Here is a 72089-nt window from a genome sequence, read left to right on the forward strand (position 1 = left end):
ATCACCATTGAAGGATTAGTCGATCACCAAGAGGGAGAGATAGAGAAGGGTAAAGGTAAAATTAAAGAAGTGACATCCCTCAAAGCTAAGGGAAAGAAACCCCAAACCTAAGAAGGCCAAAAAACATGGGAGCTAAGATTAAGCAACTACAAGGATAAATTTCCATGCTATAGGAAAGCAGGGCAGTGCTACAAGAAGAAGAGAAGTTGCTACAGGATGGGGAAATAATGATATAGGAAAGTACAACAACACTTTATCATGTGGGAGAAGGACTATAGGAGCTACAGTAGTATGATCCCAAACTAGATATTGGGTCCTACTATAAACTTTATGAACAAGGACATATCATACCCACCAAATTTGCAGCCCCCATCCTACTTGGGCTAGATAGCGAAAGAATCAAACTCATCAGTGGATTCAAATTGTTAAATATAAGGGAGTTAAGGATGTGGGCCTCATGGAAGAAAGAATGAAGAATATGGGTGACGAAATGGCCTATTTGAGGTTGACAGAGGAAACCATGAGGGAAAAATTGCAAATGGAAATCAAGCGATTAAGAGAGAAACTGCATGAGAAAGAGGGAAACTTGCCACCATGGCAAGCTTGGCCATGGAGGCCACCCAATGCAAACATCCCTCAAAAGCATATGCCATGTTCCTCAAAGAGAAGTGGCTTCAATTTCAATTCAAAACTATAGCACAATATGGTTCATTGCCCTTACAACATTACAAGATTTTTATTAAATTTTGTCATAAGGCTAGTGTGGAAGACTAAGCTAATATGGCATATTTTTACATGCACAACCTCATATTTATGGACATGAATTTCTCGGATCCAAGTTCTAAGATGGGGGATGTGCAGCTGATGGAATTATCTTCTTGGTTGGTCCATGAGGAGGCAAGGGATGAAGAGGAAAAAAGGATGATATCCAAGGAGACTAATGAACCCCTATGTATTAGGGCAGAGTTGAGGGCTCCCCACCTTGTCATAAAAAAACACAGATTCATCTTCAAGGATCACAAATTGGCACGACTTTACATATATGGAGACACGAGTAATCCATTCAGCACTTTGAGTACATGTTGAGGTTGTTAGGCATCGAGGGCTTGCAGGCATATCATAGGAGATGGCATTCATTACCCCATAGTTTGCAAATAATGGAATATCGCTCTCTAGAGAGATTGATGAATTCCTTAGAGAAGACACCCGTATATAAGAGGATAGTCCAAATATTGAAGGCCAACTAGATTGGGCTCAATTTCAACCCTCCTTTGTTGTTAGGGCTATAGGAAAGAAAGGATCATACTGAAGAGCAGTAAGAGTGGGCATAAATAGAAATAAATGCAAGATTCCATCCACAAGAGGGCACTCCTTCAAAGATATTTTGGGATGTTAGTGTAGTCACTAGGGATATGCATGAGATGGAACTAAATGGCTAAGTTTCCCAAAGGGTGAGCAACACTTTCAATAGGGGGGTGATGATCGACCTCATTAATAGGTATATCATAAGGCCCATTGGCCTTCCTTCAACCTATATTTATCTCCTTCCTCACATTTAATAACAACTTTTTGACTATAATGTGTTTTTTAGGAAGAATAAAGGATGATTTTCATATCTCATGGCCTAATGTGATTAATGTGCAGGAAAATAGTGCATTTACTATGTAGAGATATGTTGGAGGCAACTGCAGAAGATGTAGGAGGCTTGTCCCCTACATTTACTCACATACAAATCGAATTTCTCCCTAAATTTACTCACCCACAGTTTGAAGATCCACTAATAATTGATGCACTCAAGGATTATGAGAATATCAGGGAGCTAGATCCACCTTTCTAGGCTTTTTAGAGGGAAGCAACAATCTATCCAAGGAGGTTTCGCCTCGGTCATGTTTGTATATGCAAGGAAGACCAAGGGATAAATAGGATTCAAATCTTCTAGAGAAGATAGAGACTACTAAGGGCTAGGAGCTCAAACTTATTACTTTGATTCTTTTATCATGTACTTGTGAACTATTTGATGTTAATGATAAATGTTTTTTTATCTTCAATCTGAGCTTGTTTTAGAGGACTGAGTCCCCTTGGGTTAGGGCCCAACCTAGACGCTCTAGTATCTCTCATGTGTATTTTACCTATGCATTTTCTTCCCTAGCAACATTTTCTTCTTTTTTTAGAAGAATTGTTTTATGGAAATTACTTGTGGAGGTCTATCTACCACCTCTATTGTGGGAAGTGTGGTTGAGGATAATGTATTAGCAAGCCAAAAATATATAGTTACTTTCTTTTGCAGTTGTTATTAGTATTTTTCTTACATCTTTATTTTCTGTAAATTAGTGGTTAGTTAAGTAGTTTTCTTTGAGCAAATGAAGTATAACCTCTTGTGGATGCAAGTCTTGTGTATATTTCGATATTTCCATATAGGTTTTGTGCAATAGTTAGTTTTCCAATAAAATTCAACTCATCCTTTCTCTGTCATTTCAATTTTTTGCAATTTGCATTGTTAACATGCTCTAGTTATTTGGAAAATTTGAGTAAATTTTTGTGGTGTGAAGGTACTATTGTTGATGTGCATGGTTAGAATTTTTATTTACACTCTATATCCCACCACCATCTCCCTTCCTTCAGCCTCAACATATCCCTCAAAACCATGTTCAATGAAAGTATATTCTCGAGTTATTGAAGGCCACCATGTGCATTGGTTCTTGTGCAATATAGGCCCCTGAAGGGTACTAAGCTTGGAAAGGGCCTCATACAACCTTCATCTACCTTCCATTACCATTTCCCACCTTCAGATCACATTTTTCACCCTGAGAATTCTCATGGATTCAATCCTGTAGCAAAGCAGGGAGGTCCTATAGCATCCTGTAGCAATCCTGTAGCATCTTGTAGTTGATGAGCACCAGTATTGCAGCAAGAATGTTGCAACTCCTGGGGCTACCAACTTTACTTTATCAACCCGAGGTTCGTACAAAATTGGAGGTGAAAGTGTTGTATACACAAGTAGATGCGATGGGTCCACTCTTTATCACTGTTGAGATGGTGGTAGACCACTATGGTTTCTCAAACCACCCTTCTATTGATTTAGAAGAAGTTTGATTACCAATGAAGGAAGGGGAATTTTTCACTAATTGGGGGAATTGAAATATTGTTTACTGCAGTAAGGAAATATTGAAATAAATACTTTAAACACACCACTCATCTAACTAATTGCTAGGAGATATCTTGCTTCAGAAGAATTCTAAGCTAACATGTGTGTAATCCTAACTGTCCTAGGCATGCAATCTGAAATAACCAAACATTCTACTGATGTGCGTATGAATGAACACAATAACTCTTTTTTCTTTTTTGTCCTTTTTTTTGAACATGTGAATGCTAAATCTTCTTGGTGATGTGGCAGGTGGGTTAGAGGTGGTGATGGAAGCTCAGATGGTTTTGGAGGCGAGTAGGGGTCTTTTCCTATTATCCTGGATACTTTTTCTACAAATCGGCCTCAAAACAGGCCACGACAGGTCGTCCTACAGGATGTCCTAATGCTTCTACAAGATCCCATGTATTCCTACAGGATCTGGCCAAGAGCAATAGGAGTGATTTGGAAGGTGGTATAGGTCTTAGGGAAGGTGAATGATGGAAGAAATAAGGAAAGGGAGTGGCTAAGACTTCTTCAGAGCTCAAAACAGATTTTGTAAGATGGTTGGATTTGCTCAACAAACCTGGAAAGTTGTTCTTATGGAATGATGAATTGGTTGAGAGACTTGGTGGCTTTTGATGATCATGGATGGATGAGATTAGGCTAGGGTTGCTGGCATGAGATCTTCCTGCACTATTGAAACTCTTGCAATACATACATTGCTGGCATTTATCTATGAATCATATTAAACAAGGAAGAATTCCAGTCAACTTAAGAAAACATAATTTCGTTATTTAGTTTCCTAGTTCATGCATGGAAATACTTGAAAAATATTGTGAAACACCATGAGATCCAACACCAAGTTGAAGATATTAGAAATGAAAATTGAAACCTATCTTTGAAAAATGAAAAGATGCTAGCCTAAGTAGCACAAAACCCTAAATTCCATAAGAAATCAGAATTATGTCTTTTTGGGGCTGAATATTAGTTTTTCCTCAAACCATGGTCCCTGCAAGGAGGAGTGAGGCCAAATCCACCTTCTATCAACCTTTTTGGTATTCCTTTTCCTCTCTAAACTACTGTTGAAGCTATGCAAAAATGGAAGCAAACTAATCAAGTTTACCACTACTTGGAATGAAACAATGCTAAAATCAATTCAACACTTGATCTATGAAATAACCTAAACATACAAGTACAATAAGAGGAGCCTTTTCTGTTAGGGTTGATCCCTAACCCAAGACCTTCAGCCCTCTGAGTCAACTTAGTGTTGGATCAAGGAAATGCTCATTCTCATTATCATATCAGAAAAATTACATAACAATGTTTTGCCACAAAGCTTGAACTTGAAAATTCTTAGTGCCCTTACATAAAAAATCTGAATCCTAATTGTTATAGACATTTTTGGGCCCTACAACCCCAAGCATGAAATGTCCATAAACCAAGGGCTCCTAAGTCCCTAAAAGTGTTTTTCTAACCCCTAAAAGAACAAGGTCAACAGATTACAGCTTCTCCCAGAAGTTCTCCATGAACAACTGCTCAGAATTGGTCAAAACAGGATCATTTCAGCTGCTCCACAGGCCAAGTGCGTTGCATCTCACCTAAATACACTGTGTGGGTGCGTTGCATTTCAAAAAGCCCTTCTACGGGGTGCGATGGGCGAGAAATGACAAATGGCAGTGTCATTCCGCAAGGTGGAGAAGCAATGGAAGCTTCCAAAAACTTCTCCTGTGACACTTGCCTCTCTAAATTCGACCAAGGATGAGTAAGAGATCATCAATCTCCAAGTGGAAGCAAGAACTATCAAAGAGAAGACACTAATCAAATCACAAGCTGACTCATCTCCCTTACAGATATCTATAAATGGATCCCTCATCCCAAAGATCCAGAGGCTGGAATTTTTCATATTGTAAGGAATTGTTGTTGGTTTCTTGAGACAAACATCAGATTGTTGGGTGATCTAAGCTTTGTATGAGGTGAAGAGGGGCTTCCTTGTTGAGAGGTTGATGCTGGGTCAGAACAACTGGTTGTAACTCCTCTTGGCTCTTTCTTGTTTATCAATAAAAGCTATTTAAGTTTTCCTCCATACTTTTGGGTTATTCATGTTTGCTGCATTTGTATGGTCAATTTACATCTGATCCTAGATTGTTTATGATTATAGATCCATGTCTTTGTATAGTGCTGTGCTACTGTGATCTTACAGATACTCTGTGAAGCTGGGCGTGCAAGGGAACAAGTAGCGAAAAACTATCAAGGAAGAGAGGAATCAAACCAGGATATTAGCGCAAGACAGAGGTTGGTCTTTTTGTTCCTCTCTATCTATAATTCATAAAGGAAAAACGAAAGTAGCTTTACTCTGTTTTTTTCTAAGGCAGCTGTCACACCTTAGTGGGATAAGCAGTTCTGAGTGGACACTTTTCCCTGTAACAAAATGGCGACTCCGCTAGGGACGAATTAGTTTGTTTTTTTATCTTCCTTGTTGTCTATTTCATAAACTTACAGGCAGCATTTGAACTACATTTGCCATAGCAAATGCAAAGTAGATAAATGCTGCTTCAGTCCATCTACGGGATCTGTTTATGATTTAAACAACTGATTCACAAACTCTCTAATTGCCCTTGTGATAGCTCTTAGATCCTCCTTAGATCTACCCCTGATTGTTGAGTTACTGATTACCTTTTGCTCGGCCAAAACCCATGAACGAAACTGCAAACTGTGATCCGGAACCCAAACAGAGTCTCGTTTCTGGCCCAGCACAGGTACTGTTATGAGAATCTGAAATTTAGCGCACTTCCCGAGTGTAGAAGGTGCGCTGCATTTCAAATTCCCTGTGTTACAGGTGCGCTGATCAGGCTAGGCTTTGTGCAGTTTTGGTTTCTGTGATTCATTCTTTCCAGTTCTATTCCTGAATTTTGCTGCCTATGATCAGTATATGTCTGTTTGAAACCCCTTTTCCTTGCTGTTATTCTGCCTCCTTTGTACAAAATAACTGTAAATGTTTTTTGTGTGTTTGTTGAGTCATTTGCAGTTCTCCTTTGCAAAAGTAGCGCAATCGTACTGTCATCCTTTGATTTAAAAGTGTCGCAAGTGTCGATTTCAATCATAGGAAAGAGTTTGATTGCTGTTGATAGTCGATTATCCTGTTACTATTGTTTTTGGTCTGAATTTGTAATTTTTCTAGTGTCAAAACAAGTATTCATTTCAAAATCATAAGGTGTTGTGATCATCTCCATTTTTGATTTCGAAAAGAAACTTGTTGATATTTGTCGCTTGAAAAGAAATTCAGATTTGTGCATCAACTTTCTTCTTATCATTCATATACTAAGAAAGTCGAAAACAAATACATGCATGTGCATTTGTATCTAGACAGTCTGATTGGTTTGATTTAGGAAAGTGCATTTAGAGTGTTCTCTTTGCTCTTTGTGAAAGGATTCTGTCTTTCTTTCCTTAGTAGCTAGGATTTTCATTGCACAAAGAAGATAAAAAGATTGTTTATCATCTTAGATTGCATTTTAGGAATTACATCTACATCTCGCGGTGATCCTGAAAGGCAAACCTCATAAACAAGATCAACTATAATATAAATTCAATGAATCTAACAACGCTTTGGAAATTAATGCACAACATTTAGAAGTCTAGGCTAGAGACGTATTCCGGCATCGTAAAGCCTGGTAACCGTTGTTCTCACTAATGGTTGGGTGATTCCTCCACTTTGAGACAATAAGTGCCAGTACAGACTTGTGCTCCCACGTACCGTTGAGTATATTTTGGGAGACCCCAATAGGCTTAATCCTTTATCCATAGGAAGCCATGTTTGCCACCCTATCAATTGCAATGCACTGAACACAGCGTTCGGGAAGATTGAATGCCGTACCGTAAAAAGTATTCTACAGTTTTGCGATTGGTTTGGTAATCCCTCTACCTAGATTTCCAGAGCAGTCCCTTTCGTTCCTTTTCAGACTCTTTAACAGAAAAGGTCCATCTGAGCACTTGTCACTTCAGGCGCATTAAAAATCGAAGGAGACTAGAGTCATCTTTTGTTTTTTCTCGACTCTTAAAAATTGAAAAAACAAGTTGTGTCAAAGCATCTAAAATTCATTTAATTTGGAAACATACTTCCCCTTTATTTTTAGTTGATTGAGTAATCCGCAATCGTGGAAGAGAGTCAATTGAAACCCCGTCATTCACGGAGGCTTACGAGTCAACCGTCTTTGTCTCCAGAATCGAAGCTAGTACGGACAAAGCGAACTCGTTTAACCGGTTCCAAATCTCCTGTTAAAGTTAGAACAAGTGTTCCAACAACATCAGAGACTCCAGTTACTCCAAACATTTCTGGAGTCTCTGCCTCTACAGAAGAAGTTCAGCAGCCACAGAAGGACAGTAGTACTGATCCTAGTCTGAGGGTAAACACTTGTGTTACCGAACTAGTTCCATTTACAACCGGTTCGGAGAGTCTTGCTCCTCAAACATCTGTCACTGCCGATTCCATACCTTCTTCGGCACCAGAAATATTCTACGGACCTGACGGTCTACCCCTTCCACCTGGTCTGATTGCCATAGAAGAGATTGTGGAAGATCCTCCAACTAGTACTCCATCGCAATTTGGAGTCGGGATCACTCTGTATCCTTCTTCGTCAGAAGTTAGTCTACCGCCAGCAGAAGCTCCTGTAGAATCGCTAGGCAATCTTTTGGATAGACTAGAAATGTCTGAACAACCGTCAACATCTAGGACTATGTCGTCTGACACAGCGATGACAGAAACCCCTAATATCACTCCAACAATGTTATCTGGTATACCATCTGTCCCAACTAGCTCTCAATCGCTAGAAGGAGCCCACTCAGGGGCCATTTCGACAGTATGGTCTGTTCCTGTTTGTTCATCCGGATTAATATCCGGAAACTCTTATGTTGAGTCTCAACAAATTGATCCATTTGGAGGTCATTTTGGGCAGTCCGGCCCTCAAGGGAAAACTATTCCCTTGAGTTCTGGATTACCACCGTATGGGGGGCAGTATACCCTTTCATTATCCCCTCCGGGGGGACAACCATACGGGAGTTCACAACAAAATTCGGGTTATGCTGGAATTACTTCAAGCGGTTGGGTACCGATACTACCTCAACAACCAAGAGTTGTATATTTGATGCAACAATGCTTACCTCTGTCAAACATACCAACTACGCCAGCTATTGTGACGGTGTCACAAGTTCAAGCGCTGCCTGTTGTATGCCAACCTCAGGTTTCTCAGGTTGTAATGCAACAGCCACTTGACCCTGCAACTCAACCACAATCGTCGACTGGTGGAATGACACAGGTTCAGATGGGTACAATTACCCCTCATCTTGGTCAAACAGTTAGTATCGGGAAACAGCACATGGCTTCACAACCATGGCTAGTACAATACCAACAACCGCAATTCTAACAAGTATACCAAGGTTCTGAGCAACAAATCTTTGCAAATAGTGGGCATCCGTTTATTCAAAACGGTCAAAATCAACTATTTTACAATGGTCATGCCCACCAACCTTACCAAAGTTACCAGCATCAAATGCATTATGCCGGTATGCAAAGACCAACTACTCAGGAAATCCCATCTTATCCTGGGTATGCTTCACCTAACTTGAATCAACAGTTACCCTTCGTGGCAAATTTAGAGTTACCTGATTTAAATCGGTTAACAAATGATCCAATCACTTACGCCCCTTGGTGGCCAGCGATTCTGCATAAACTTCCATAAGATATTCCTCAATTTAATGGAAATCCGGGTGAAGATCCGTCGAATCATGTGATGACATTTCATCTATTGTGTTCATCAAACACCCTAAATGATGATTCGATTAGGCTTCGCCTTTTTCAGAGGACGTTGACTGGTCCAGTAGCAAAATGGTACATCGAATTTCCTAGAGCTTCATTCAACAACTTCAGTACCTTAGCCACAACCTTTTTAACCCATTTTCAATTACCAATAAGGTACGAAACGGGAATGGAACTCCTTACCAACTTCAAACAGACGATGACCACTCAATCTGATCATATACATGAGTGGCGAAGTCGTCGTAGAATGGTAAAAATGTATGTTCCCGATCAGCTCTTAGCTGAATGGTTTATCAGGTCATTACTACCTTCCATCACAGAAGATGTGGCAAAAGGGGGAGTCGTCACAGAAGAGCAAGTTATCGCTCGTGCGCAATATTTGGACTTGATTTATACTCAGTCTGGCACACTCTACGATAAAATACATGACGCCCCTAGACCGGAATTCTCAGTTCCTCCTCCTCCTAAATCAAACAATGACTCTCATGCCGGCGATGGCGTGATTGGCGCAATAGACACGAAATCGACAAAGGCTACATCCAAAAAGGCCCGTAAGATTTTAGGTCAAAATGCAAAAGATGAACTTATTGCCTCGGAAGTAAATGTCGTATCGACAGATAAAGGCAAAGAAACCAAGCAACCAGGGGGCAAGAAGAAACGCAAAGGGAAGAAGAAGAAACAGGAAGAATCATCACTTGAAAATCTTCTACAAACCCTCTTGGAAATAGGAAACCAAAAAATCCATGCTTTATATGCGATGAGGATAATTGGACCGCAGATTGTCCACACAGAGCTGAGCTTAGAAAATTCTTCAAGAATTCAAAAACCTCCGCAGTGTTAACTGATCCGTTTCCAAATCCAGGAACAAATCTGGTTGACAGTGGAAATGCTTCCCCGTCTCAAGTGCTAATGTTGTCAGTTTCAAAACAGAAAAATGATGCTTTGATATCGATAAGGAACAAAGATTATGGGAATCCACAGCTGTCGAACAACAAAGATAAAGATCAACCTAGTAGTTCGACAACAACTTCGACAGAAGTTGCGTCGCCCATCATTCCTGAATTGACAATAAAACCGCCAAAGGGAGTAGTACACAAATCGACATTTAATCCTCGTGCTAGAGCAGCACAACATTATAATATAGTGGAAGATTTGGCCCAATCACCATCCGCTATGTCGACTCTTGAAGTACTACAAAATTGCCCATCCCAAAAGCAGGCTTTATTATCGGCCATTGGTGGGATAGACCCAAAGGATTCCAATCTTGTATCCTTCGATCATAAAGGATACGATCCTCAATTACCAGCTCAACTAGCTTTCCTTGTTCAAGTGAAAGCCCTCAACAAAACTGTTCATCGAACAACTATTGATGAGGGGGCATCTACATGCATTATGTCGATGAGTTGCTGGAAAACCTTAGGATCTCCAACCTTGTCGCGATCTTCGACGACATTAAAAGCATTCGACGGAAGAACATATACCCCATATGGTATTCTAAGTAACTTGAAGGTTGAACTAGGAGGGAAAATAGTAGAAATAGATGTTGAAGTAATCGATGGAAATCTCGATTACAACATCCTACTAGGAAGACCATGGATATATGCTATGGGTGTCGTTGTGTCGACCTATTTTAGGAAGATTGCTTTTCCCTTTTAAGGAGGGATTACAATCGTCGATCAACAAAACTTCCTCCCCAATGGTTCTCAAGTTACAGGAAGCATTCCTATGATCCATGGAAGCCCCCATTTGCTTCAAAATATCGGAGTAGTCCTACTAAAAGATCCTATATTAATGGGAACTTTCACCCTTCCACCTCCAATCAATCTGGCGGAAGTAGCGTCGGTAGGAACCTGCAATATGATATCTTCTAAAAAGATCTTAGAAAACGATATCGACATGGATCATGCGATGGTTTTCCCTCCGAGCCCAACGGAAATATTGTAGCAATCAATGTTCCTAGCCTGGATGGCAAACCCAAATCAACGCTCATCGAGTGTTTGGATAGATAGGTCTAATGAATATGGCACCCCTTCAGATCCTTGGTCGAGAGTGCATGACACCGATGAAGGAATTGTTCAATCAATGGTAATTGAAGGGGCACCATGGGATGATTACCACCATCGTTCCCTTCTTCTGGATTGTGGAGAAGATACTCCTGATGACCTTTATCATCCTTCAGTTTTTGATTTTCTATCAAATACTGTAAACACGGTGGATTCCGAGCGAAACTTGTCCAACATTGAAGAGACTATCGCCATAAATATCTCGACCAAAACAGATGTTGTAGAGAATATTTATGTTGGCAAATGTTGTTCTCCTTCAGAACTGGAAATATATGATACTCTTTTTCGCGAATTCAGAGATGTCTTTGCTTGGTCGTATAGTGAAATGCCAGGCATTGACTCGAGTATCGTTGAACACGAAATTAAGATGTATCCAGATGTCAAACCAGTACGACAACGGCTATGACAGGTGCACCCCAAGAAAGCTGCTGCCATTAAGGCAGAAGTTGAGAAGCTTCTCCATGCTGGTTTCATTTACCCTGTTCCTCTAACTGATTGGGTATCGAATATTGTCCCTGTTATGAAAAAACAAGGAACAATTAGAGTGTGCGTGGATTATAGGGATGTAAATCAAGCTTGTCCAAAAGACAACTACCCTACACCCTTCATCGACCAGATAATTGATGAATGCGCCAGATGTGAAATCTTTTCATTTATGGATGGATTCTCCGGGTATAATCAAATAAATATCCGCCCACAGGACCAGTCAAAGACTGCATTTATTTTTCCATGGGGCACATTCACATATCGAAAATTACCCTTTGGTTTAAAGAACGCAGGGGCGACATTTCAGAGGGCAATGAATTATGCCTTCCATGACATCAAAAACATCGTTCAACCATACCTCGACGACCTTCTGGCTCATTTGTGAAAGCGAACTGATCACCCGCAGCATTTAAGAGCGATATTTCTACGTTGCCGACACTACAAGATACGACTCAATCCAAACAAATGTGTATTTTGCGTTAGTTCTGGTCGTTTACTTGGCTTTGTAGTCTCAAATGATGGGATTCGTCTCGACCCATGTAAGGTTCAGGCAATCATAAATTTGCCTCCACCTTCGAATTTGCTTCAGATTCAGAAACTCCAAGGGAAAGCAAACTTTCTAAGGAGGTTCATTCCAAATTACGCCGAACTTGCTAAAGGTTATACACGTCTTTTGAAAAAGGAAGTACCCTTTGTCTGGGATTAGGTTGCGCAAGCTTCCTTTGATGCTTTAAAAGAATCCCTAATGAAAGCATCATTAATGTACGCTACTGATTATCAAAAAGACTTTAACCTGTATCTGACTGCAGCAGTTACGACCATTGCAATGGTTTTAGTTCAAGAAGACGACAGAATCGAACATCCTATATATTATTTAAGTAAAAACTTAAATGATACAGAAAGAAAATATTATTATGTTGAAAAGCTAGCGCTCACAGCTGTTCAAGCGATACAGAGATTTCAACACTATGTCCTCTTTCGAAAAACTACCATTCTATCAGATTGCAACGCCATGACTTATATATTGTTGCGACAGTTGCTGGGGGGAAAATATTCAAAATGGATAACAATCCTACAAGAGTTTGATCTGGAATTTGTAAAATCCAAGTCAAAGAAAGCTCTGGTTTTCACAAAATTATTATGCGATCTCCCATTGTCGTCCAATGATGAAACATCCAAAGAAACGATCGTGGACGAAAGTTTGTTTCTGATATCTTCAAGCAATGAGTGGTATGGGGATATAATAATTTATCTCCAAACCCAAAATTATAGGCCAAATACCTCTCGCTTCGAACAAAAACGTATTCTATACCAAGCAAAAGACTACATGATCGTCAGTGATACACTTTACCGTTGCGGTATCGATATAGTTCTGAGAAGGTGCCTCATGCATGAGGAGGCCGAAAAAGTCCTGAATGATTTCCATTCAGGCGCGTGTGGGGGGCATCAATCCAGTTATGCTACAACGCAAAAAATCTTACGAGCAGGATACTTCTGGCCAACAATGTTTAAAGATTGCATAAACACAGTCAGAAGTTGCCATGCTTGTCAAATTTTCGATAGCAAAACCAGAAGACCACCCGCACCTCTGCAGCCAATAGTTGCTGTCGGGCCATTCGCCAAATGGGGCATCGATTTCATGACATGTAACCCCACCTCGACTGGGGGGCATGGATATATCATAGTCGTAGTTGACTATTTTACCAAATGGGCCGAGGCAATGCCTACATTAGATAATACTGGTGAAACAGCTGCCCTCTTCTTTTTCAATCATGTAGTCGCCAAATTTGGCGTACCACAAGCTATAGTCACAGATCATGGATCGCATTTTCGCAATCACATGATGGTCGAATTAGCTGCCAAACTAGGGTTGTCTCACGACAGCTCTACTCCATACTATCCGCAAGCCAACGGACAAGTTGAAGCAATCAAAAAGGTCCTGAAGCGTATGCTGCAAAGGATGATTGGAGTTCACAAAAGAAGATGGAACCTAATCCTGTACTCAGCTTTGTGCGCTTACCGAACATCGGTAAGGAATGCAACCGGGTTTACACCTTTCCAACTGGTATATGGCCTGGAAGCAGTCTTACCAATCCAGTGCGAAATCTCGTCCCTCAAACTCGCAATTGATCTCCTCCCCAGAACTTCAAAAGAAGAAGCTCGTTTCTTGGAACTAATCCAATTGGACGAAACCCGTCGTGATGCCGCTTTGGCTAACGATGCCCATAAGAAACGAGTCAAAGTGCAGTTCGACAAAAATGTCAAACCCTGTGTCTTCTCAGAAGGTGACTTGGTCTTGCTTTATGACCAGGAATCCGATAAATTGGGAGCAGGTAAATTTAAGTCTTTATGGATGGGCCCCTATATTGTTAAGTGAGTGTTACGAAAAGGAGCCTACGAGTTAATGGATTATGACGGAATTCCACTGGCGCAACCTTGTAACGGGTTGTACCTCAAGCGTTACTATGCGTAATTCAGTATGGTAACCTGTATGCTTTTGTTATGTTTTTGTTTTCCCTAAAGTGTTTATTTTGGTCAAGTAATCCACTTTTTACATTTATTGTAGATGTCAAGCCTATTAGAGTCATGCGTTGGATATGCCAACGTCGTAGCTCGCGGAACCTATCTTCCGCGGCTTGGGCCATTTTTGATCCAAGCGGCGAGTTAGTAAGTTTTGAGAGGAGTATGTATTGGTCGATCAAAGAATAACATCGCTGAGTATAGCGCGTTGATAGAACTCCTCTCTGATTCCATCACACGTGGTATACGCCGACTGATTGTCAGGCTAGACTCACAACTCGTCATACTACAACTCACTGGTATCTACTCTGTCCGAAATCCAGCTATTTATCGCATGTTCCTAAGGGTCAAGATTTTGGAAAGGCAATTTGATTTTATTCAATATCAGCATATTTCCAAAAACTTAAACACATTAACTGACTCATTGGCAAATTATGTGTTAGATAGACATTTGCAACATTTATAAAAAGAAGCATACCATCAATGTTTTCATTTGGATCATGTAACTTAACCAAAATAAAACTCCGAAAAATCAAAAATATATATAACTGTTTATGGTTTACACATAATGTTCTGTAACCAAGACAAAATTGGTCAAATGACCAAAAAAACTAAAAATGCTAGGGGGCACCCTAGTCTAATGATGCTTGTGATAGCAAGTCACAGCCTGTGCGATCATGCGTAAGAGTCGAGTCCATCGTCTTGGCACACCAGTAGTATGCCGCTGCAACCTCAAGGGCAGCTCGTCAGTCCTCACATCTAGAATACCAAGAGTGAGGCCCTCAACCTGCTCCTGTAATGCTGTAAGAGTCTCGACCACATCGAGGTCGCGAAGGATAGCCCTTCCAACAACCTCTCCTGCTGGGGCGGCAGCTGGCACTCTCAGGCGTACTACTAGCCGAATAGGACCAACATCTGCATGAACACATGAGTTTGATTAATTCTTGATAGAATAAAGCACAAGGACATTATAAGAGAAAAACGATAAACAGGGATATGGTCAAAGAATTTACCAATGGCACCCCACTGTTCGCCAGCCGGCAGTACTAAATCTGGGTCACCCCGAAAGTCCATACCAGCATATGGGTACTCAGAATAAACCATCTCCTGACGATCAAACCACCCGAAGAAGGTATCAGAAAATGAAATCTGAGACTGACCAGTATGCCTAGACATATGGTCAACCCATCTCTGCATACGTGGTTCAGTAGGTGAAGGTAATTCGAGTGCGATATACTGCGGCTGCATTAGTGGTATCTTTTCCAAGGCAAAAGTGGTCAAAATAGAACCATACCCAAAGTTCTTCAACCTCCCACTCTTTACCTTGGTCAACTGTTCTTTCATCACAAGAAGTACTGCGGAAAATACAGTACAATCTTTGAAAGAAGAAAGCTATTTATGGTAAAGTAAAAAAGAGACCATCTAATCGAGCAGTTTTAGTGCGGACTTCATGCTCGTTAAAAAATAAACATAAGCAATGAGCACATGTTCCCCCAGAGTTTAAGCTCATTAAAAAATGAACCAATTTCCAGTAAATAACCATCGTGAATGTAATACTTTAGCCTTTAAAGCCTTGGTCGTGTTTGCACCATCACCTCCACTATTGCATTGGCCGATCATTCACCTCCATTTGATTGTTTACCCATTTTGAGAAACAACTGCGAAGAGTGATCATGTTATCCATCCTTGTAACAATGCCGTGATTGGAAAATTCCAAACCTTACCTGGAATCAGTTGCTACCCATTTTATCACTCGTTCCTCAAAAGACGAGTCTCCTTTAAGCTCTTTTCAACTGACTCGTAAAATATGAAAAGATTGCCGAGCCATTGGCCTCTCCAGCTCGTTAAAGGGACCGGAAGTGCTATCCCTTCTCTAAATTTTAATCCTTTTGGACCTGAGGGATTATTACACAAAAAGATCGAGCGCTTGTTTTGTTCGGCTCGTTAAAAGTATCGAAAATTCATCCCTTCTATATTGCTTTATACTTTTTCAGACTTAAGGGATTAGATGACGAAAAAGGAATTTTGGAGTTACCTTTACATTCCTTTTCAAACTCTCTAAAATTGAAAAGGACCGAGTTATCTTTGTCGTTAAACTCGTTAAAATTTTTAATAGCGACAAACTTGTCTATAGACGAGAACGAGTTTCACTATCGCTAGGCTCGTGAAAACATAGCGATGGGTTTGCCCGAAGGGAAAATTATAGAACAAGCATATGTTATCCTCCTCAAGCTTGATAAAAATAAAGAGGTACTGGTCAGCAATGACTGGGGAAAAATTGGGAAGAAAACTTGAAGAAACTTTGTTGGTAGCAAGTCGCTCTTGAACATGACACTTTCACTCCACATCCAAGTCGGGTTGGGTTGTTTCATTCACCGGTCACATCACCATGGTCCCATCATACCATCCACATTTGGGGTTAATGCTACCAATCCATCATGTCAGTGTCGCCGATATGTTCAAGAGAAGTCATTCAGAGAATTCACCTGTGTCTCACCCACTACAATACATTTATACTCCATTCTTTCATGACCGCCACCCTGAACCTTATATCACCAGATCGTTTTCACCTCCATTAAAATCATTTGCTCCGTTCCGTGTCATTGATGTGGGATTCATTAAGGCCCTCCTATGACAGATCACTTCTTGTCGACATCAGCTCATTATCCAAGAAGTCGATATAGGAACACCCCATTTAGTACTTTGAAGCTTGCATGCCTCAATGGCAAGTTTCTCACTTCCGGCGACAGGTTTACATCAATGACCTTCGACCGAAAGGTTTTGCGTGGTGTTCGACGCCAAGTCCTTTATTCACACCACGTGAATTGTACTGCAGTACCTTGAGGGTCATTATCATTATCGGTGATTCCTCTCGCGCTTGTTAACAGCTTATATTATTGGCTGGTAATCAAGCGATCTCTTTCCATGTTCGACTTCAGAACATCTCTCACATGGATAGAATTGTACTTCGAGTGAAGATCGAATGAGATTGAAGACCCCAAATCTAGTTTCATCCATCCGGGCTGCGATATATATTCAGGAAAACAAAGACATCAAATGTACATCATTGCTGCACAGATAATCATCCAATCAAAGGGATGATGGCTCTATCAGAATCATCATTCTACACTCAGACGATTGTTTGTCTTATGTACATGAAAATGAATTTATAAAGCTGAGCATGGGAACGCCCGCCTCAGCTAGATCATGAAAATATTATGAAGATAATGTATTGTATTGTATCTTATTACAGGTCTCCTCCCAGCTTGAAAGAACTTCAGATCCTCATAATAAAGAATTTCACCCGACATCAAAAGATTCACGACCTCATGCTTTAGGGGGAAACTGTTATAGACATTTTTGGGCCCTACAACCCCAAGCATGAAATTTCCATAAACCAAGGGCTCCTAAGTCCCTAAAAGTGTTGTTATAACCCCTAAAAGAACAAGGTCAACAGATTACAGCTTCTCCCAGAAGTTCTCCATGAAAAACTGCTCAGAATTAGTCAAAACAGGATCATTTCAACTGCTCCACAGGCCAAGTGCATTGCATCTCACCTAAATACACTGTGTGGGTGTGTTGCTTTTCAAAAATCCCTTCTACGGGGTGCGATGGGCGAGAAATGACAAATGGTAGTGTCATTCCACGAGGTGGAGAAGCAATGGAAGCTTCCAGAAACTTCTCCTGTGACACTTGCCTCTCTGAATTCGACCAAGGATGAGTAAGAGATCATCAATCTCCAAGTGGAAGCAAGAACTATCAGAGAGAAGACACTAATCAAATCACAAGATGACTCATCTCCCTTACAGATATCTATATATGGATCCCTCATCCCAGAGATCGAGAGGTTGGAATTTTTCATATTGTAAGGAATTGTTGTTGGTTTCTTGAGACAAACATCAGATTATTGGGTGATCTAAGCTTTGTATGAGGTGAAGAGGGGCTTCCTTGCTGAGAGGTTGATGCTGGGTCAGAACAACTGGTTGTAACTCCTCTTGGCTCTTTCTTGTTTATCAATAAAAGCTATTTAAGTTTTCCTCCATACTTTTGTGTTATTCATGTTTGCTGCATTTGTATGGTCAATTTACATCTGATCCTAGATTGTTTATGATTATAGATCCATGTCTTTGTATAGTGCTATGCTACTGTGATCTTACAGATACTCTGTGAAGCTGGGTGTGCAAGGGAACAAGTAGTGAAAAACTATCAAGGAAGAGAGGAATCAAACCAGGAGATTTGCGCAAGACATAGGTTGGTCTTTTTGTTCCTCTCTATCTATAATTCATAAAGGAAAAATGAAAGTAGCTTTACTCTGTTTGTTTCTAAGGTAGCTGTCACACCTTAGTGGGATAAGCAGTTCTGAGTAGACACTTTTCCCTGTAACACTAATGAGGATCTAGGCCTCCTTATTTATAAAACTGAAGTCTCCAACAACTTCCTTAAATATAGGGAGGCTTGGCTCCCAAACTCAAGATGAACTGGATCTTAACTGTCACTGGCTCGACTGCCCAGGATCTCCATGACTCGATTGCTTGCAACTCCGAGCTAGTGTGATTTGATTGAGGAATATGCGAATGAGTGAGGATTTATCTCCTATAATATCTCCTCCTTGTCTCAATCGATTTCATGCCCTTAATTAGCGAAAATTGCCATGATTTGCTCTCAAAAACTTGCAATCAATGCACATTAGACCACTAGACATACATCTTACTTTTACTCATCTCATTAAGCAAAATATAATTAAAACATGTAAGGAATTATGAGAAGAGCTGATTTTAATAAGCTTGGAGGTGTATTAAGGTCCTGTTGTGCTATTCAACAACCCCCCATTTGTTAATAATAGTATTCAATATTACATTAATAAATGGGGACCCTTTAAAAAATCCTTCCAAAAATAAGTTTAGCATTTAGGCATTCTCCTTATTAAATTTTGGAATAAGAAAAGATATCAATCAAATACTTTTTCAAAAAAAACTAGTAAATGTTTGCCTTTCCCGCATATCATACAATCAAGCATGATTGAAAGCCTTGCTAATCCACCAAAACTAGCGAAAAGCGATGAAAGGAGGACTCTCCACTAAACACTTCGAAACTATTATGTTTCTTATATAAACTAAGTCCTAAAGAATTTCTTATTAAAACTAAGACCCACATCACATATTGCTATTCATAGAAGGCACACCCTAATGAGTTACCTTAAAACGTGCAAAATGCGAAATTGCGATGACAACATCTCCTTTATCACATCGCATTTCGGACATTAAAAATAACACCGCAAACTTACCATTCAGAGAGATTGCAAAATGCGATTGAGATCCAGACTCGATCCTGAGATACGTTATAAACGAGTCTTTAGGTCCACTGCTTAATAAAAGGGAATTTACATAAAAACCTAACAAATAAGCTATGTTTTGGAAATGATAATAAACGGCCCAAATGTTGCATCTTGCAGAAACTAAAGAAAAGATAAGGAAAACGTATAAACATAATGTGATAATGCGATTTGTGATATTGCATCACAATCCAAAATCTGCATTTTCGTAATTTAAAGGCTTGCCAACCTAAAAAGCTTTCTTCTTGACTTACGATGCAAACATTAATGAGCAATAAAGCTAAGAGATAACAAACCATTAGTGGGCATTTAGTAAAGGTTAATGGCATTTATGTGTGAAAATCCATTCAAAAAGAGTGAAGGGATATCTACTTGAATGGTTCATGAGGCACAATACTTGCTAAGGTTTTGCAAATGGGGTAGCAAGCTAAGTGGGCTTGATTGTGGGGAAAACTCCACAGTTAAGCACGCTTGAGCCAGAGGAGATCTGGGATGGGTGACCTCCTGGGAATTCCTAGTTACCGGGTGCAAGCCCTGGAAGTGATGATTGACGCTATGTGATTTATTTCACCAGTTTCAATCCCACTTCTTCACCCCTGTGAGCATCACCTAATGCAATGAGTGCTAAGTGAACTATTCAAATCATGAGAAATTAGTCACTTACGACTACCTCTCATGGAAATGGTCATACATGAATGACTTACTTAACGCAGTTGAATCCCAAAAATGATATCTAATATAATGCACTGCATAAACCCCCTATACTTAAATTCAAAAAGAGTGAAGGGATATCTACTTGAATGGTTCATCAGGCACAATACTTGCTAAGGTTTTGCAAATGGGGTAGCAAGCTAAGTGGGCTTGATTTTGGGGAAAACTCCACAGTTAAGCGCGCTTGAGCTAGAGGAGATCTGGGATGGGTGACCTCCCGGGAATTCCTGGTTACCGGGTGCAAGCCCCAGAAGTGATGATTGACGCTATGTGATTTATTTCACCAGTTTCAATCCCACTTCTTCACCCCTGTGAGCATCACCTAATACAATGAGTGCTAAGTGAACTATTCAAATCATGAGAAATTAGTCACTTACGACTACCTCTCATGGAAATGGTCATACGTGAATGACTTACTTAACGCAGTTGAATCCCAAAAATGATATCTAATATAATGCACTGCGTAAACCCCCTATACTTAAATTCAAAAAGAGTGAAGGGATATCTACTTGAATGGTTCATGAGGCACAATACTTGCTAAGGTTTTGCAAATGGGGTAGCAAGCTAAGTGGGCTTGATTGTGGGGAAAACTCCACAGTTAAGCGCGCTTGAGCCAGAGGAAATCTGGGATGGGTGACCTCCCGGGAATTCCTGGTTACCGGGTGCAAGCCCCGGAAGTGATGATTGACGCTATGTGATTTATTTCACCAGTTTCAATCCCACTTCTTCACCCCTGTGAGCATCACCTAATGCAATGAGTGCTAAGTGAACTATTCAAATCATGAGAAATTAGTCACTTACGACTACCTCTCATGGAAATGGTCATACGTGAATGACTTACTTAACGCAGTTGAATCCCAAAAATGATATCTAATGCAATGAGTGCTAAGTGAACTATTCAAATCATAAGAAATTAGTCACTTACGACTACCTCTCATGGAAATGATCATACGTGAATGACTTACTTAACGCAGTTGAATCCCAAAAATGATATCTAGTATAATGCACTGCGTAAACCCCCTATACTTAAATTCAAAAAGAGTGAAGGGATATCTACTTGAATGGTTCATGAGGCACAATACTTGCTAAGGTTTTGCAAATGGGGTAGCAAGCTAAGTGGGCTTGATTGTGGGGAAAACTCCACAGTTAAGCGCACTTGAGCCAGAGGAGATCTGGGATGGGTGACCTCCCAGGAATTCCTGGTTACTGGGTGCAAGCCCCGGAAGTGATGATTGACGCTATGTGATTTATTTCACCAGTTTCAATCCCACTTCTTCACCCCTGTGAGCATCACCTAATGCAATGAGAGCTAAGCGAACTATTCAAATCATGAGAAATTAGTCACTTACGACTACCTCTCATGGAAATGGTCATACGTGAATGACTTACTTAACGCAGTTGAATCCCAAAAATGATATCTAATGAAATGATATCTTTTCACTTGCGTTCAAATAAAACTCCTCTCTTATCACATTTTCAAGTTATCTGTATTATTCCATCTTACGTTCATTATTATCTCTATATGTCTGATAGCTGTTTTTTTCTCCATTTTCAGGAAAAATAAACAGAAGGAGACTTTGGGAGCAATGGAAAATAAGTGCAAGGTAGTTGCGTCTAAGAAATAAGAAATGACTCCTTTATTCATAGATACTACACGCAGTAGAGAAGGAGGAACCTCTACATGGGAAGCCACGTATGATTTGTTAGAAGAAGAGGAACCAAGACCTCTAGAAACAAAGGTCACAGCTGATGGTCGTGTTTCCTCAGATGCCTCCATTTTTTAGATGGCATGCTCATTTCTGCATCGCATAGCCGCGTGCCCAAAGATAATCCCTTATACAGATATGGTCAAGTGGATTATTGATCATGCCGATATCTCAGACAGAGAATTTAAAAATAGCAACTAGGAGGTTATGGGATATTTTTTTCTAGACAGCCTATGACTTATGTACAACGTATCAAAGCCCAAAACACTCTACAACAAATAGTTCCTTGAGAAGTTTGTCAAAGAGAATGAGGACCCAATAGATGTCACCCAAACTTGGTTGAATAATGAGGGCAAGATCAAAAAGGACAAAGCGGGTATGTACTCTACTGCATCTATTTCTCCCCCCCATAGTTTTGCAGCAGCCATGCTATGTAGGATGTTTGGAAAGCCTGATAGCACTAAATTTTCCCCAGAATGGCTACCATTAATAGATGCAGTCATAAATTCAACCATAATGAATTGGGCCCAAATTTTGTCTTTAACAAAGGAAATAATGGATTATACAAGGAAAAGGAGTATCTCTTCAAGGGTTTACCCTCCATTTTTTTATGAGTGCCTATGTGATGGATGCAATCTGTTTTGGTTCAAAATTTCCTATCATGGGATGGAAGTGGACTATGAAAGATCCACTTCCCATTCATTTATATCATAAGGACATGTGGGAGTCTCAGTTTCACCAGCATTTTTACAAAATTTGTCATGGAGTCATGTTGCCTATCCATAAATAGGTTTACAACCAAAATTCCCCTTGCTTTTTTAAGAAAGCCGAGGTAGATATCCTCCTAGTGTCCAAATGGTTTGGGGAGGAAACATTCACATATATCAGAGTATTTGGGAGTATTGCCTCATCGCATATCCTCCCATACCATGTCCCCGACAAATTGATGGCTAGAGAGATAGCCTACCAAACAACGAGTGAGGGTGGGCTGAGCAAAGGATTAAAGGAAGCAAAAAAGACCATTTGGCCTACATTTCCGTTGCACTATGGAGCATTTGCACTGCACAATCTTGGGCATGCATTCAAATAAGTAGAGATCATGAAATCTCTAAAATGACCTAAATTCCCAGGAAGACAGTATGACCCAAATGGCACTGCCAAAGACTTCACTACCATGGTGAAAGTGAAGGTATTCAGTTATAAGGAAGATGCATTTGATAACGTCTTCCTACAGAAGGAAACATTAGCAGATGTGAAGCACATGGCATCACTACTTTTTGACCAGAAGATCTTGAAGTCTTTCATGAATACAGAGAAAGGAGAATATTAAAGGTCCCATTGGACCAATTACAGATTGAGCCAATAAGGGAGCCAACTCCCAGCGTAAGCCTGGAAGAGATCTCTAGAGGTAATTCTAAAGATGATTCTGAAGCAAAGTCCCAAGAGAAGTCTACTAGGGAGTCAGATAACTCAGAGCTGCAGTCACAGAATGGGGGAAGTAAAAGTAAGGAGTCTGAAAAGGATACATCCGAAACTACAGAAAAAGCAGCTGAGCAAACCTCCACTAAAAAAGAGGCAAAAATTCACTCCACTTCCACCCAGTCAACAAAAACCTCGGTGATTGATTTAGAGAAAGAATGGGAGATTTTAATAAAAATATCCATACAAAGGGACAACCACCTAAGCCACAAACTCCACAACACAAAGCAACTGAAGAAATTACAGTAGAAAAAACTGCAAGTACTCAAGAGGTATAGCACATTCCTGCCACTCCTACCTTTGAAATTGTTTTGAGAATTGAGGAGATTCCTCCTTTAGATGTGTTCTATAGGCCAACCCACAAATTTGTTGTCAAAAGGAAAAGAAAGAAGAGAAATTTGGATGCTACAGTTGCTACTACTCCTGATAATGAACCGATGGATATTTTCTAGAAAGATTCACCTATCGACCCATCTCAGAACCTTACTAGACTATCGCAGTTTGTAGGAGCCTATGCTAAAACAAGTATTGATAAAGAAACAGAAGTACAAATGTTGCTAAGAGAAAAGGAAAATAAAAATTTGTTGTTGGAACAACAGCTAGAGAAAGAAAAATCTAACCAACAAGTGAAATTGCAAATAGCCAAGCTCCAACAAGACTTCAAGTAGATGCAAATAAAACATCAAGCCAAATTAGCAGAAAAATAAGTACAGATACAAGCAATAACAAATAAGTATAAGGATAGTATGAATATTGATCAGTTTATAATTGAAGCGCTTAGCCTTAACTCCCAGCTAATGCACCAAAAAGAAATTATATGCCAGAAGATCTCACAGTTGGGTCCTTATTGCGAGAATAGCGACAAGTGAACGAGTCAAGTCATTGACATGAGACTCAAATATGATGAAGTCTTGAAAAGAGTTTCCAACTTCATAACTTGGCTGAATTTAGAGGATGGGAGAAAGGTCGATTTACCTATACTGGAGGAGTCACATAAAGAAATTTTATTTGTAGACTGGGATTCTCGGCTTGTACAAGCAGAAAAGGCAACAATGGTCGCAGCAACAACAACAAATAATGTTACTTAAAACATCAATGAAAATTTACACAGTGCAAACCTGGTGGCAGAGTCTGTACCAGGTTTTCTTCCGAATGTCAAACAGCTTGAACAACAGTGGAGGCAAGCAATAGGGGAAAAAGAGGAAGCAATTAGGAAAATGACTAGGTTAAACTGGGAAGCATACTGGCAATATTTAGCTAAACATTACAGCCGGTGGATGAACCTACAATGCCTAACCTGTTCCACATAGAAAATGGTGCCAACACTGATCGATGCTGTGTTCACTGGGCAGTTGAAGTCTGTAATTGGTTGATTGACACAGCTCAAACTAATGACGGACATCTGTGGTCTCAAGGATCAAACACAAAGGAGTTAGTCACCATCTTTTTCATAATTTGAGGAAGGTTGTTTAAACCTCCTCAACTATTTTTGTAATAATCTATTCTTGGGATTTATAATGTAGTATTTAAACTGCTCTCATGCATTTAGAGAGGGGTCTAGAAATTTTATCAGAAACAATCTTCAAAACATGCACTTCTGTCCCTTTGAGAAAGTTCTAGTGAAATTATTGGAACAAGATGTTTTTCATCTTATCTAGCATATTCTACTGAAATTTCACTTTTGTACTCTTAGATGGTGTTGGATTGATTGGAAGTAGGTCGATATTGCTGAAACACATGAGCATAACTTATTACAAATGGTACTTTTATCTTGTGATTTTGTTTTATTTATGTATTAAGCAATAATTATTCTTCAAATTGTTTATGTATGAAAGTTTAAATCTTGGTTAGCATTATTACACTTTTGTATGATGATGGCCTAAATCTTACGCTGAATACATGAATAATTTCTTATGCGATATATCTTTCACAATCATTTCAGCTAACTATTTATCTGAAATGATTATTGTTAAAATGATTTCACTTCTTATTGCAGTTGAATGATCTTTATTACCAATTTCTTTAGGACATTATTGTAGATCGCATGTTTAAACTTTATTCTTGGGTATAGTCATAGCTAGATAGTGTTTAAATTAGGATATATGCATGTGATTATTAGTTTAGATTAGATTACTTTTAGCTTAACATTACTCCAAACTATCATATATTACCCCATCAGCACTATCATAATTTATATTGGGAAATTGGTCCCATTATCCCTAGTCGGAGCCACTACACCAAACAGAAAAGGAGCTGCCAACCAAGGTTTGGATTGGGTGGTTCCCCCCATGTTGTAAGCAATGATTTTTGAGGCTTCAACATTTTGGTGCTAGAAGGAGGGCCTAAATGTGAATGGGAAGTAAACCCACATTAACATGCCATTCTAAGAGTAAAACTCCCTCACCATCACCTCCAACTTTTTGATCGCATTCCAAATCTCCTAATCCTAAGCGAGAAGTTATAAAGTTAACTAAAGAGCCCACTACTGAAATCCCAAAGAAGCTAGATCATTATTCTTCTACCGAAGCCCCTAAAGTCCAATATTTGATTTATAAATCAAAGGGGATTTCGATATCTCAAGAGGAATCTGAGTTATCCCAAGACAGTGTTACCTATCAGTTTACCCCATCTCAACGGTTAACTAGAGCACAAAGTGAAAAGTTTGGAATCCCACCATTCGAATTCCCTCTACCAAGCCGTAAGAAAGCTAAGAAGACACCATCTGAATCTCACAGTGAGGTTCTTTCATCAACACAATCATCATCTTCATTCATTCCATCCATACCATCACAAGACCAATCATCCACCTCACCACTCTAGATCGTGATTCACATAGGTACTAGAACTCCATCTTCCTCTACCCAATCACCTTCAACCACTGCCACATCTTCCTCTTCTCGGATACCAACAATGGCTCAACCTCCTCAAAGGCCATGGAAAATCCAGGAGCTGTTAGGATGGCTGCACCTTTACATCCATTGCCAGCCCATCCAGAGAAATGGTTACCAAAGTTCAATCCTGATAATGGCCTATTGGCTGAGGAACACATAAACAATTTTATGTTGTCCATTAACTTTAACAAAGTAGTAGAAGAAGATGCAGTTGTAAGATTATTTCCATATACTTTGCAAGGAGCAACAAGATCATGGTACTTTTCATTACCATCAAGTTCTATTAATAGTTGGGATGCTTTTCAAGAGCAGTTCTTAACTAAATTTGGAGATGAGAGATCCATGACTACCCTAATCAATGATATCTCTAATTTGAAAGCTGAACCTAAAGAACCAATAAAAGACTTCAAATCTCACTTCAATAAATTATTGAATAAAATACCAGCGAAATCTAAGCCCAGTGATGAGATCCAAAATGAGTGGTATATTTCTTCTCTACCTTCAAACAAAACTATTTTTATCAATAGAGCTGCCAAACCAACTTTTGCAGAAAATATGAAAGAGGCAATAGTTGTAGAGAAACACATTCTAGCTGTAGATAAGAAAAACACATTAGAAGAACGAAAATACAAGAAAGTGACTTTTAGGGATGAATCCAAGAAGAAATGACCAAAATATCCTTTTGATCTTGAAGGTTTGTAGAAAGTCCTCAAAACCATGTATAATTTATGAAATGGTTGATATTAAAAAACAGGTAGCAGAGACTTCCTCTAAGAAATCTTTTAGAGCATTTAAAAGGAATTCCCCTGTTGATCCAAAACCTCCAAATGCTATATCAAATGTTGAATCAGATGGATAGGAAGATGAAGTTTCAACAAATTAAGAGCAAACAGATGATGAAGAAGTGGCAGAGTTACAAGAAATGTGGGATTTTATACTTCCTAATGAAGAAACGCAAGAAGCACTGCCCGTTGCCACTCGAAGTAAAAACCTTGATGATTTGCCACAAACAAATCCAAAGCAGAAGGCTTCAACACCACCTCCCAGGGACAAAACAATAGGTAATAAATCTTCACCAAAATCCACTCAAACTACTCCTTCCCAATTGAATTCTTCACCTTCAATTAAAATCCTGATAGTATCTGACGAAATGGAATAAAATATTGTTGATGATATTAAAAAGCCTAGTGAAAACATCACCTTTTATGAGCTTAGCAAGTTGAAACATCAGTGGAAGCTACTCCTTAAGGAAATCAAAGCAGTACCTACTTACCTCTTCCTGCTACTGTGATCTCACAAGCTACCCAAGAAATGGGAAGACCCCCTAGCACCTCTTTAAACAAAATTGATCCAACTAACATAGCTCTGATTGGAGGAAGATCTAAATCCCATACTCCTCCATTTCTCCTTACTTTTGAAATTTTTAATAGAAACTTACACAACCGTTTAGTTGATTCAGGAGGTTCATCTAACATTTTACCTAGAACAGTTTGTGCAAATTTGAATGTTCAGCCCCAAAAATTTGTTGCACACATAGTACAATTAGATTGATCTCATGTCGAAGTTGTTGGGGAACTTAATCAAGTAACCATCAGATTCTCGTCAAACCCCAAAGTCTGTTAAGTCATTGACATTCTTGTAGCTGATATTCCTGAGTTATATGGCTTAATCCTTAGTAGAGATTGGTGAGAAAAGCTTCATGGCTATTTTGCGACTGACTGGTCTCACATGTGGCTTCCCTATAATGGCAAGCCAAATCAAATAAGGTTTGATTGCGAAAAACATAAAAAGTACATAGTCACAGAGCTAGAAGGAGAAAATGAACCAGTTGCGTATAGAAACAATATCATCGGAATCTACTTAGTAGAATCATTTCTAGGAAAATTTAATGCTTATACTTCACCTTTATTGGAAAACTCTATTATATCTATTATTAACTCTTAATTCTATTATGTAAATCCCTCCTTATTTCCCCTTCCCATGCTAAAAAATATAGTAAAAATCCCCATTATTTACTTATCCCTTCCTCTGGTTGAAATATAACCATAAATATGCTTGGGAATTACTAAGTTTGCTTGAAACTTAAGTAAGAACCCTCAGTTTTTGCTTCTTAAACTCCCTCAAAGTGTCTTTGGACTCCTTCCAAGGCATGAAATCCCTTTTCTTTGGTCATCGGCCCCCTTCCGAGGCCTCAAGAACCCTTCCAAAGCTTTAAAAGGCCTTTTCCGATCACATAAATCATTTTCTGATCGCATTTACCCTCTTCCAATTGGGTGTTTTCTCCTTCGATGAGTTTTCCTCCCCTCCGACGCAATATCGCTTTCGGAGGTCACAACATTCATTCATCGCCCCCCCTTTTATAACTCCCCGATATCAATTCGCCGATGCGATTTCACGATCGACAGTCGCAAGGATCTGTACCTATATATATATATATATATATATATATATATATATATATATATATATATATATATATATATATATATGCTCCCACTATCGCACCCAAAAGCATATCTCATCGCGATCCACTCATTTCCGCAATATTTCCCATTTTCGCACACCCGTATGCCTTATTGCTTTGTTCGATATCGGTGATCACTCCCATCGCCTCACACATATAAAAGCCATCGCCCCCTGTCCCCGCCGATTGCCGATCGCCGATTTAATCCCTACCGTACTGGGACCCACTGCTGACGTCGTCATTGAAAGAAGGCGCGAAGGGCGCAAATCGTAGCAAAAGGATGCCTGGAATGAAAAACTGAGGCAGTTTTCGATGCGCAATTAGTGCTAATCGTGCATCGCTAAGAAAAAATGACCAAAATGGAAGGCTTCATATCGCTCGGCTACCAGCAGGCCCGAAAATTCACAGTTTTGACAGGATTTCTTCATTTATGTTCGTATTCAAATCGGCCAGCGCCGGTAGCATTCCAGAGGCCACGGAAATCATTTGCAGCAGCCATTTTTGCCTTGAAAGGGCAGAAAAGGGGTGATTTGATAGTTTCAAACACGTCAAGGGAGAGAAAGTGGCCCAATTCAACTGTAAAAGAGTATCAGAGGAAAGATGAAGCCTCGATTAAATTGAAGAGTATCAGCGAAGCGGCAAAGAGTATCAGATCGAAGCAGGTGAACATTAAAGGCCCCCAAGCAAAGTCAAAGAAAGCGGTGAAACCATTTAAGGCTCTCAGATCACAGTTAATGCACATCAAAACCACTCAAGAGCAAGGGATCAAAGCCTAAAGCACAATTATGGCTAAATGAACAACACAGAGCCATAAGGATAGATATTAAATCATTTTGATGCAGCTACCTCCAGCACAGCTCAAATAGACATCTTCTTGCATTAATTTTAGGACAAGATTAGATTAAAGAACTCATTTCCCTCAGATTTGTTTAAGCTCTGCTGTAATAGATATTTTAGATATTTTCCCTATATAAACCACCCTAATTCATTGTTTAGAGGGGGGTTTTTGGTTGTGGATAATCCTGATTCGGGACTCGCACTGTATGTTTGAGAATTTTTATAATCAAAGACTGCTGAAAAGCTTGGAGGATGGACTGTCTATTGTGTTATTAATGGCTGAAGAGTGAAATATGGAATTCTTGCGCTGCTACATGGCCCAATAAGTGTTTCTTACCTCTGTTTTCAATTCATATATGTTTATATCATACATATATCACCATCTAAGTTACAGAAGAAAGATTAGCTTAGAATTTGCGTGGTTGCACTCTATGCTCAGTTTCTGTGACTTCTATATGTTTTCTTCTGATTCAGGCATAAATATGAATTCCTCATGGCTCGTATTTGCTCTGTTTCATTCATGTATGACTATTATTTAGGAATTCTTGACTGCTCCTAGATATAGTTTACTCGCCTTCCCTCTGCTAAGTTGAATGAGATATTATTAGTTGCCTTTCATTCCTTAGCCTTCATTTCATCCTTTTAACTTGAAAGATTGTTTCATGTGTAGCTGTCCTGCTCTATATTCCTCTTGTGACCAAGAAAATGCACCAACAGCCCAATTCCATGACTCCATGCCCAATGGTTTGAATCTCTCACACGATGCATGCCTCCCTACTTGGAAACATCAATCATCCCACCAAAACTTAAACAAAATCCAAAGAAGTCCATAACTAGCCTAAAATCAACCTAAAAACAAGGTTAAATCAGAAAGAGAGAGCCCTCTCTGATTGCAGGTAGGCTAGGACCTGCAGTCCAAAGATTGGTTTGTGGTTACCTCGGTCGTATCCCTTAAGGAGCTAAGGGACAACCTGAGTGATAACATCATTGGCGACTCCATTGGGGACCTATTTAGAAAATTCCAAAAAACAAGTTAGAAGCTGGCTCCTAAGAAGAAAATACATAATACCAGGTCAAACCCAGACCCAAATCCACCAGCTGTTTTTGAAAATCCCAATTTAATCTCTAGAAACCTCAGCAAGCAAAAACAAGGAGAGCTTGCTGATTCCAGTCCTAAAACAGTTCAACCTAGCTGTTTTCCAACCCTTGTCAAAGTTTTATTTCGTTCAAACCCTACTTCCCCTAGTTCATCATCCACCTCTCAAAGCACTCCTTCCACACCTCCGTTCACTCCACATACTCCCGTTACCACTATTATTACCGCTGTTCCAGTCGTTCCATTTATCCCTGTAAATATGGCTAATAGATATGCATCGCTGCAGTTGCCAGCAAGCCCAGGGGCTATGCCATAGGATTATCAAACTAAAATCACATATTTTGATGGTACTGGTTCTTGCACATCCCTGCAACATACCAAGAAGATGCAAGACTATTTTGAGAACTACGAGTCAGATGATGACAGTGTAAGAATGAAGATTTTTGTCCAAAGTTTAACAGGAGATGTAAGGTCCTGGTTTAGAAGCCTTGTTGCAAATTCCATAGCTAACCCAGAGGCCCTTTACCAAACATTTCTTAACAGATGGGAGAAAAATAAAGATCCCTTGCACATATTATCTTAATATGACACCATCAAAAGAGGCCCTCAAGAGGTTGTCTTAGACTATTGTGCAAGATTTAACAATGTTTATAATGCAATACCACAGAACCTCAGGCCTCCACCCGATCTTGCTTTGTATAAATTCCCTGATGGTTTTGATACCGACATGGATTATTAGTTAAGGGAAAGAGCCCCTCAAAGCCTAGCAGACATGCAAAATGTTGTTGTTAGCGTAGAGGCAAATCTAATTGCTAAAAGAAACAGAGCTAGAACTGAGAGAAGAACCACCTTTAAGGAAGAACCCTCAGCCTTAGACCAAAAGTTGGATGCTATTATAAGTGGCATGCACAGGCTGGGAGATAGAGTGGAAAGCGTTGAAAGGAAATCAACATGGGAAGGACAACAACCCAATACCATAAGGAACCCAAATTTCAGGAAAACTCAAAACACAAACGCTGGTAGGTCTAGCCCAGACCAGGATATAAGGCCTCCTTTCCAAGAAAACTAGACAGAAGCATCCACATCTTGTGAGCAGACAGAAGACACTCATATAAACTTGATGGGTTTGAAAAGTGAACAACAAGTATTCCTAACCCAAGAAGACCAAGATGAGCATGACTATAATCAATTTCAGACTCAGTCTGGTGAGTCTTTTGACTTTAAACAAGGTTATGATTCAACTATTTATGAGGTCCACAAACCGTATAAACTGAGAACTAGAACAATTGATGTGCCCGAGTCCATCAAACAAAAGGAATCAAAGCAGCCCAAGAAGATCAAAGAAAAGGTTTCCCTCATAGAAACTGCAGATAAAACAATCCCAAATCTAAAAAAAGCGACCATAGAGGATATCATAGATGTTCAGCCCTCTGAAAATCAGCCTTTTCTATATTTTCCCTCAAAGGAAAACATAAACAGCACTTCTGAAAGCCTTTCCAAATCAAAAATAATTCAAGAAATCAATGAAGAACAAGAGCGAATCGCTGATAGTCCCATGGAAAAAGGGAAGCCTGCCTATCACAACACTAAAACCCAATCAGAAAAAACATTTGATTTAGAGGCAGAAATAGTTAGACTTAAGATATCCATCCCTCTATCTAAACTTGCTAAGCATGATGTATATAGGCAACAAATCCAAAGATCACTTCAAATGCCAGAGAACAGGGATGATGTTAATGTCTTAGATAATCAACCTGAATTAATTTTTGGTCCTGAAGTCAATGGTAAATCAGGACATGGAGCTGTTCTACCCTTTTATGTCAGTTTGCACATTCATGATAAAGTGTTGCACAATGCTATGTTTGATTCAGGTGCTTCACACAATCTGATGCCCAGAGCTGTAATGGAGAAGCTAAACCTTGATGTCACTAGACCCTACAAAGACTTGTTCTCATTTGATTCTAGTCAGGTCAAGTGTTTAGGCTTGATCAAAGACCTTTGTGTGTCTTTAGTCCAATTTCCCAACAAAACGATCCTAATGGACGTGGTGGTTGCTGACATTCCACCAAAATACGGCATGCTCTTATCAAGATCTTGGGGAGAAAAACTCCAAGGATCTCTCCAGCTAGACCTCTCCTATGCCACTATTTCAGTCTTTGGACAACCAAAGAGACTGTACAGAGAAACACTGATGAAGTATGTGGTAAGTAGTGAGGAAAAACCCCAAAACTTTCCCATTTACTCAGTCCATTCTGATATGGATTCCTTTATATTGTTCAATGATAATAGCTGCCCTCTCACTGATGAGATGCCTTTGCCTTTAGAACAAGAAACATGCATAAATCAAGAATCGGTTGCCCAGACCCATGAAACTGTTAGTACAACCAGCATACAAGAAGAACCACATGAAGCACAAAACCAAGGTCCACCCAATCCTAAAATGACTGAAACTCTTAATACTAACCACAAGCAAGAAATCACATGGTATTTAGAGTTTGATGGTTCTGTTAACAAGCTAGGAGCAGGGGCAGGAATATGGATTCACAATACACATAACAGCCATGCAGAAGGTCATGCTTACAGACTAAACTTCAAGTGCACCAACAACATGGCAGAATATGAGGCTCTCTTATTAGGCCTTAAACTGCTCAAAACTCTAGGGGCTGCAAAAGTTTCCATTCTAGGTGATTCCGACCTCATCATCCAACAAATAAAAGGCAACTTTGTCACAAATAACAATAGACTAAGAGCCTATAGGTCTGCTGCTACAAAAATACTAAATTCTTTCACCGAATCCAAGCTTGCAAAAATTTCTAGAAGCCATAACATACATGCTCACAGCCTAGCCACTTTTGCTAGTACATGCAAGCTTCCCTTTGAGCCAAATCACCATTTCACTACTGAGATAAAACATAGGCCTGTTGTCCCAAATAATGTTAAAGATTGGCAAGTGTTCGAAAATGATACCCAGATTAACAATTTCATCGCTCTTGAGCATGAGTTTTCAAATATTAACATTGACATGGATGCTATGACGGATGAACAATAGCAAACAAATGAAAATCAGTAGGCTGTAACAGCTGTAACAGCCAAACAAATGCTAAACCCAACTATTTTTGACAATGCAAACATAGAAGAGCTGAAACAAATGCATTTGGAGGAAATAGCCAAAACAGAGGTCGAGATCATTGATCTAAAGGATAATTTTCTCCCTACTGGCCTCACTCCATTAGAAGATATGTTTGATGCAAATGATGTTCCCAAAAAGCCAAAAATGCAGCCCTTAAATCCTGCTATAGAAGAACACAACATTGGGACAGCAAAGAAGCCCAAAATGATTAAATAGTCCAAGTCTTTGCCTCCCGATCAAAAACCAAAATATGTTGATTTATTTAAAGAGTTTCAAGATGTATTTGCCTAGAGTTATGAGGACCTTAAGTCTTATGACACCTCCGTTATTCAACATACCATTCCCTTAAAGCCAAATCAAAAGCCCTTCAAACAAAAACTAAGGAGAATCAATCCTGTGCTTTTCCCTTTGATTGAGAAAAAAGTGAAAAGAATGTTTGAGGCTGGTATCATAGCACCCATTAGATTTTCAGAATGGGTATCTAATCTTGTTCCCGCAAGGAAGAAAACAGGGGAGATTAGACTATGCGTGGACTTGAGAAATCTGAACCAAGTCTCCCTTAAATATCACTACCCTCTACCAAAAATGGACCACATTCTACAAAGAGTAGTGGGGTCTTCAAGAATTTCTTTGCTAGATGGCTTTTCAGGTTTCAATCAAATACTTGTTCACCCGGATGACCAAGACAAGACAGCCTTTACAACACCGTGGGGAACATTTAAGTATGTGAAGATGCCTTTCGGACTAAAGAATGCAGGTGCTACCTTTCAAAGGGCCATGGACATTGCATTTGCCAAAGAAATCCATGATTTCCTAGTGGTTTACCTTGATGACCTTACTCCTTTCTCAAAATCTGATCAAGAGCACCTAAAACATTTGAGACAAGTGTTCCTAACATGTAGGAAATATGGCATTTCCTTGAACCCCAGGAAGTCTTTATTTGGCCTTGAAGAAGGAAAATTACTAGGCCATATCATTTCAAAAGAGGGGATTAGAATTGATCCTGAAAGAATTCAAGCCATCCTTCAAATCCCATATCCAAGAAACATAAAAGAGTTGCAAGCATTCCTTGGAAAGATCAATTTTCTTAGGAGATTTATCCCAAACTTAGCTGAACTAATAAGAATGCTAAGCAACATGTTAAAGAAGGATGCCAAGGTAAAATGGTCTCTTGAAACCAAGCAAGCCTTTGAGAGTATCAAAGTTGCCTTAACCCAAGCCCCTGTCCTCACCAGTCCACAATTTGACAAAGATTTTATCATTTTTTCTTTTGCATCTGATCACACCATAGCTGTTGTCCTTTTACAAAAGGATGATCAAGGAAATGAAAAGACAATTGCATTTTTTAGCCGAGCCCTTAGGGATGCCCCTTTGAAGTACCAAATCATGGAGAAGCAGGCCTATGCCCTTGTGAAAGCAATCAAAGATTTCCGAGTTTACATTTTATATTCACATGTGATTGCCTATGTCCCAAATGCTGTTGTAAAAGACATATTAACCCAAGAGGGATTAGAAGGCAAAAGAGGCAAGTGGATTGCTAATATCCTTGAGTATGACATTGAGATAAAGCCAACCAAGCTCATAAAGGGACAAGGTTTAGCCAAACTGATGTCCGAAACAAATTTTCAAGCCCTAGACATTAACCAACTGGACAATGAACAGGAGCTGGCGACTCCACATATCAGTGAAACCTTCTTGCAATCCCCATGGTATGCTGATATATGTTTTATATTGTTAAACCTATTTGCTCCTCCAGGGTTGTCCAGAACCAAGAAAATATTTTTAAAAATGAAGGCTTTAAAGTTTTGTGTCTTATATGGTGCATTTTTTGGAAAAATCATGAAGGCATATTACTTAATTGTTTAACCATGAATGAAACTAACAATGTCATGAAAGAATTCCATGCTGGGGACTGTGGAGGACATCTATATTGGAAGTCCACTGTTGATAAAATTTTAAGGGCTGGTTTCTATTGGCCCTCTTTGTTTGCTGATGTAAAGAAGTTTGTTGTTTCATGCCACAAATGCCAAATCTTTGAAGGCAAAAGAAAGCTTCTACCCTTGCCCCTTAAGCCCATCTCAACCGAAAAGCCTTTTCAACAATGGGGTCTTGACTTCATTGGAGAAATCCATCCCTCTTCCTCAGGCCAGCACAAATGGATTCTAACAGCCACAGACTATTTCACCAAGTGGATTGAGACCATCCCATGTAGGCAAGCTAATGACACCACCATTATCCAATTCCTCGAATGCAACGTCCTTTCTAGATTTGGCTGCCCTGAGAAGATCATCACTGACAACGCTGCTGCCTTCAAATCCAAAAAGATGATCAATTTTTGCCATAAATTTCATATCACCTTAGGCCACTCTACAGCCTATTACCCTCAAGGTAATGGCTTGGCCGAATCGTCCAACAAGAGCCTGATTAATATTATCAAGAAGATCTTAGAAGAAAACAAGAAGAACTGGCATATAAAGCTCACAAATGCCCTTTGGGCAGACAGACTTTCAACAAAGAGATCCATTGGGATGAGCCCTTATGAGCTGGTGTATGGCATGGAGGCCAGGTTTCCATCTTCTTTGGGCATTTCCATTATGAAGCTGTTACAAGAGATTCAGGCATAACCAAATGATATTCAACGAAGAATAAATCAGACCATTCATCTTCAGCAAACCAGAGAGCAAGTGTATGACAGAGCTCAAATTGTGCAAGAGAGGCTAAAGAAAGCATTTGAAAAAAGGACTAAGGCTGAGGATTTCTGCATTGGCGACAAAGTTCTAAGGTGGGACTCACGAAGAGAAGACAAGGGAAAGCATGCAAAATTTGATTTTCTATGGAAAGGCCCATTTGTTATCAGCGTTGTACAAGGCAATAACACCTATTTTCTCAAACCTGAAGATGGCAGTGCAATTGAAGAAGGCCCTGTGAATGGCCGAATGTTGAAACATTATCGAGATCCATTTTAAAGGATACAATGTTCTTGTGTATATATTTTTACATTAGTGTTTGTATATATCAGAGCTTTCCTTTTATTCTTTATAAGCAATTCGATTGCTAGTAGCCACACAACATAGTATGGAGACAGAACAGCGCAGCAAAGTTTATAAGGCACAGCCCATGCAAATCATCCATTTCAAAGGCTCTCTCTTTGCATTGATTTCAGCATAAGTGTGCAGCACAGTTTTGAGTGAAAGGAGCAATAGAACGCAACACCCAACTCTCTGTTCTTGTGAAATTGATGTCAAAAAGAATTATCCATATTCGACCCCTGTCTTCAAATAAAGTGCAGAAGGATGCTCAGGACTAATTAAGATGTATTTAAAGCACTCAATGTTAAAAAAAGGGGCAGCACTGTTATTTATAACAGTGAATTCAATTAAATATGCTACACTCAGGCTTCCAGCTCTTCAGTCAATAGTATCAAAACAGAGGAGCGTTTTTAGTGTTACATTGTTATGAAACCAGCTCACAAAAAGATAGAAAAGAGAGATCCACGCCTTAGAATTCAGCCTCTTCGAGGGGGAAACCTCCTTTACATTACATAAATGAACAATTCTTGGATGATACAAATGAAAATACCTCCTTTCTATATATAGGAGTCTAAGTGGTCCCAATACAATCAAAGCCTACATAACAATAATATTGTAGGGCACAACAATAACAATAGTGGGCTTCTATGTGGCACAATAGTAACAATATGGGCACTACATGGGTACATCAATATAAATAAGGGGTATAACTACAATAGTAATGGTGTAATCACTAGTATTATAGGGACCCAACATGTGCCTCTCCTTCAAAAAAGTGTTGTCCTCAACGCTTGAGTAGTTCAGGATACTTCTGCATAAAATTCTCATCCTCCCATGTGGAATCTTCAGCGGATAAGTTCTTCCACTTGATAAGGTACTCTGAAATTGATCGATTTCGTAGCTGTCAAGTTCTTGTTTCTATAACTGCTTCCGGTTCCAATATAATTTTTCCTTCTTCGTCAAGTTCTGGCAATATTGTTTGAACTGGGAGCTTGTCGCCTATAACCTTCTTTAAGCATGAAACATGGAAAACTGGGTGCAATCGAGAAGCTGCAGGAAGCTCCAATTTGTATGCCATAGTACCAATCTTTTGCAACACCTTGTACGGACCATAATACTTTGGTGATAATTTATTATCCTTCTTAGCTTGCTTGAGGGACATTTGCTTATATGGTTGTAGCCGTAGGAATACCCAATCACCTACATCAAAACTTCTTTCACTGCGATGCTGATCTGCCTGTTGTTTCATTCTATTCTGTGCCAACACAAGGTTATCCTTTAAGAGTTGGAGGACTTGTTGTTGATGTTCGATGTGATGTTACACTGCTTGAACCTTAGAATTTTCTCTTAAATATGATGTGATGGATGGTGGTTGATACCCATAAAGTGCCATAAATGGGGTCATTTTTGTTGCTGTATGAAAGGAAGTGTTATACCACCATTCAGCCAGAGGCAACCATTTGACCCATTGTGTCTGTTTATCAAATACAAAGCAACGAAGATATCCTTCCAAACATTTGTTTACTATCTCAGTTTGCCCATCAGATTGAGGATGATAAGATGAGCTATGAGCTAACTGAGTACCAAGACAAGAAAATAATTCTGTCCAAAAATTTCCAGTGAAAATGGGATCTCTGTCACTTACAATAATCTTTGGGTTTCCATATAGCTTTTGAATTGTTTCCATAAATGCAGTAGAAACTGTACTGGCTTTAAATGGATGTGATAATGCACAAAAGTGTGCATACTTGGTAAGTCTGTCAACTACCACCATGATGACACTCTTCCCCTCATACTTGGGTAAACCTGTGATAAAATCCATTGATACCTCCTCCCAACGTTGGCTTGGAATGGGTAAAGGTTGTAATAGACCTGGTGTCTTAATTGTTTCAACTTTATTTTGTTGGCAAACCAAACATTCTACCACAAACTTTTGAATATCTGATTTAAGGCCATCCCAAAAAAATTCCTTCTTAACCCTGTGGTAAGTTTTTAAAAATCCTGAGTGCCCTCCTAAGGGAGAAGTGTGCAATTCCATAAGAATCTTTTGTTTTAGCTGGGAATTCTTACAGAGGTATAAGCGATCTTTGTACCATAACGAATTATTTTTCTAGCTAAATGTATCAGATGTACTGGAATCTTGTTGTAGCTTTCGAATAAGTGCCCACACTTCTTCGTCATTCTTCCATTCCTCCCTTGCTTCATTTATCCAATCTGGTTGGATGATAGAAATAGCGCACAACAATGCTTTGTGCCATTTCTATTATCCAACTAGATTGGATAAAAAAAGTGAGGGATGAATGAAGAATGATGGAGAAGTATGGGCACTCCGATAATAATGCTTTACTAGGCCCTTTGAATTCCTTCAAACCAAGCTTATGCAAAAATAAAAAATAAAAACTACACACCTTTTTTTTCTTTGTACAAGCCTGATATTGAATCTGATGTACCTCTGTAATTTCGAATCATCCAGTTTTGAAATTGTGATCTATAGTAGCTTTCTATGTCCTCTTTCCAATGCCACTAGTCTGAACCAAATTGGATTCTCCAAGAAAGAGTTATGCACAATCTCCCGCAGTGACCTGATTATAGACTGGTTCAGTAGAGCGAACTTGTATGAAGTGCCACGTGTCACTGTTTCAACCCTTGACTCTGAAAAATATATAAAAAAAAAACTACAGTTCGTCCTCTTTCTGTAACGTCTTATGAAATTTCGATCCGATGCTCAGAAAGAAAGTTATGACGATTTTCCCCAGGTCACCTGTTTTGAGTGTAATTCAGGGGTCTGCAAAAAGACCAACTTCCTGAGATCATATCTCCGAAAATATCACGCTAAAAGAACTGAAATTCGGACCCAAGGTTCAGCACGCTTTCTTCTCAAATGGGTTTTTTTTGCGACTTCTGAAACATCACAGAAAAAACGCTATAGCGAAAATTCCACGATGACCTGTTTGGAGCAGCGAAACCCTAGAATCCAAAGCTCCGATACCAAATGTTATGAAACTAGCTCACAAAAAGATAGAAAAGAGAGATCCACGCCTTAGAATTCAGCCTCTTCGAGGGGGCAACCTCCTTTACATTACATAAATGAACAATTCTTGGATGATACAAATGAAAATACCTCCTTTCTATATATAGGAGTCTAAGTGGTCCCAATACAATCAAAGCCTACATAACAATAATATTGTAGGGCACAACAATAACAATAGTGGGCTTCTATGTGGCACAATAGTAACAATATGGGCACTAGATGGGTACATCAATATAAATAAGGGGTATAACTACAATAGTAATGGGGTAATCACTAGTATTATTAGGGACCCAACATACATCTACAACCTGTTCAAAGACAAAATTAAGAGGAGTTGCTCCAGTTTGTTCCCTTTTTGTGTTTATTTCAAAAGGTAGTTCTCAAGCAAAAGTGTACGTAATATCAAGCACGCAGAAGAAAGTAGGAAGTGCTTCATATTCACAGTGATTCAGTTGAGGGAAAGTGTTGTTCTTATTCCAAAGTTTCAATTATCTAACGATCAGCACAAAGAAGTGTTTCTAGTCCACAGCAACATTAGAAGATCAAGGCAGTCTGACCTGTTGTTCTTGGCTTTTCACAAGGAAAAGCCATCCCCAAGTGGAGCCACTATTAGCCTCCTACTGCAGCAGGTATTCATCTTTCACGATCGACATTTTTACATGCCAAATATGTCATACTTTGCATGCTGCAACGTTCCATATTTGCTACAGAGGCCAAAGAAGTGTCCATGAGAGTGTGCTAGTCTAAGTGCCACTGCTATGTTCCATTTTTGATGAGTTGATCCATTTTTGATGAGTTTTCAGTTAAGGGAGGGCAAAACAGCTTAATCTTGGTTTCCCTAGGTTTCAATTTCCTGTGGTAGAATATAGAGAATCATTATCTGTCCAAACAGTTTAATATTGGCAGATTTGTAGATAGGTAGAGAAACAAGGGTGCTCAACAGCTTAATCTGAGCCCCTGGATGAAATAAGTGTAGATGTAGATAGGAGGACAGCAAGAAGAAAAGAATGAAAAGCTGGGTATGCTAGTTCAAGTGCACCCAAACCAAAAGAAGAGAAAATTCTAGGTGAGTAGGCCGGGTAGGTAGTTTTGTGGTTGCAGAATCATGGCTTGTGATCCATTTCATCTTTTCAAATGTCATATCTATTCATATCACAAGTTGGAGGCAGTTTTTCATTTGAAGGACTTCAAGCGAGGCATGTCTAACTTCCCCTTCTTCCTCTTTCCCCAAATCATTCATCAACTTCCCCAAAGAGGTCAAGATCTGCTTGATATCTCTTTAGTTTCATCATTGGTCATAGCATTGCCTAAGTAAAGATCTGCTTTGCTTAAGGATGCTTATATTTCTTATACAAGTCTGGTTTCCCCTTTAAAGCCTAAGATTCCTATCCTTAGCGCTTTCTTCACAAAGTTCATATTAACTCTTAATTCTATTATGTAAATCCCTCCTTATTTCCCCTTCCCATACTAAAAAATATAGTAAAAATCCCCATTATTTACTTATCCCTTCCTCTGGTTGAAATATAACCATAAATATGCTTGGGAATTACTAAGTTTGCCTAAAACTTAAGTAAGAACCCTCAGTTTTTGCTTCTTAAACTCCATCAAAGTGTCTTTGGACTCCTTCCAAGGCATGAAATCCCTTTTCTTTGGTCATCGGCCCCCTTCCGAGGCCTCAAGAACCCTTCCAAAGCTTTAAAAAGCCTTTTCCGATCACATAAATCATTTTATGATCGCATTTACCCTCTTCCGATTGGTTTTTTTCTCCTCCGATGAGTTTTCCTCCCCTCCGACGCGATATCTCTTTCGGAGGTCGCAACATTCATTCACCGGCCCCCCTTTTATAACTCCCCGATATCAATTCGCCGATACGATTTCGCGATCGGCAGTCGCAAGGATCTGTACCTATATATATATGCTCCCCTCTCATCCGCTGATGCGATATTACTATCGCACCCAAAAGCATATCGCATCGCGATCCACTCATTTCCGCAATATTTCCCATTTTCGCATAGCCGTATGCCTTATTGCTTTGTCCGATATCGGCGATCGCTCCCATCACCTCGCACATATAAAAGCCATCGCCCCCTGTCCCCGCCGATCGCCGATTTAATCCCTACTGTATTGGGACCCACTGCTGATGTCATCACTGAAAGAAGGCGCGAAGGGCGCAAATCGTAGCAAAAGGATGCCTGGAATGAAAAACTGAGGTAGTTTTCGATGCGCGATTAGCGCTAATCGCGCATCGCTAAGAAAAAATGACCAAAATGGAAGGCTTCATATTGATCGGCTACCAACAAGCCCTAAAATTCACAGTTTTGACAGGATTTCTTCATTTATGTTCGTATTCAAATCGGCTAGCGCCGGTAGCATTCCAGAGGCCACGGAAATCATTTGCAGCAGCCATTTTTGCCTTGAAAGTGCAGAAAAGGGGCGATTTGACAGTTTCAAACATGTCAAGAGAGAGAAAATGGCCCAATTCAACTGTAAAAGAGTATCAGAGGAAAGATGAAGCCTCGATTAAATTGAAGAGTATCAGCGAAGCGGCAAAGAGTATCAGATCGAAGCAGGTGAACATTAAAGGCCCCCAAGCAAAGTCAAAGAAAGCGGTGAAACCATTTAAGGCTCTCAGGTCACAGTTAATGCACATCAAAACCACTCAAGAGTAGGGGATCAAAGCCCAAAGCACAGTTATGGCTAAATGAATAGCACAGAGCCATAAGGACAGATATTAACTCATTTTGATGCAGCTACCTCTAGCCCAGCTCAAATAGACATCTTCTTGCATTAATTTTAGGACAAGATTAGATTAAAGAACTCATTTCCCTCAGATCTGTTTAAGATCTGCTGTAATATATATTTTAGATATTTTCCCTATATAAACCACCCTAATTCATTGTTTAGGGGGGGGTTTTTGGTTGGTGGATAATCCTGATTCGGGACTCGCACTATATGTTTGAGAATTTTTATAATCAAAGACTGCTGAAAAGCTTGGAGGATGGACTGTCTGTTGTGTTATTAATGGCTGAAGAGTGAAATATATAATTCTTGCGCTGCTCTCTCTGATTGCAGGTAGGCTAGGACCTGTAGTCCAAAGATTGGTTTGTGGTTACCTCGGTCATATCCCTTAAGGAGCCAAGGGACAACCTGAGTGATAACAGGTGAGAAGAGAGAAAATTGGGTAACAGATCTGCAAGAATATGACATTGAAATCAGACCAACGAAAATTGTAAAAGGTTAAGGTTTTTGCAGGATGTTAGTAGAAGTGTCTAATTTATCAACACTACAAGACTCAGGTGATGATGTACAAGTCTATGAGGTAAGCCTTAACGACACTAAGTCAAGTTATGTTGATATCATATTTTACTTAAGAAATGGATATGCCCCAACACAATTAAATTATAAGAAGAGAAGGGCCTTGAGGCTAAAAGCTAGACAATATCAAATCGTCAATGATGTGCTATTTAAAATAAATTATGATTCTATTTTGCTTAGATGTCTTGAAAAATCTGAGGTAGAGAAGGTGTTGCAGGAACTCCATGATGGACTAGTTGGTGGACATTTGGAGGAGATACCACCGCACATAAAATCCTACATGTTGGCTATTACTGGCCAACATTATTCAAGGATACACATAGTTATGTAAGGAGATGTAAAGTTTTTCAAACAACTGCTGGGAGATAGAGAAAACCTGCATTACCATTACAACCAGTCAATATTGAACAACCATTTGAGCAATGGGGACTAGAAATAATAGGTGATATTGTTCCTCATTCCTCTAAGCAGCATAGATATATCCTTACAGCAACTGATTACTTCACAAAATGGGTGGAAGCAATTCCACTCAAGGTAACCAATTTTGAAAACATCATTGAATTCATTAATCAATTTATCATTACCAGATTTGGTCTGCCATTTGCCCGGATGTTTGATAATGCATCTTATTTTTTAGGCAATGCTATGACAGAATTTGCTCTTAAAAGAGGTTTTAATCTTAAATACTCTGCTAACTATTATCCACAGGGAAAAGGGTTAGTTAAATCTTCAAACAAAAATCTCATAAGGATTATTAAATGAATTGTTGACCAAAGTCAGAAGAACTGGGATAAGTCTTTAATATTTGCTCTATGGGTAGATCGAATAACTCATAAGGCCTCCATTGGCACTTCTTGTTGCGTGCGGGATCCCCCAAGGGAAGTTTTAGGGCTAAAAGCCCATATCCTGTTCAAATTTTGTAATCTAAGTGTAAAGACTCCGCATTTTGTGGTCGCAGAGTGCATAGGTGTTAAAGAGTCATAGGGTCATCTGCCCTTATTTTGGAAATGTAATGTCGGCTGTAAAAGATCTACCCATGGTCCACAGACCATGGGATTGTATAAATAGAACTAAGCTCTAAGTAACCAAAGGAAGAAGGAATCAAGAATGAAGGATTGAGTCATAGCTTTAGAGCAGAAGTCTAAGTTTGGGTGCGGAAACATGGTTCCAGCTTCCCCCCATATTGCATCGGGTGATACTTCAGTCTGCGCTCCGCGGGCTGATGCCAAAAGGGCCAATAATGTAGGGATTTGTTTGGCTAACTAACGTTGATCTGAATTTGAAACTACTTGAAATGCTTAGCAAGGTATTCAATTCAGTAAATATACATGTTAACATGATGTATTTGTCTTGCAGTTAAAAACAAATGAAATTTTCAGCTGCTTATGACCCATTTAAGTATAGTAGAATTATTTCTTTTTTCTGTTTAACACACTAAAACGAATTTTTTCTGCAAATAACTGAACCACAGATGAAAAATAAGTTTATGAAGTAGTTCGGCCCTCCTGGGCTACATCTGCTGGGTCAAAGGCTCCCAAATGGGCATGTCCTCATTTTAATTAAAAGCTCAAAATGATTGTACAGCTGAACACAAGCCTCAACAGGCGAAATGGATTGTAAAAATGGATTCAGAATGCTCAAATCAGTCAGGAATGACTACTAGTTCTCATCCAATGGCTACCTACAACCCTATACAGCTCCCACAATATTGGGCCCTAGTGGCTCCTAGAACTTCCACGGAGCAAAAACACCTGCAAACGACCTCTGATTGCTCTCTAACCTGTGCCATTGGCTTCAAAATCATCTGATTAGTCAAATTCAAAAAAAATTCGTCCAAAAATGACTTTCCTAGCCAAAGTTATGGCTCATTCATTAAACTCCTTGTTTTCCCCTGAAAAGACTCCAATTAGCTAAAGTTAGAGGGCCAGATAGGCCTGCCAAATATGGCGTTGCCACTAATTCCGCTGCCAATCCTGCCCGTGACCGCCGGATTTAGCTGTTGTTATTTAATGTGCATGTGAACGGTTTATTGAACCGGTGGACTGCTCTTGGATTTCGCGCTGGAACTTGCATTAACTGCCCGTTAAACATTGTGACCACAATACATTTAATCGTTAACAAACAAATAGCGCCGGTGGTTATGGAGTTTAGCACTTGGTCTATAGGCGATGATCCCGTGGTATGGGGGTTGGCCCTTAGGGGCTAGCCCCCTACGGGCCTCGCCCTAACCAAATTCAAAACTCAACTATAGTTTTGTCCGCACCATTCACAAGTCCGGTGCTCATGGTTCAACGGTAAAGCGTGGGAGTGTTATAAGGCAGGTCACGTGGTCAAAACCCGTGGCTGCAAAAAAATTTAACATCTGTGCCATTGCCTGCTGACGTCACCTTGGCCATGTGGTGGCCTTTGGCCCTGCCACATGGTAGCTTTTGATTTGCTGCGCAAAATGAATATTTTTGGGAATATTCTTAAGAATATTCCCTGGAATACTTTAACGAATATTCTGCGGAATATTATTTTTTTAATTTTTTTTTGAAAAATCACAAATTCAGTGTTATTGGGCTTTTCTTCTTTTTGGCATAACTTTCTCATACTGAGACCGTTTTCCGAACTGTTCATGGTGCCAGAATCAGGAGGACGAGCTCTTTCTATTTGTTTAGGTTTGAACTAGTTCTAAGCACTTTCAATTTTGAGCATTTTACGACACTTGGGACATGAGCCCTTAATCACACCTCCCCATTGGGAAGATTTTGGACCCCAAAAGCCTTCAATTACCTATTAAAGAGGTGAGGGTACATCTCCCTCACTCTGTCCACTTCCATCCACTTTGCCTTATTCGGTTTGCTACCTTTGAGACCAACCCGAACATAATCACTAGCATCGGTTTGTATCTCAAATGGTTGTCTCAAATCCGGTAATGCAAGGACCGAAGCTGAACTAATCTTCTCTTTCAAAGATTCGAAAGTTTTTTGCTGCTTGCCTCCCCATTGGAAAGCACGCTTCACACTTGTCACTGCATGCATAGGAGCTGCTATAGAAGAGAAGTTAGAGATGAACTTCAATATTGAGTTGCACCCACAGACCTTCTTACCTCTGTAATGGATTTGGGAGTAGGCCAATTCACAATAGCCTCTATCTTAGTAGGATCAATTCTCAAATCACCTCCTCCTACTATGTGTCCCAAATAAACCAAAGAAGTCTTGCCAAATTCACACTTTGACATTTTAAGAAATAACTGATTCTTCTTCAAATCATCAAATACTTTCCTAACATGCATGACATGATCTTCTCTAGACCTGCTAAAAATTAATATGTCATCTAAGTAGACAATAATGAAATCATCAAGAAGAGGATGTAAGACATCATCCATTACCCGCATGAAAGTTACAGGTGCATTGCACAAACCAAAAAACATCACAAGCCACTCAAAGAGTCCTTGTTTGGTTTTAAACTTTGTCTTCCAAACGTCACTTTCTTCAATTCTTACTTGATGATATCTATCACGCAAGTCTAACTTAGTGAAATATCAAGCATCTTTCAAATTTTCTAACAAATCATCTATCCTTGGGAGTGGGTAACAATTCTTTACCGTTATCTTGTTCAAGGCCCTGAAATCAACACACATATGCCAAGTGCCATATTTCTTTGGAATCAATACAATTGGTGACCCACATGGCGAAGTACTTGACCTTATGAAACCCTTGTCTAACAATTCCTTGATTTGCTTCTTGATTTCGACATTCTCCATGATAGACATGCGGTACATGCCTATGTTTGGAAGAGGACAATTTGGATGCAAATGGATTTCATGCTGAATCTCTCTCCTAGGAGGCAAACCTGTTGGTTCCTGAAACATCTCATGATGTGCATGAACTACATCATATAAATCTGATTTAAGTTTGGAATCACAATTTTCAAATGAATCATGATTCACATCACCCTTGGGCTTAGTCATAAGAAGAACAAAATTCTTACTCAAATTGACCAGCCTTTTTACCTATCATGCATTCACCATCGCTACATTTGTCTTCTTGCGATGAGCTCTAACAATGAACTCCTTGCCATCTTTGAAAGATGATATTTGTTTTCATGGCGATAGAAGATATCTTTCCTGTCAAATAAGTAAGAACTTCCCAAAACAATTCCTGCTATACCAAAAGGCACTACATCAAGTTCAACTGTGTCAATAAAATGTGCAATAATTGCAAAGTGCAATATGCACTTTCTTGAGACTTGTAATTTGCATTCTTGCAAATCCATCCAAGTGGATATGGCTTTGGATGTGGAACGGTCTCAAGTTTAAGTTGCTTGACCAAGTCTTTTGATATAAGGTTTGCTTGTGACCCACTATCAAAAAGTGCGTCAATTTTAGTATGTTTTGAAATTACCCTCACATGAAACAGTTCAATTCTTTCTTCCTCATTAGGAGCTTGTACATGACAGTTTGAGGTACTAGTACTGGATTGAGTTTCAATTTCTTTTCCCTTCAAATTTTTCACACCCATGGCTGCAATTTTTGTTTCATCACCTGAATCATCCCCTAAATCTTGTGTGTAGATGTAGTAGCAATAGTTTTCTGTTTCCCTTTGGTTTTGTTATTTTGAGGTCTTTTTTCAGGATGTAATTTCCAACAATTTTTCTCCTCATGGCATGGTTTAGAACAGTGTTTATAGATCACTTTCTCACTCTCCTGTTTGATAGATGCATTCTTTTTGCCCTTTCCCTTAGAGGTTTTCTCTTTGTTTTTCCCCTTGGGGGGCTTGTTTCTACCCTCTTCAAATGTGTTTTTCCCTTGCCTCTAAATGGGTAGTTTGGACACAATCCTTGTCCAGGCTAGTAGAGTTAAACATCAAGATGGTGTGTCTAAGGTAGATATGCAAACCACCTATGTATTTCAGCAGGGTATCTTGGGTCTGTAAATCTACCCCTAACAAGAGAGCTCTTCTCCTGAATTCTTGGGTGTAGTCTTGGACACTTTGACTCTTAAGCTGTTTGAAATTTTGCCAGTTCATGATGGATTTTTGCATGTGAACAAGAGGATAAAACTGTTTTTTAATGGCTAACAGAAATTCAGTCCATGTTAAGGTAGCCTTACCAAATTTCTTGATTTCCTCTTTGGTCTTGGCCTCCCACCAAACCAATGTTGCTCCATCCATTCTCAAAGAAGCCAACTGAATCTTTGTGGCATCATCATGCATATTCTGGATCCTAAAGTAAACTTCCAACTGCCTAATCTAGTTGTCAAGCTTTTCTGCATTCACTTCACTTCATCATTAAACATAGGTAATTCGAATTTTACATCAAGATTCAAAAAAGGACTCTTTCCAGAGGATCTATGCTTATGAACTGAAGAAGAAGATGAGGATGAAGAGGAAGAAGGTGACGATGGGGGTGGTGGATCACCATTTCCTCCATGTCCTGTATTGGAATGATCATCATCCTTCTTACCTTATGAAGAGCCCTCTCCTTCATGTAGATGTTTGGACCCTTCTCCAACCAGTTTCTCATTTCTTTCCTGATACAATATTCTCACCATTTCAGTGAGGTCCAAGAAATCTTTTCTGAAGACTCTTGCTTCTTCTTTTGGATCCATGTCTGTAGGAATTTCTCCTTCCTGTTCAGACATTCTTGAAGCTTCTGCTGAGACTCTTGAGGGTGAAATTGAAGGTGGAGGTGATGTCTCTCTGGCCCTCCTTGACTGAGCATTCTCTCATTCTCTAGTCAAATGTCCTTCCCCTCTCTGAAGTTTCAACCTGGTAAGCATCCATACTTGCAAGACAGTTAGAAGATCTTTGCACAAAAACAATCAAAAGACAACTACACCAGAGATTGACTAAAAGAGCATTTATCTACTTTGCAATTGTATAACAAGAGCATTTCGAAGGCTTCCTGGCTCGTTTCAGGCTCTGTCTATAGTTTATTTTACTGCTTTTAATACAAAGAAACAACAACATAGTTTGATACCAACTTGATCTGAATTTGAAACTACTTGAAATGCTCAACAAGGTATTCAATTCAGTAAATATACATGTTAACATGATGTACTTGTCTTGCAGTTAAAAACAAAAGAAAATTTCAGCTGTTTATGACCCATTTAAGTATAGCAGAATTATTTCCTTTTTTTGTTTAACACACTAAAATGAATTTTTTCTGCAAAATAACTTAACCACAAATGCAAAAGAAGTTGAGGAAGCATTTCACCCCTCCTGGACTACATCTGCTGGGTCCTAAGATCCCAAATGAGCATGTCCTCGTTTTAATGAAAAGCTCAAAATGATTGTATAATTGAATACAAGCCTCAACAGGCAAAATGGACTGTAAAAATGGATTCAGAACGCTCAAATTAGTCAGGAATGACTACTGGTTCTCATCCAATGGGTACCTGCAACCCTATACAGCTCCCACAATATCGGGCCCTAGTGGCTCCTAGAACTTCAACGGAGCAAAAACACTTGCAAACAACCTCTTATTGCTCTCTAAACTGTTCCAATGGCTTCAAAATCATCTGATTAGTCAAATTCAAAAAAGAATTCATCCAAAAAGGACTTTCCTAGCCAGAGTTATGGCTCATTCATTGAACTGCTTGTTTGCCCCAGAAAAGACTCCAGTTAGCTAAAGTTAGAGGGCCATATAGGCCCGCCAAATATGGCGCCACCGCGAATTCTGCCACAAATCCTACCCGTGACCGCTAGATTTAACTGTTGGTCTTTAATGCGCATGTGAACGGTTTATTGAATCGGCGGACTGCCCTTGGATTTCGCACTAGAACTTGAGTTAACTTCCCGTTAAACATTGTGACCAAAATACATTTAATCGTTAACAAACAAATAGCGCCGGCGGTTATGGAGTTTAGCACTTGGTCTATAGGCGGTGATCACGTGGTATGGGGGCTATCCCTTAGGGGCTAGCCCCCTACGGGCCCCGCCATAACCAAATTCAAAACTCAATTGTAGCTTTGTCTGCACCACTAACAAGTTTGATGCTCATGGGTCAACCGCAAAGCGTGGGCGTGTTATAAGGTAGGTCGCGTGGTTGAAACCTGTGGCTGCAAAAAGTTTTAACATATGTGCCATTGCCCATTGACGTCACCTTGGCCACGTGGTGGCCTCTGCGCTTGCCACATGGCATCCTTTGATTCTCTACCCAAAAGGAATATTCTTGGGAATATTCTTAAGAATATTCCCTAGAATATTTTAAGGAATATTCTGTAGAATATTCTAAGGAATATTTTGTAGAATATTCTTTTTTTATTTTTTTGAAAAATCATAAATTCAGTGTTATTGGGATTTCCTTCTTTTTGGCATAACTTTCTCATACGGAGAGTGTTTTCCGAAGCATTCGCGGCACCGGAATCAGGAGATGAGCTCTTTCCAGTCGTTCAGGTTTGAATCAATTCTGGGCACTTTCAATTTTGAGCATTTTACGACACTTGGGACATGAGCCCCTGATCAAAAGTTGAACCTAGGTGAGGCCCCCTTAAGCCAACAAATGGTTTTGTTGCCGGGACTGGAATCTGCATAAGAGATGTGTCATGTCGTATCACTGGAATCCAACTAGAAAGAATTGAAGGTTGGCTAGACAGAAGGATCCACGAGTTCGTGGCACAAGAGAAACATAAACCCGTGACTATTAAAAGAATAGTGGTTGGATAGGTACCTGTATACGGAGATCCACGAAATCCTTTTCGCCTCCTTTCTTACTGAGCTATAGGAGTGGATCGTGAAACTAGCAGATAGCCAAGGAAGGTGGAAACTTGACGGTCCTATTATGTGGACCCCAGAGCTAGTGCGAAGGTTGGAAGCATCAGAGGATAAGATTGCCCGTGCTGTCGATCATTGGCTCGATCATGTCATAGGAGGATTTGTGATTGAATTCGCGGTTGACACCTTAGTCAGCTATAGTGAGGCGAAGCGGTGCTTTTTCAAAGGACCATGAAGTAAGTACGTAAAATCTTTGAATACTTGGATTAAGATGTTGTTGTGTAAAAAATGGGTTATGCAGCTACCTTGACGTTCCAAGCTACACAAAGCATAAAAAATTATAGGAATGAAGGAAATAAGGGTTCGGAGTATAGCCCCTTGATTTCACCTCCACGAAGAGACGAAGAAGGGATAGTGAAGGTCTCTCCGTGAAGTGTTATTCAATTAATAAGACAAGGATTCCCGCGAATACCACCTCTACCCACACCACCACTGGCTTCACTGCCATCGCCTCTAACTTCACCCATACCACCTCCACCTCCACCGCAATTCGGTATGGAAAACACTATGAAGTTGCCTTTATTTAAAAGCTTGGGAAAGGAGGACCCAAACCAATTTTGGTGCGTTGTGAGGGTTGTATAGGAAGCTCAAGGTGTTACAGATGATCATATAAAGAAAGTGACACTGGTTAGCACCCTACAAGATCGTGCGCTAACTTGCTATATTAAGTACTCCAACGATAACCCGAATGCTAGAGTAGCAGACATCCAAGCAGCACTAAATAGGGAATTTAGCAGGCCTAAATCTGAAGCGCAGTCGATTGTGGGATTCAAAGAGATCGAGATGCAACCAAGTGAGATGCCTTGGCAACTAGATTAGAGGCTGAAATATATGATCAGTGAAGCCAACATGAACTTGACAGATGGACAACATCGCGAGTGGTTTGCTGCTTCGCTACTACCACACTTGAGGAGTGCGCTGTCGCAGCAAAAGATAACAACTCAAGAAGAGGCCTTGGAGATTGCCATGAGACTACATGAGACTCTGGTGTAGGATCCTAATCTAGGAGTCCAACAGATCCATGCACAGCTGAAGAATCTGTGCCTTGAGATAAAAAGTCTGAAGCAGGACAGGATGGTTGGGCTAGAGGTATACGAGGAAGTATGGTGCTTGAAATGTAGGAGTCAGGGTCATGACAAAGACCATTGCTCGATCTTTACAAATTACCTTGCAAGAGGAGGACATATGCCTTTAAGGCCAGAAGCTCAAGCAGGACCTAGCGCGGCGCCTACTTTATGGTGCGATATCTGTCAGGTAGCCGGAAAACATGCCATGGATAACTACCACTTGTTACAGAAGTATGTGCAAGCATCGCAACAATTGTTCTACAACTTTTGTAGGTCGGTAGGACATGATGAGCGTACTTGTATGAACTATGAATTGATGATGGATAAAACCCCCACCTGCAGGGTTTAGACCAAAACACGGCCCCTTGAATAGAATGCAGGGATTGCAGACAGGATTTCAGGGGCAAAGATGAGGCTAAGGTGGAGGAGGACCTGGTAGAGGTCGAGGACAGTTGATTTGATACAATTACGGAGGACTGGGACACTATACCCATGATTGCAGTAATCCAATGTGTCTATCGTGCAAGTATTGCATGCTGTTCGATCATGAAACAAAAGATTGTCCTATTTATATAGCTAGGATACATGACAAAGGAGTGCTACCACCTCCCCCGACTCAGAACCTGCAGATGATGAGGTATGAGCAGTGCAAGGAAGATCTGAACGTAAATATAGTGCTTAGGAGTGGAATCACGACAGGATATGACAAGGGGAAACAACTGGAAGATAGTACATGGGTTCGCAAAGCCCCAGCGAAAGAGGATGAGTTTGATTTGGAGCATGCTCGTGAAGCATTCATGGAAGCCAAGAAAAGTTTCGCCGAGGCCTCCACCTCAGGAAGCAAGGATAAGCCTGAACGGAGATGGACCCTTCTATGCTAACAAATTTCTTGGAAACCTTTATGAAGTTGCTGCGCGACAGTAAGGCTATAAAAGGGCTACAAGAACTCATCAATAGATGCACTGGCACCATGCTAGGTGAGCCACGCGTAGTGCGAAAGATTGGCAAGCATAAGACAAGGATGGGATGGGAGATGAGGTTGACCGTACAAATAGGAGAGTATGAAATGGATTAGGTCATTTTGGACCTTGGGTCAGATACGAATGTTCTGCCAAAACAGACTTGGGAGCAAATGGGGAGACCTGTGCTGTAGTGGTCTCTGGTTCAGATAAGGATGGTGAATCAACAGAAAACCGTACCCATGGGGTGAACACAGGGAGTGACCATGGATATTGAGGGAGAGAGCGCACTGGCAGATTCCGAAGTAATAGAGATAGTATATGATAGCAATCCATACCCTATGCTCCTGGGAATTGACTAGGCTATTCATATGAATGGAGTAATCAATCTGAAGAAGAAAAAGATTATCTTTGAGAAGAAATCACTGCGCGTAATAATACCCATGGATCCTGTTGAAGGATCGCGCTATATGGAACTAGTCCGCGATTATGAGAGTGATGATGATATGAAGTGCATCTATAAGATAACAGCACGATACCAAGATTGGGTGAATCCCACTGTGGATGGATGGATTATGTGGGAGCGCGAGAGTTCTTGCACTTCGGACTTCAACGAAGAAATAGAACATCGGTAGAATCGATTACACAAAGTAACTACACTGAATTGCAACATGATGGCCTGGTCGCTATGTTGTGTGTCATCAGAGGAAAGAAATATGCCTATTTATGATGGTCTAAATGAGGTAGATACCTTTTTGGATGCATTTGAAAGGGAGATTCCAGAGAAATAATGCTTACAAGCCTTGGATTGGGCACTGCGCGATACGCTAACAAGATGGTGGTGTACACACAAGGGAAGCTTTGATGATTGGCGCGAATGTAGGAGCATGTTGAGAGCATGATTTTGGAATCCTAAGATGCGACTGAAAGACAAGTATGATGGGTAGGATGATCTGTGTGTGCATCTAGCCAAGTGGACGCAGGACTATGGAGAAAAGCCACAACCTGAGTGGGTGCACCTGTTCTGTCATACCCTGGATGTTATCCCAGTGAATTGGTATATATAAGTAGAGCTCCGCCATGGGATAGGTGAATGGGATATCCTGCGTGAAGGATTCATGATGACATTCACTTTTGAGGATGGGTTTGACAGTATTGATGAAGTGCTACAAGAGGTGAAAGCAGCCATCTTTAGGATACCGCAAGATCCTTTAGACCTGATTCAACTTGAATGGGCTACTCAACTGAGTTGCACACTGGAATGTTATAATGTAACTTCTGAAGAGGAGGATGAGGATCCACGAAAGATTAACATCCCAGAAACAAAAGGTCACCGTGAGGTTCAAGGATCATAGATCGAGAACCTTGATATAACCACGCTAGTGAAAACTAAACAAGTGAACATTAGCACAGAGGTAAAACCCAAATTCATGAACATTGGAGACTACTGGGACAACGCGATGGTGGATAAGGTTGCTAAATTACTATGCGAATATCAGGACTTATTCCCTACCAAGTTTACAGATTTGAAAGGGATAATTGGAGATCTAGGAGTGATGAAGGTCATGTTAAAGCCCGACACAAAGCTAGTTAAGTAGAGGCCTTACCGCCTAAATCCGAAATACAAGAAGAAAGTTCGCTTAGAGCTAGACAAAATCATAATAGAAGGCATCATTGAGCCTGTGGAAGAGTCCGATTGGGTAAGCCCAATGGTGGTGCAAGAGAAGAAACAGAAGGATGAGATAAGGATATGCGTGGATCTTAGAAACTTGAATGATGCTTGTGTGCATGATCCTTTCTCAACTTCATTCATGGATGAAGTGTTGGACAATGTAGGTGGCTAGGAAGCATATTCTTTCACTGATGGATTCTCTGGGTACCACCAAATCAAAATCGCACAAGAGGATGGGAGAAAAACAACCTTTGTGACTAATTGGGGTTGCTTTCAATATACTACAATGTCATTTGGATTAAAGAATGCGCCTACTATATTTTCGCATGTAGTTGTTGCAACATTCAAGGAATTTATTCATAAGTTCCTGGAGCTATATTTTGATCACTGTACTGTATTTGGGCTGGTCAAATTCCATGTAGCGATCTTGCGCTTGATGCTGGATACCTGTCGAAGATACTAGATTGCGCTCAACCTCAAGAAGTGTCTATTTTGTGTTCCTTTTGGGAACCTATAGGGGCATGTAGTTTGCATACAAGGGCTTATGGTAGACCCCACGAAGATCACGGTGATTTTGAACTTGGAAGCGCCGAGGAGTGTGAAACAGTTGCGCACTACATTGGGACATATGGGATATTATAGGAAGTTTATCAAAGGCTATGCCCAGATCAGCGCGCCAATGGAAAAATTGTTGAAGAAGGATGTCATGTTCTACTAGAACGATGACTATAAGAAAACCCTGGATATATTGAAAGAAAAGATGGTTACCGCGCCAATTCTAGTCTTCCCGAATTGGAAGAAAGAGTTTCATGTACATGTTGACACATCAGGAAGGATTACCTGATGTGTAACTCTTTGTTGTGTGCATCGTGGATGGTCATTTTGAGGATATAATACACTTCCTAACAATAGGAACTACACTAGAAGGATACTATGTCCAGCAAAAGAAGGAATTAGTGGTGCACGCAGCAGATTTCTTTGTCATTGTTGGGCATCTATACGAGATGGGGACTGATGAGATATTGTAAAGGTATGTACCTGAGTTTGAATGAAGTAGCATCCTCACGGACGCTCATGGGGGTGCCACAGGAGGACATTATGTAGGGAGAGAAACCACGCAAAAGATTTTATGTGTTGGGTTGTGGTGGCCAACCCTTCATCAGGATTCAAAAGCATATTGCAAGGTGTGTGATGTATGTCAAAGAATAGGCAGGCCATCATGGAGGGATGAAATGCCTTTGAATCCACAAATGACATTGCAACCCTTCGAAAAGTGGGCAATAGATTTTGTAGGACCCATTCAGCCACAAGGGAAGATAGGTGCGAGGTATATTATCACTGCGACGGAGTATTTGACTTGTTGGGCAGAATCACAACTGCTAAAGGATTGCACGAGCGCGACGACCGTGAATTTCCTATGTGAGCATGTACTGACACGATTTGGATGTCTAAGGATATTTATGAGTAATCGTGGTACGCATTGTCTGAATGAGACGATCAGCGCACTAACAGAGGAATTTTAGGTGTATCACTAGAAGAGAACACCTTATCACCCACAGGCTAACGAGACAGTGGTGGCATTTAAAAAAGTGCTTGAAAATGTGTTGACCAGGGTTTGAAATGCTTATTGAAGTGATTGGGACCTACGCATACCTGCAGTATTATGGGCTTATCGAACAACATGCAAAAAGTTGACGGGACAAACCCCTTTTAGGCATGTCTATGGTGTGGAAGCCGTAATACCTATGGAATTCATTGTGCATGGTCTACGCATAGCAATGCTCATAGGTATGACAGATCGCAAAGCCCTGGAATAGAGGCTCGCGCAGCTGGATGAGCTCGAAGAAGAATGATTTTTCACTGGATTTCACCAGCAGGTCCCAAAGCAGCGTGAAAAGGCATGGCATGATCAACACATCAAGCTGCACACATTCAAGGTAAACAATCTGGTTTTATTGTATGATAGTAAGTTTGAGAAATTCCCATGAAAGTTCAAGATGCACTAGTTAGGGCCCTATGTTATTAAGGAGATTACCGATGGTGGCGCGGTCCATTTGATTAAGTTAAATGGAGAACCCTTCCCAGGCTAGGTGAATGGCATTCGCTTGAAGCCATACACCAGCGGTTTGGCCATGTGACTAAATGAAAGAAGCACAATCTTAGTACTTCAGGCAGCTGAAAGGAGGTGCAAGACTATAAACTACACTGCCCGGTTTGGGGAGCTGCGTGATTTCAGGACTGCGTGAAGCATCGAAGTGTCACAGGGTTCACGACAATGTGAAGGCAGCAGCGCTACTCATTGAAATAGTGAAGGTCTACTGGAAAGTGACTGTTAAAGTCATTGTTCATGATTTGATGATCGGATTATGGCCAAATGGAGTGGGCGACAGGCATTTAAGGTGAAATTTATGTCTTAGATTCTTGAAAATCTGTTGCCAATCTAGCATTAATGGGCCGAATGTGGGGGGAATGGTCAGATTTGAATTCAAAAAGCCCTACAAATCACAAGTGGCTATCCAACGAAAAACACTTGGCATTTTGAAAATTTAGTTGTTGCGTTATAAAGTGTGTATGGACCTTATGAATTTTTAGGCTTTGAGAGAAAGTTCAACGCTTGAGAGATTGTCGAAAGAAATGGAGGACCTCCTGAATAGAATGATGTCGACACCCGAGGAAATCGCACAGGAAATTGTGGTAGTAGAAGCCCCGAAGAGTGCCAGAGTGATAGTTGAAGTCCCTAAATCACCCAGAACACTGAGACCAAAGAAGGTAAGCAAGCTATGATCTTGGTGTGCATATCACCAAGAAACCCACAAAGGACCAAGCTCACCTTGCAAGAAAAGGGGAAGGCCATTAATCTAGAGGCCGACGAGGAAGAATCTGAAGAAATCCTGGTGGATGAGGAGGACATGGAAATGGAAGTTGAAACCTAGGGTGCAGACCCTATTACCAAGTTACCAGAATATGTTCCTCCTTGTAAGGGAAAAGCCAACGTGCTAAAGAACATAGACGAGAGCAAGAGCTCCTTGCAAACTCCATTGCTCCCGGATGACATTTTTTTTAGGGACCACACTTAGGGTGGGTTCCTGTACTAAAGTTTGAATATTGGGACATCACAGATCACAAGAAATTCCCCCGTTTAGCGACTGAGCAGCTAATGCACCAACGGATTGATACGATTACTGGAATGATTGAATTGAAATTGCGGACATGGCTCAAGGGAGTATAGAAATTCGGGCTACTCAACCTACTCTGGGTACTGCATTACCACTGTGCCCCAGAGACCGTCTTCATCATTAGGCAGCTTCTCTTCTTGGTGCATCATGGGTGTTTATGGCTGGAGGAGCCCATTCCCATCACAGACCACTTGATTCATCAGGTCACACATCTTCCTTACTCAAGGGAGGATCTAGCCAATATATCATACAGAAAAGGTGGCGAGTTCGCCCTCGTGGAAGTTATGAAGAATAAATTCGAGTTGGATAAGAAGAAGCGGGGATATACCATCTCCAACATTAACAACCCTACCATCAAGGCCACAACACAAATATTAGTAGGGAAGGTGATACATAAGTGTCGCACGGATGAGGTGCCCATGCCTGTGATTGCACTAGCAGCCCAATGTGTTCAAGGAGTCCAGTTCAACTGGGCGAATTATCTATGAGGCGAGTTCCTTGTGAACTGTCGTGAGGCATAGGAGTAGGGCAAGATGTTTCACTACGTGTGGCTCTTGCTCTTGATTGTGCTGGTGGCATGGGAGCTGCCAGAAGACAGCCAATTCCCTTTGGTCGCACCGGACCTCCCAGAGGTAGCGAAGTATGCTTCGTTGTGGGTGACCAAGGATGCACATCATATAAAAGAAAGAAATATCTTTTGGGTCTTGATGGAGATGAGTATCCGGATGGGGATCAATTGCAAGCCACAGTTGTCGCCCACAGTATACACCAGTTTGCAGAGCTTTGTAGAGTTCAAAGTGGATTTCCACCATGTCTTTATCAAGGTGCGGAAGGACCCCACGAAGACATGGCATAACTTACCATATCTGGCAACTGATGATGTTATATTTGCAGTCCTCGATTCTTGGCCACTGGAGTGGCGTGCTCTAGCAAGCTCCGTAGTGGAAACGAACAAGTCCGCCGCGCAGATTAAGAAGGAAGAAAAAAATCTCAGAATAGCATAGTTGGCTAAGAAGTGCAGAAAAGAGGAAGTAGAGGCTAAGGCCCAGATAGCGTGTGACATCATGAAATTGGTCGAACAACAGAAGACAAGAGGAGAAGAGTGCGAAGGATAGAAGTCACCTTTGCCCGAGACTGAAGAAGAAATAGAGGATCCAATAGAACAAGGTGGTACAGACCCGCAGACAACATCCACCCAACTCAAGCGTCAGCGCTGGCAAGAGAAGGCAGTGCCATGAAGGAAAACCAAGGCGTCAAAGACATCCTTCAACCCAATCACTCTCACTGAGGGAGATTTGCATGGCATTGGAGAAACGGTGAGGGATGTCACCACGGAGGCCCTTCAATAGTTCGAAGAACAATAGAAGTTGGTATTGGGGGCTCTCCGGAAAGAGTTACACGACTTGCAAGCTCACACTCCACAGGCTGGTACATTGTCCACTAGCCTCGCGATTGGCACTTCAGCTGCCGAGGAGAGGTTGCACACAAGGGTGACCAATGCGGTACTGCTACCAGATGGGGCACTCACTACAGAAAATGAGGTTGACAGGCCCATGGTTAGCATTATGAAAGGGGTGGGACTGAATATGGCCATGTTTCCTTGAGAGACACTCTACCTCTTGCAGGATGGATTCCCCGCAGAACTCAGGGCCCGGGAGAGTCCCACTCTATAGGTGATGAGAGAGCAGCGCATCAACATCGAGTAGTTAGGCCTACAGTGCAATGAGGCAGTGGAACAAAATAGGTAGATCATGTAGGTTGTGGAGGAAGCCTATCAGATGGTCCTGGAGTTGGAAATTTAGGCAGAAGAACCAGTTGAGGTGCACGTCCGCAAGTTGGCCACAGGGGTGCGCGACGCTTGAGTAGAGATGGCCAGGGTTTAGCTGGAGTTGAACCTACAGATCTCAGAATTGTAGTTGAGTGCTCAACCTTCAACTCCATTGGAAGTCAGGGAACAATATACCACCATTGTTACAACAACATTAGCGTTGGTCGACAGTGCATTAGTAGACTACACGCGACTTTTTGAACAATTATTCGAGGTCCTGACCACCCTACAGGAGGACCCAAATGTAGAGCACTTGGAGACAGAGGTGCACGAGCTACAAAAAAGGTATGACGAGGTCAAAGGGGTTGCGCAGACGGTCGTCCGTACACTAAGGCTTGCACAGATGCAGGAGACAAAGGCACTTAAGGAACAGGTGGATGCTGCTCAGCACAAAGAAGTTTTCTTAAAAGCACACCTACAACCATGGATAGATAAGGCTAATACGATCTCAACTTCCATTGAAGGAAAGCTCATGAAATTGCAGGCAACTCAGCAAAAGATTTAGGGTAGCAGCTCAGCGGCAGTCACTGAATAGTGAGTGGAAGAAGTCTAACAGGCGGTCGCTCAGTGCGATGCGAACTTACAGTAATCCAAACTGAGCTGGGAGGTCTTCGTGCTAAGATCTCGACACTTGCAGAGTGACTCGAGGGCGAGTCACGATGTTTGTGTTGGGGGCCTATTGAAAGTGGGATCCCCTAATGGAAGTTTTGGGGCTAAAAGCCCATATTTTGGTCAAATTTTGTAATCCAAGTGTAAAGACTCCGCATTTTGTTGTCGCAGAGCGCATAGGTGTTAAAGATTCATAGGGTTGTCTGTCCTTATTTTGGAAATGTAATGTCGGTTGTAAAAGATCTACCCATGGTCCGCGGATCATGGGATTATATAAATAGAGCTAAGCTCTAAGTATCAAAGGAAGAAGGAATCAAAAATGAAGGATTGAGTCATAGCTTCAAAGCAGAAGTCTAAGTTTGGGTTATAGCATAGGTAGAGGCTTAGCAGCTGAGTGTGCAGAGGCCTAGAAGTCCACAGCTAAGTGCGCGAACCCCTACAGCTGAGTGCATAAGGTGGGTCGAGTCTGTAATTGTTCGGAATTATTAATAAAGAGAAGGATTCTATAATTTATGTGTCTTTATTTCTTGTTTATGCATCTTATTATGTGGGTATGAATTTCACTTATAATGCTTAGATGATGCACAAATATATGTAAATGTATTGGTTAAGTAAACGCAAGTAAGAACATCTGTTTACGTGAAGCTAACTAAGATCAGTTAATAAGATAAGTAAGACACTTAGCCTAGTTTGGGAGATATCGCAATGTGAAAGTCCCTAAGGCACAGGTTAAGGCTGCATGAAAGCCAATTGTACCCTTTGTGAAGGTACTAAAGAGTGGAACAGATGGCTAAGAAACCTGCGTGAAGGCAGGTATATTTGGAATAAACCGACATCACATCCATCTCAAGGGTGTGTAAACTTGGTTGTAGCATACCCCCATACTGCTTTGGGTGAGACTTCAGTCCGCGCTCTGCGGGCTGATGCCGAAAGGGCCAGTAGTGTAGGGATTTGTTTGGCTAACTAACTCTAAAACTAGGTTAGGCCCCCTTAGGCCAACACTTCTCCTTTTAATTTGGTCTATGGGAAAGAAGTTGTCCTACCTACAAATATAGCTATTCCCTCTCTAGCCCTAGTTCAATTCATTGAAGAAACTCCTTCCTCTTCAATGCAAGTTAGATAGTTACAAATCCATAAGCTTGAAGAGGAAAGGAGAAAGCCAAAATCACACATGCACATCATCAATAGTTAGTCAAAGCTTCGTTTGATTCAATTTTTGTAAGTTCAAAACGTTTCCAACTCGGAGACCTAGTATTGAAATGGGATAAAGCCCATGAAGAAAAAGTTAAGCATACCAAGTTCCAACAAATTTGGATTGGCCCATTTCATATTGTGGAACAAATAGGCCCATCATCCTTTTTACTGTAGGATTTATTAGGCAAGAGAGAATCTCTTCCTGTTAATGGGCAAATCTTAAAGAAATATTTTCCATAGAAGATGATCTCTTCTATTCCCTGTATATTATTGCATTTATTTTTAGTTTTTAGAAAGAATAAAACAAGTTGAAGAACATTTACTTTTGGATTTTCAAATAATAGTCTCTTTTTATTTTTGACTTTTTGCTTGTATAAGTAAAGATTGTTATGAAAATGACTTTCAGGCATAAAACATAGGGTTAATTTCTTTTGCTTTGAAATTGCTTTTTCTCTGCCAAAAATTATTTGATCTTTGATGAATCTTAACTTTAGAAAGGAAACTTTTCTCTACATCAGTCAAGAAAAGTATCAATAACAAAGCAAAGTCTCTCTACAGAAAACCATCTTTAAACTCTACAATTGTCATCCAGAAGCTCTTAAGGAGCCAATGATTCTCCCCATTTTATTCAGTTTTCATTTTTAGAGTGTAATTCTAAAATATACTTAAACTTAAGGGATAAGAGGTCTCATCAAGATCTGGCTTACCATGATCATAAGGTTATAACTAACTGACATTACCAATACTGCATATCAAAACAGGGTAATGGCTTGAGATTGTATCGATCAAAAGACAAGGGGTCTCATCAAGAGCCATCTTGTTCAGTTAAGTTATAATCAAGTGAATGCCATTGTCAATTTTGGTCACCAAACCAAGACATTGTCCTTTAAGGGATAAAAGATGAAATTTTAAAGAAAAAGAATTAGTTCAGAAAATAAAAAGACAATAAGTATATAAATATGAGCTTATCTTTAAAAAATTGTATTCTGGCCTAAGTGGGATATTGAATCATTGTTGGTTAAAAGATAAGCCTGTCGAAGCTATGAACGCGTGTTGGCAGCAGAGGCTCTACCTATGACAATTGAGTATACCAATTAACTGATCTGTGAAGATCCTCCCTGTTTTTATCTTTAAAACCAAGTAATGACTGATGTAGACAAAGTGACTTTCTTATGTGAAGAGGATAATCAAAAGAATGATAGTTAAGTTGATGTTGTTTAAATTATTCAAAGAGAAGTATTACTTACCTTATATATTATGTAATTTTTATTTTCTAAACCATCTTTATTTTATAAGTTTTTATAAATTTCAAAAAACTGTCAGAGATAACTGGTTCTTCCAAGTGAATCGCCAATTGTTGTGCTATTCAACAACCCCCCCATTTGTTAATAGTGGTAGTAAATATTACATTAATAAATGGGGACCCTTTAAAAAATCCTTCCAAAAATAAGTTTAGCATTTAGGCCTTTTCCTTATTAAATTTTGGAATAAGACAAGATATCAATCAAACACTTTTTCAAAAAAACTAGTAAATTTCTGCCTTTCCCGCATATCGCACAATCAAGCATGATTGAAAGTCTTGCTAATACACCAAAACTAATGAAAAGTGATCAAAGGAGGACTCTGCACTAAACAATTCGAAACTATTACGTTTCTTATATAAACTAAGTCATAAGAATTTCTTATTAAAACTAAGACCCGCATCGCATATCGCTATTTATAGAAGGCGCACCCTAATGAGTTACCTTAAAATGTGCGAGATGCGAAATTGCGATGAAAACATCTCCTTTATCGCATCACATTTCGGACATTAAAAATAACACCGCAAACTTACCATCTGGTGAGATTGCGAAATGAGATTGAGACCCAAAACCGATCCCAAGATACATTATAAACGAGTCTTTAGGTCCACTGCTTAATAAAAGGGGCTTTACACAAAAACCTGGTAAACAAGCTATGTTTTGGGAATGATAGTAAGCGGCCCGCATGTCGCATCTCGCAAAAACTAAGGAAAAGATAAGGAAAGCATATAAACATAATGTGATAATGCGATTTGCGATATTCCATCGCAATCGCAAAATCTGCATTTTTGCAATTTAAAGGCTCGCCAGCATATAAAGATTTCTTCTTGAAATACGATGCAAACATTAATGAGAAATAAAGCTAAGAGATAATGAACCATTAGTGGGCATTTAGTAAAGGTTAATGGCATTTATGTTTGAAAAGCCATTAAATGTGATACGATATCTTTTCACCTGCATTCAAATAAAACTCCTTTCTTATCACCTTTTCAAGTTATATGCATTATTTCATCTTACGTTAATTCTTATCTCTGTATATTTGATAGCTGCTATTTTTCTCCATTTTCAGGGAAAATCCACAGAAGGAGTCTTTGGGAGCAATGGCAAAGAAGGCCAAGGTAGTTGCATCTAAGAAATCAGAAATGACTCCTTTATTCACAGATACTACATGCAGTAGATAAGGAGGAACCTCTACGTGGGAAAGCATGTATGATTTATTTGAAGAAGAGGAACCAAGACCTCTAGAAACAAAGGTCACAACTAACGGTCGTGTTTCCTCAGATGCCTCCATTTTTTAGACGACATGCTCATTTCTGCATTGCATAGCCGTGCGCCCAAAGATAATCCCTTATATAGATATGGTCAAGTGGATTATTGATCAGGCTGATATCTTAGACAGAGAATTTAAGAATAGCAGCCAAGAGGTTATGGGATCTTTTTCACCAGATAGCCTATGGCTTATGTAAAACCTACCAGAGCTCCAAACACTCTACAACAAACAGTTCCTTGAGAAGTTTTCCAAAGAGAATGAAGACCCAACAGATGTCACCCGGACCTGGTCGAATAATGAGGGAAATATCAAAAAGGACAAAGCGGGTATGTACTCTACTGCATCTATTTCTCCACCCCATATCTTTGCAGCAACCATGCTATCTAGGATTTTTGGCAAGTCTGATAGCACTAAATTTTCCCTAGAATGGCTGCCATTAATAGATGTAGTCATAAATGCAACCATAATGAATTGGGCCCAAATTTTCTCTGATAATTTGCAAAGGCAATAATTGATTATAGAAGGAAAAGGAGTATCTCTTCGAGGATTTACCCTCCATTTTTTATGAGTTCCTATGTGATGGATGTAATCTGTTTTGGTTCAAAATTTCCTATCATCGGATGGAAGTGGACTGTGAAAGATCCATTTCCCATTCATATATATCATAAGGACATGTGGGAGTCTCAGTTTCACCCGCATTTTACAAAAATTTTCATGGATTCATGTTGCCTATCCATAAATAGGTTTAAAACCAAAATTCCCCTAGGTTTTCTAAGGAAGTCGAGGTAGATATCCTCCCAATGGCTAGATGGTCTGGGGAGGTGTTGTGGGGAAAAATGCCTATGCAGGACGATCCTATCCACCTAAGGTGTGACAGTGCCTTAGCAACAAACAAGGACAACTATTCTGGTTTCTTCCTTTATGAAATGTGAAAGAAGAGAGATAAATAGACTTACCGGTGTCTTCCGTTTGTCCCTCGATCCGGTCTCTCTTCTCTTTGGGAGTTCACAGCTACTTGCCTTCTCACTCGCCCAGCTTCAACAGGTTCATGCAAGATCACAAGAGAACAGCTACTTGCCTTCTTGCTTGTCCAGCTTCAACGGGTTCCTGCAAGATCACAAGAGAACAACTACTTGCGACAAGAGAAGAACACTACACAAAGACAGATATTCACATTCATAACTAGTTTAGGATTAGAAATAAACCAAATACACTAATGCAATCATACATCAAAGACACATCAGTATATAGGAGAAACCAAGATAGCTTTATTGATGAATAACAAGGTTCAGGAAGAGATACAACCCAGAGGGCTCCAATCCAGCATCTCCTTCCTAGCAAATGGAATTCCTATCTTCACCCCCTTCAAAGCATTAAGCACCCAATGATTCCAATCTCAAACCAACAACAATTCTTTGCAATAACAAAATTCCAGCCTCTAGATCTCATGGAGGAGAGATCCATATATAGATGTTTGGAGAGAGGATGATTCAGCTTGAGATCTGACTAGTGTCCTCTCCCTCTGTCAGTTCTTGATTCCACTTGGAGGTTCTTGCTTCCACTTGGAGATTTGGAACCTCTTACTCATCACCAGTCGAATTCCCTGAGGCAAGTGTCATTTTGGAAGCTTCCTGGGTTTTGACACCTTGATAAATGAACTTGCCACATGTCCACTCTCGTTCAGCGTAGGTAGCCAGTGTTCCCTTTGACATTCAACGCAGGTAGCCAGTGTTGGCTTTGACATTCAGCACAAACAGCTAGTGTAGCCACTGAAATGATTCTGAATTGACTTGTTTTTGAGCAGTTTCTGGTGGAGAACTTCTGTGAATTCCTGTGGTTTGTTAGCCTCGTTCCTCTAGGGGTACGAACAACATGTTTAGGGACTTTGGATCCCTTAGATTATGGACATTTCATGCTCAATGCTGTAAGGCACAAAAATGTCTATAACAGTTGCCCCCTAAAGTATGAGGTCGTTTATCGGGTGAAATGCTTTATCAGGGGGATCCTAAGTTCATCCAATGTTGGGAGGAGACCTGTAATAAGATATAATACAATACATTATTTTTCATACTGCTTTCATGATCTAGCTGAGGCGGGCATTCCCATGCTCAACTTTATAAATTCATTTTTCTGTACATAGAACAGACAATCGTCTGATGGTAGACTGATAATTCTGATGAAATTATCATCCTTTGAGTAGGATGATTATCTGCTGCAATGATGTACATGTCAATGTCTTTATCTTTCCTGAATATATATCGTAGCCCGGACAGATGAAACTAGATCCGGGGTCTTCAAACTCGTTCGATATTTACTCTAAGTACAAGTCGATCCATGTGAGAAATGTTCTGAAGTCGAACATGGAAAGACATCGCTTGATTACCGGTCAATGATGTAAACCGTTAACAAGCGCGAGAGGAATCACCGATAATGATAATGACCCTCAAGGTACTGCAGTACAATTCACGTGGTGTGAATAAAGGACTTGGCGTCGAACACAACGCAAAATCTTTCGGTCGAAGGTCATTGATGTATACCTGTCGCCGGAAGTGAGAAACTTGCCATTGAGGCATGCAAGCTTCAAAGTACTGAAGGGGTTGTTCCTAGATCAACTTCTTGGATAATGAGCTGATGTCGACAAGAAACGATCCGTCAAAGGAGGGCCTTAATGAATCCCACATCAGTGACACGGAAAGGAGCTAATGATTTTAATGGAGGTGAAAACGATCTGTGACATATGATTCAGGGTGGCGGTCATGAAAGGATGAAGGATAATGTATGGCAGTGGATGGGACACGATTGACTTTTCTGAACGACTTCTCTTGAACATATGGCGACACTGATGTGATGGATTGGTAGCATTAACCCAAATATGGATTGTATGGCGAAACCATGGATGTGACCGGTGAATGAAACAACCCAACCCGATTGTGGTACGGAGGAAAAGTGTCATGTTCAAGAGCGACTTGCTACCATCAAAGTTTTCTTGAGTTTTTCCCAATTTTTCCCCAGTCATTGCTGACCAGTACCTCTTTATTTTTGCCAAGCTTGAGGAGGATAACATATGCTTGTTCTATAACCTGCCCTTCGGGCAAGCCCATCGCTATGTTTTAACGAGCCTAGCGATAGTGAAACTCGTTCTCGTCTAAAGACAAGTTTGTCGCTATTTAATTATTTTAACGAGTCTAACGACAAGGATAACTCGGTCCTTTTCATTTTTAGAGAGTCTAAAAAGGTACATAAAGTTAACTCCAAAAATCCTTTTTCGTCATCTAATCCCTTAAGTCCGAAAAAGTATAAAACAATACAGAAGGGATGAGTTTTCGATAGTTTTAACGAGCTGAATAAAACAAGCGCTCGATCTTTTTGTGCAATAATCCCTCAGGTCCAAAAAGATTAAAATCTAGAGGAGGGATAGCTCTTCCTGTCCCTTTAACGAGCTGGAAGGCCAAGGACTCGACCATGGAAAATTTTAGGGGCTAATGTTCGCCCAGTGGGCTAATTTTCCATGATTTTTCCACAAAAAAGATTCGCCAATTTCCAATTTTATAAAAGACGATTCGCCCAAATTTTAGAATATAAAATTATTTTACCTTAAAAATCGCCAACATTATGTAGAGACTATATATAAAATAATTATAAATTTGATTAATTTTACAAATATATCAATAAACAATTATAATTTGCATATTAGGGATTAGTGAGATTCGCCAATGTTTTAAACTTCAAGAAAATTTTCCATCCTTAAAATTTTCCTTGGACTCGACAATCTTTTCATATTTTACGAGTCAGTTGAAAAGAGCTTAAAGAAGACTCGTCTTTTGAGGAACGAGTGATAAACAGGGTTAGCAGCTGATTCCAGGTACAGGTTGGAATTTTCCAATCACGGCAGTGTCACAAGGATGGCTAGGTGTAATCACTCTTCGCAGCTGTTCCTCAAAATGGGTAAACAATCATATGGAGGTGAACGATCGGCCAAATGAAAAGTGGAGGTGACGATGCAAACACGACCAAGGCTTTAATGGCTGATAATATTACATTCACAGTGGTTATTTACCGGGATAGTTCATTTTTTAACGAGCTTAAACGCGGGTGGAAACATTTGCTCGATCTTATGTTTATTTTTTAACGAGCATGAACTATGTGCTAAAACTGCTTGGATCTTGCGTTTATTTTTTAACGAGCATGAACTATGTGCTAAAACTGCTCGATTACCCAGTCATATGATAAGAGTGTCTCATTGAGATTCTATTTTTTATGGAGCTTCATCTCACAAAGCTATGCCCTGCATCCTTTCTTTATGCAAGTTAGGAAACGGCTAACCCAAAAAACAGATAAATAACCGCTCTTTGCTTGCACTCCAAAAGGTTTGCATGCCCCCAGGTATAAAGTATGATTTCAAGGTTACCTCTACTTCTTTTCCTTCAAAACAATTGTTTTAAAGAGAGAGGCTTACCTCTTTCAGGTTACCCAAAGATTGTCTCGTTAATCTTTCAAACAAAACACTTCCTCGGCAATGTCTACCGAAATAGACAAAGGTGAGTGACGATGCCCGCCAACTTACATAACTTTGACAAAAGAATCTTATTCTAGAATAACCCTCTTCCAGCATGGGCGGGGTACAGACTAGTCATATTCTCCCGCGGAAACCTACCCTATACCCAAAGTTTTCCTGTCGAAGCAGACCAGGACGCATGCCCCCTGGGTTCCAGTCATATCCTCCCGGATTACTCGCGCTCATCAGGAGGACGGACCGTGGGTTGAGACACTTCTTGCGTGAATAGACCATTTAGGGATGGTATATGACTATTTGCGATGCTTGATCCGAGAAATGAAAGTTGGTCCACGAGCTTGACCACTCTTCCTTCATGCGGAAAACACATTACTCTAAAGAGTGAGGAGACAATAGCTCCCATGCAATATATATAGTCTCGTCCAAGGAGTAGGTTATAATCCAAGGGTCCTTGAATGACCATCACGTTCATTTGAACGGTCTTCCCTTTCAATGTTATGGGCACATTGGGGAGGATCCCTAAAGGTCGACTGGTTCCTTTATCAAAGCCTGATAGATTTCTCATTTCAGGCAAAAGCACTGGCGAACCAAGCGCTTTCCAAGCAATAGAGGAAAGGATACTCACAGATGCCCCCTCATCAATGATAGTGCCATCCATTACCATTATGTATATTTGAACGATAATTCTGAATGGTATGCTTGCTGGCAACCGGGGTCTGCCTAGTTGGTTCCAGTCGAACGAGACAACTAGGTTGCTTGGTGGTGGGACCGAATAGACGGCCGGATATGACTCTGACTAAGTTCCTTCCTGCGATAAAGGAATGGGCATATTGCCCCCTTGTTCGTCGGAGTCTGTGTTGATGAAGAGAATTTGGACGGTGTCGTATTTATTCTCCTATGTGATGGTATCATTCGAAGATAGAGCCTCTGAAGGCAAAACCGGGTCAACTGTCGTCTCAACCTTTTGACTTTTTTCAGGCATGGATCCAGACGATTCATCTTCAATGATAGGTGCTTCGGCTGACCACCTGGGTAGGCCAGCCGGGTTCTCAACTAGTGAAGGACTTGGCAGGAGTTTTTGATATCCAGGAGGAAGTTGCGCTCGTAAAATCGGGCGATCTTCCAGAACTCTTTTAGCCTCGTCTAAGAAGGGAGAACGGTGGATGGCATGGTTGCCTTCACACAATTTACAGGGAAATCTAGCTTTCCCTCTCTGTCCTGGGACTTCACTTTCACTAGTCGATGGTGAGCAGTCAACATGGCTATCAGAGGTCGACGCTACCGAATTGTGCAAACGGGGAGACCAGTCCCTTAGAATCCGAGGGATGCAGGGACAATCTCTGTGGAAGTGGTCTCCCTTGCATATGACACATGGCGATTTAGGCCTGGTCAGTGCTGTGTGTGGATTTTTGTCAGACGACACTTGTTTGCCCCCAGTCACTTTTGGCTCCTTCTTCTTCTTCTATTTCTTCTTCTTTTCCTTCTTCTCCTTAGGAACTTGGTTTTTTGTTTTACCAGTTCCGTCAAGCGAAGAGGAAGGAGGAGAGGAAGAGTTAGATGAAGTGGAAGGCTGGTTGGCAACTCTGGTCTGGTCTAACTGTTGACTCGACTGTTCAGGAATAGTGGTGGTCTGAACGACATTGGTTGAAAAGAGCCAGACCGGCAGGCCAATTTTCAGTCCTGGAAGCGACAATGTGGCCATATGGGGCGCACCAACATCTCCCCAAGAGGAGAAGGGACTAGGATTTCCACCAAGGGGAATTCCTTGGTTGGTGTGCTCCATTTTTTCAACCTAAAGATCAACATAGGAATAAGGGGTGATTGTTCCGTTTAAAATAAATTTTAACGACGCTTTAGACACAACTTGCTTTTTCAGTTTTAAAGAGTCGAGAAAAAGCTAAAGATGACTCTAGTCTCCTTCGATGTTTTAACGAGCCTGAAGTGACAAATGCTCGGATGGACTTTTTCCGTTATAGAGTCTGAAAAAGGCCAAAAGGAATTGCTCTGGAGTTCTAGGCAGAGGGTGTGCCAAACTTTTCGCAAAACCTCAGAATACTTTTTAGGGTACGGGCGGTCGATCTTCCTGAATGTTGTGTTCAGTGCATTGCGATCAGTAGGACGACTGACACGGCTTCCTAAGGATAAAGGTTTTATGCCTATAGGGGTCTCCCAATATATACGTGATGGTACATGGGAGTACAATCCGTACTGGCGCTATCGTCCCTCAGGAGGAATCACCCACCATCCACGAGATCGATAGTCACCAGGCTTTACGACGCCGGAACACATCTCTAGCCTAGACCTCTATGTTGTGCGTTATGTTGCAAAGCGTTGTTAAGTTCATTCAATTTATTTTAGGTTGATCTTTTTAGAAATTTGCCTTTCAAGGTTCACCACGAGATGTATTATACAATTCCTAAATGCAGTCTAAAGATGATAAGCAAGCTTTATATCTTTTCAACTTTGAAAATCCTAGCTACTAAGGGAAAATAAAGACACCATCTTTTCTCAAAGAGCAATCAGCACACTCTAATGCACTTTTCCTAAGTCGAACATGCAAACTATCAAAATGCAATGCACAATGCAGGTGTTTGTTTTCCGCTTTCTTAGTATTGATGCCTACAAAGAAAGCTTTTTGTACAACTTTGAATCTGCTTTTAAATGACAGATACAAACAAGTTTACTTTTTCGAAATCAGAGAGGGTAGAAGAGATTACAACACTTAACGATTTCCGAAATGAATACTTGTTTCGACACTTAAAAGAGACAAACTCAAACCAAATGCAAAAGTAAATGTATAATCAACCGCAAACAACCAATGAACTCTCTTCTAAGATCACAATCAACAGATCTGAATCAAGGGCTACAGGATGACTATTTCACTCATGCAAAGGAAAACTGTAAATGATGCCACAAACACATAAAAACACTCACAGTCTTTTTGTACAAAAGGAGGCAGAATTTAAGCAGAGAAAAGGAGTTATCAGACTGGTACCTATGCTGGTTACAGGCTGCAAAAATCAGAGATCAAAACAAGGAAAAACAGAGCAGAGAACCCCAGCTGCACAAGGGCAAACTGGTTCAGCGCAACCTCAACACAGGGGTTTTGACATTCAGCGCAGGTAGCCTTCACGGGACCTGCGTTGAAATGCAGAATCCCTTCACTGGGTCTGCGCTGAAGGAGAAACTCTCGTTTCTCACTGGTTCTGGGTCACAGATTGCTATTTAATCCACTGTTTTAGGCCAAATAAAAGCAACAAGCAAGGTGAAATCAAAGGGATGCTCTGAGGGGGTACTAAGATCTATCACAAAGGATCATCAAATCATTTGTGAGTCCATTGTTCAGATCATAGACAAGTCCAGTGATTAGATCAAAGCAGCAACTGTCTACTTTGCATCCGGGAATAGCAGATGCAGTTCGATTGTTGCTGTCGAGTCTATGAAACAAACAATGATAGAAACACAAATAAAATGACTAAACAAATCTCCCCAGTGGAGTCGCCAATTTTTTGAGGGGAAAAATGCCTATGCAGGACGATCCTATCCACCTAAGGTGTGACAGTGCCTTAGCAACAAACAAGGACAGTTATTCTGGTTTCTTCCTTTATGAAATGTGAAAGAAGAGAGATAAATAGACTTACCGGTGTCTTCTGTTTGTCCCTCGATCTGGTCTCTCTTCTCTTTGGGAGTTCACAGCTACTTTCCTTCTCACTCGCC

This window comes from Pinus tabuliformis, chromosome 5_1 (assembly GCF_031772625.1).
Source record: "Pinus tabuliformis cultivar Carrire ecotype Pingquan chromosome 5_1, CPIR1, whole genome shotgun sequence".
In the NCBI taxonomy this organism is placed as follows: Eukaryota; Viridiplantae; Streptophyta; class Pinopsida; order Pinales; family Pinaceae; genus Pinus; species Pinus tabuliformis.